Source organism: Ambystoma mexicanum, chromosome 13 (genome assembly GCF_040938575.1).
Source record: "Ambystoma mexicanum isolate Mex_15411 chromosome 13, UKY_AmexF1_1, whole genome shotgun sequence".
Lineage (NCBI taxonomy): Eukaryota > Metazoa > Chordata > Amphibia > Caudata > Ambystomatidae > Ambystoma > Ambystoma mexicanum.
In genome coordinates, this window is record NC_090938.1 from 335,602,649 (window position 1) to 335,674,737 (window position 72,089).

Consider the following 72,089-nt stretch of genomic DNA (forward strand, 5'->3'; position numbering starts at 1 on the left):
CATGACTACGTTAACACTGGTAGATACAGTGTTAGGTTCATTAGCAGGTCTACTTTTCTTCACACATAATTTTTAACTTGTTGTTTTTTCTCGACCGGCCTTACCGTTTTTAGTTGTGGCTGGTTTAGTTTTGTTGAGTGAGGTTACTAGCTCTTTTGTTTCTACAGAGTTGTTTTAAGTAGGCATTTTGTTGTGTCTGTTGGGAGAAGAGAAAGTTTGGGTTTCAAAGTTGTGGAATGTATATCTATGTATTGTGAATGGGTGTGTGGTGGTGATTGGAGGGGTTAATAGAGTGCTGTTTGATTCTGAGGTGGCATACTAGGTGTGGTTAGGAAGGTTGTGAGAGTAAGAGTCTGTAGAGGTGTGATGGCATTGGGTTACTGAGTAAGGGAGTGATTGTATGATTGAATCAGTAGGGACATTCTGATGTTTTCATGAAAGCAGTTGGTGTTGCAATGGTGGTATTTAGATGGGAATAGAAAGAGTGGGAATGGTGCAATATAATGAGTTAGAGTGAAAGAAATGTTGATTCGAAAAGAGTAGTGTGCGGTAATATATAGTGGAACTGTACTGTTGCAATTATATACATAACAGTGACAAAAACTTTGTTAAAGGGACGTTATGGTTACGTTGCCCTAGTAAAAACATGTACAATTCACTACAAAAAAAACGTTGTTAAGGGGACGTTATGGTTAAGTTGACCTACCAAAAACCTGTGCACTTCACTAAAAAAAACATTTCCGGCCTGCCGTTGCAGTTCACATTACAACCTAAAAACCCCTGAAATTCGTCAGTTATGGTAGGCTAAGCACCCACTCCTGCCATTAGCACGGTGCACTGCTACCACTATCCCCCAGAACATGAAGGATGCCATTACAAATGTCATTGATGACACCACTGGTGACGCTAAACAACCATAACTCGCACCACCTACCTGCATTGCTAAAACTAACACCCAGAACATCAAAGATGACATCAGAAATGTCAGAAAAGCTGCAAGCAACACCATTACCACTCACCCTTCAACACATAATTGTGAAGATATGTGTATTGGGAGGGTGCAACCATGTATTCATTTACAAACATTTCTGTACAGCGCACACTTTCTGGGCACCTTACCTAATTTTTCCTCTTTTAGAAGATACTAATCATTCTGAACTATTGTTTGTTAATGGAGCGTCTGGGTGATAGAAATTGGCCTGACGGTGACAGAAATTGGCCTGACGGCACTAAAGCATATGAGATGGGCCTGACGCTCCCGTATCCAAAGCAAGTGGTATGCAATACCTTTCTCCATAACGTTCCTCGACAGCGTAAAAAACAAATGCATCCATAAGGACTTACGTACCGTGATGCAGCACCTACAAAAGAAAACATTAAGACCTGCAACGTAGCATGCTACATTTTGAAATTGGAAAGTAAATTTGTAAAAAAAACACTAACATTTAAGAATTAGTAAAGTAGTTTTATTTCACAATAAAATGAGCGAAATCAGCGCCCTATGCAATTAGTAATGTAGGTGTGTTTCACAATAAACTGTGCGAAATGATCGCCCTATTCACATTTCCATACAAGTAGTAAGTTTGTCTCTGTGGTGGACAATGAAAAAGTTAATGGTAATGGGCACGTTGGTTTTTTTCTACACACAGAAAGTAAGCTTTGCTGGCACAGTAGGCGTTTTCCTTGCACAATGATTTGCAAGACGACATCAATTGCTGTGATCTACACCACCACAAATGATGGAATGTTACTTCTTATGGCAACAGCAGCGCAAGGACATAGAGGTCCAACACGGTCATCCCATTGAATTATGATGCACAGACAACCGGTGACGAACAGTTGCATTTGACGTTTAAAAAAGCTGTCACTCGGCAGCTGCATCTGTGACAATCACAATAGGGGAGGAAGTAGCTGAGGGGGAAAGGGAAACAAAATAGGTATCAATACGCAACCTTTGAACAAACCAAAGTAGTAATACATTACATTTTCAGTAAAAAATAATGTAATTGGTGGAAATCTAGTGGGTACCTATGGACGGCGACAATGTGCAACCTCCATAATGGGGAAAAAAATTTCAACGGCACAGAAAGCTGGAACGTCTTTATTAGTAATAATATTTTTGTTTGGAAGTAGCTGAGCGGTAAAAGGGGAAATAAAACTTGTATCAATACGCAACCTCTACACAAAACAAAGTTATAACACATACCATTTTTACTAAATAATAATTTAATTTGGGGAACTGTAGTAGCAGCCTACAAATGGTGAAAATGTGTAATGGTCATAAAGGGGAAAAAAAATTCGATGGCACAAAAAACTTCGTTAGTAAAAAGCAAATGTTTTCTTTTCGGCAGATCGGTATATAGGCGTCAAAAATAAACTTACAAGATGTGGACCGCCTCCATTGCGTTCAGTTCAGTCAGACAGTAGTGTATTTGGAAGAGTGCCTCTTCGGGAACTGATATTTCATGTTCGTTACAAATGTTTTTCAAGCATAACCTTATCAAACGATATGTTTTTCAAGCTGTTACTCCCTGCATTCTTTCTGTTTTTTCCGTGTAGCTCAAGGTTAAAAAACAAGTGACCCTTATGGCTGCCGACAAATATGTGGCCGTACTGAGGTCGTATTGAAAAGGGAAAATCAAGTGACCTTCGCTCTGAATGCAAATACTTTCTCACTTTGCAACAACATATCAGCAGCTATTCATGAGAACCGCTACTCCCGTACACGTGCAGAAGTGCAGTGTATACGAAATAGTGCAGGTGGCTGGCCTAGATTTTAAACTGTAGGACGCCAGTCTGACCGCAGTAATGTTGTTTAAGTATTGTAACATGGACGCAGTATGTTAAGTTCGTACAATGAGTAGCAAGTCCCACTGTAGCGTATGACAGTAGTAAATAGAATACACCAATGTTTGACTTTCTATTGCCTCATCTCATTAACACTCACCTTTCGAAACAGTGTGCCATAAGTGTAACAAGTGCATTGATGTCTTCTTCGTTTATGTATGTTAGCGGCGATGTCCATGTACACCAGAAAATGAAGTAAACATGGTGGACGTATCGAAAGATTATGATGCACTTCACCCTGTGGCACAACCAATCGGTGAAAGCGCAACATGGTCGCGGGCAGCACGCCACGGAATAGCCAATTGAAATCTTCTCCACTGAGCGAACAGGGAAGTGTGTCCGCAGAGCGAACATAGACATCACTCATTTTTAGAGACATACTTTTTGATCGTTTTTAAGGAAACTACTGGACAGATTGTCACAATATTTACAAAAGCACGCTTTTGCGACCAAGCCCCTGCCCCTGCCGCAAATTTGGTGCAAATCTGTCCAGCGGTTTGGCCTGTAGCCGTGCGCAATGTTTTCCCCCATTCTGTCTATGGCAAAAAAAAAAGTTTTGGGAACCCCCTATAACTTTGCCCCCCCTTGACCAAACATCACCAAACTTTGCTACATGATTCAGAGTGGGCCATATACTTTTTTTTGCAAAGTTTGGTTAGGATTCGTCCAAGGGGAGCGAAGTTATAAACCGCCCAAAAAGTGCTCTTCCTTTGGAAACAGCAACTTAACCATAACTACACGGCCACTACTGTGGTCTTGTAATACATCCTAAATTGATGTACTTAATTTGTAAGATGTGAAGGGTATTGTTTATTCGTTACTTGTTTTTTGGCAATGTGCTTCTTTCCTGTAATTGTAAAAGAAAGTTAGTGGGGATATTTGGTAATGGTAAAGTACTTTTAGTAAGCAAGGTTGTTATTTATGAAGGTTTGAGCAGTTGTTGGGAAAAAGAGTTAATGAAATTGCTGGATGTTTACAAAGGTTTGTTTTAGGAGCATTTTTATGAAAGATATGCATATGTGCATTTATAGAAGCTCAGTGTGTAATCGTTTGTAAAATAGGAGAAAAGTTGATGGAAAAGATTATTGCATACTTGCCAACATGGTGCATTCTAAACTGTAGTTGTTTATGTATTCCTAGATATTTTGTTTGCGTTCTGGGACTTGTAGCTCAACTTTTCCTATCATAGAAGTCCCAGGTTGTAAAGAATAAATGAGGATTGGATAAGCACCTACAGATTGGAATGGATGATGTTGAGGTGTATTCATGTGCTTCCAACATATTAAACTGGCACACACTAACTGCCATTTTAAAAATGGTCTACAAATCTATTGTTTTCATTTGCTTTCTTTTATGAAAAAGTGACAAAGTGCTGCTATAAATGCACATATATGTTTTTTTACTTTTATGAAAATGCTTTTAAAAAGAAGCATTTTGAAAGGCACAGCATTTTAGGTTTCATTTGATACAAATATCAGTTTTACATTTTCAAGTCCAGTTTTTTTCTTGCATTCTGGGACTTGTAGTTTGAGTTTTATAATCAGAGAAGTGGAATTGGAAGTCATAGAATGCAAAGGAATATATCAATACTTGATAATCACAAACAGATTGGAATGGGTGATGTTGGGATGTATGCATGTGCTGCCAACATGTTAAACTGTCATACACTAAGTGCCACTTAAAAAAGGAAAAATGGTCCACAAATCTATTGTATCTGCTTTTCCTTTCTTTTATGAAAAAGTGGCACACAGTGGTGCTGTAAATTCACATATGCATGTTTTTACTTGCTGCTTCATGTGAGCAGGCGCTGAATGCTGCAATGCACGGCATTTGCTAGAGTGGTTAAAAAAAGAATATGCTTATCGAGAAGCTTATTACAGGATAAGTAGCAGGAATCATATATATATATATATCACGTGATCAAGCGCTCAGTCGGGCGTGAAACGCGTTGTAAGCAAGTCATGCCTTTAGGCGTCCTGCCTCTGTTTGTTTTTGCTGTTTCCCCAGCCGTTTGTCTTGCATATTTTGTGCTGTTTTCATTAAATAAGCTTTTTAACTACCTCTTGTGAGCTGCGCTTCCTTCTTTCCTTTTTGGATTGATTGATTCTACTGGGTCCACGGAGAGCGCGGTCCTTCCGCTCTCTTCCTTTTTATTCAATATATATATATATATATATATATATATATATATATATAGTTTGTGAAGGAGTTGAAGAGAATATTTTTTTAAATATAAGTATGCCTGTACTATGTCTTGTTAGATGCAGATCTTGTTGCACAATGTTGGACAGTTTCAGAGTGGTTTTGGATGCAGATGTCATTGATTAACAGGAAATATAGAGTTCAAGTGTACATCTGAAGTGTTGAACCGAGATGATAGGATTAGGTGTAGCGTTTCTGGATGTGATTGGTGGAGGACTGTGTGACTCCTTGAAAGCAGTCAATGAGGGAGGGTTGAGAACATGAAAGTGGAAAGGGTAGGAGGGCTGCCCATGTGTTAAGGGGTTCGTGGACACTGCAGTAGTCTGTGGACAGCACGTGCCACATCCGGGTCTTTTGAGGATGCCTGGCGTTGAAAGGGGACTGTGCGGATCAGCCAAGTAGGTGTTCTGGTTGTGGTTTACAGGAAGACAGGGTAGTAGGGGTTTTGCTTGTTCTGTGCAGTTGAAGATGGATGTGTCTATGGCTATTAAGAAGTAGAGTGAGTGGATTTTGGAGATTCTTCAATTCAGTCTTTGAAGGTGTATGCTGAAAATCATGGCATCTTTGGAAGTATTGGATTGGCAGAAGTGGAAGTTTTATGGCATGCAGTGTGTGGCTTAATGTCAACCCCTTGAGGCTGAACTTCCCAAAGTCCCTGACTTCCCTCCTCCTCCTCTTCACCTGACAGACTGGAATCTGGAGTTGAAGATGCCAAGGTTCTTCAGGCTCTGTAGTCCTTCTTCTTCCTTCTTTCTTTTTTTTGGAGCAAAAGTCTCTCTCCCTGAAGAAAGCCACAGTGAAATGCTATTAAGCAGCACAACCTGTGACCCCTCTCCCGAGAGGGACAATATGGGGAAAAAGCATAACAGGCACAAAAAAAACCAACAGCCGAAGAGCAGATTCAGGAATCCGGCCGTTTAGATTTAGAGTGGAAAATGGGCTCCGCAGGTTTCACGGAGACAAAGGTAAGTGATAACCCTAAGTATGTAACCAAGTACAGCAACAAGTGATTGTACTAAAGCACAGCGTAGGTCCGCATCGAGAGTGAACACAGACAAAGGTAAGCCTGAAGCGAGAGAAAGGGAGAAAGAATGAATGGCAAGAAAGAGTAGCACAGATCTGAAGGGAGGAACCAGAACCCTGTGATGGAAGGCCCCGGAGCGGAGCGAGAAACAGGTCAGCGGCGCACACAGAGGCGCACCACTTGGAAAGAACAAGAGGAAAAGAGGGTTCCCCGCGCATTGGGGCAAAAGAAAGGAAAGGAAAGAGAAAACACAGCGTTGTGGTAACAGGGGAAAGCAAGCAGCAACAGCTGCAAGGATGACCGAACCAGGTTGCAACGCACAGTGTCCAGGGAAGGCGTGGGTAATAAGCCTCCCTGGTCAATGCAGCCGCAACACTAGACCTCACTAAGTCTGGTAGGAAGAAGTTTAAAAAGGACATCCTGGTCTCCAACCCAGGTCTCCCTATCGCAGACACCTACACTAGTGCCTCCTCCAAGGCAACTCTCACTGACATCCTCTTTTTTGTGCCTTCACCTGACCTATGGACCCTTCATATGGTCTCTGTGCTCTCTCCTTTCTCCTCTTCTCCCATTAATGGTGGCACCCGTTGGGATGTCCTCTTGGCCTCCTTCCATTCCTCTAAGGCCATCATTAATGTCTACTCTAATGGGACTGTCTTGGTCCAAGGCCCTCAGGCCAACCTCCACCTCTTCGATAGACGCTTTTCGCACCTCATCAACTTCCTTTCCTCTCCTGCTGTCCCCCCTCCTCTGTCCTCGGCTACCTTGCCTTCTCCCTCCCTACCTCCCCCCGCATGTGCTCCTTCTTCACCTCCACAGGGCGTACCTCTGATCTGTACCCCTCCCCGGAAGTCCTTCAAGGATGGCAACCTTCTCCACATTGCTACTCTTAACTCTCGCTCTGCTGTCAAACATTCCACTGATATCTGTCGCCTTCTTGAGGAACTGGACCTTGATGTCTTCGGTCTCACTGAGACATGGTTCACGGCCAGCTCTGTCATCAGCTTTGACACACTCCTACCTGACGGCTACAAGATCCTCTCCGTGCCTAGGCCCAACCGTGCTGGGGGGGGGTTTGCCCTTATCTTCCCAGAGTGGATTCCTGCCACTCTCACTCCTACGCAGACCTACTCCTCTTTTGAATGCCTTGTCTGCCGACTCTCTCTCTCTCCTAGCCATTCCCTTACTGTGGCTACTATCTATCGGCCACCCAGTCAAATTTCCTCCTTCCACTCCGAGTGGGCGGATCTCTCCTCCTCACTCCTGTCCTCTACCACTCAACTCCTCTTTCTTGGAGACTTCAACATCCACTTGGATGCCTCCCGTCCCCCCTCTGGACACTTTCGCAACCTCTGCGACTCTCTCTCACTCTCTATTCTCCTGTCTGGGCCGACTCATTCTGCAGGGCACACTCTTGATGCTATGATCTCTTCTGACCTTCCCCTCTCTGTCCCTCTCTCCACTCCTCTCTCCTGGAGTGATCACTTTCTCCTATCCTTACACCTCACCTTCCCTACCCCTCAGGCAAAGCCACCTTCATCACTGCCACCCTCCTTCTCGGTCATCCGACCCATGAAGCGCGTGTCAGTTGAGGCTTTCGCCGCCACCTTCTCACCCTCCTCCCCCTTCGGCTGACTCCCACCCTGATACAGCCCTCTCTACTCTCCACTCTGCTATATCTGATACTCTTGATATCCTTGCCCCTGTCATGAGAATCCGCCTGAAGCCCAAAGCCAAATGTAATTCCTGGTATGACTCGGATCTCGTCACCCTAAAACGCAAGTGCAGGGTGGCAGAGAGGAAATGGCGTGCTTCATGTTCATCCTCTGACAAATTGGCCTGCTCCAAAGGCAATACCGGCTCTCCGTTCTCACCAAGAAGAGAGCCATTATCCAAGCCCACATCTCCGCGGCATCGAACAATTCGGCTGAACTCTTTAAAATCTGCAAGGAACTGGCCAACCCTGCTGCAGTCTCTACCTCTCCTGTCCCCTCCCAGGCCCTCTGCGCGGCACTGGCCTCACATTTCATTTCTAAAACTCAGGACATCCTGTCCTCACTCTCCTCCTTTCACCGCCTTCCCTCTATTCCTTGCTCTCCCTCTGGCCCTTCTGCAGCCACCCCTCCTCTCTCCTTCTCTGCTTTTCCCCTTTTCTCTGCTGACGAGTTTTCCAGACAAGTCCGATCTATGAAAGTCTTGTCTAAACAGGTTCACCCTTGTTCCTCCAAAACTATCAAGGACCACATTGACTCCCTGGCTCCTGCCCTGGCTGACTTCTGCAATCTCTCCTTTGCCTCTGGAGTCTTCCCATCCCCCCTTAAGCACTCCCTTGTGCACCCTCTTCTTAAGAAACCCTCTTCCGACCCCTCCTGCCCGGCTAACTATCGCCCAATCTCCATTACTCCCTTCCTGGGCAAGCTCCTGGAGAAACTGGCCATCTCCCAGCTTAATCTCCATGCTTATTCTGTTGGTAGTCTTCATGACCATCAGTCTGGCTTCAGAGCTGCCAGAAGCACGTAAACTGCTCTCCTGAACATCCGTGAAGACCTGCTCTTCAACCTTGACTCTAACACTCTGTGTGTTCTCATTTTGCTCAATATCTCTTCTGCCTTTGATGCTGTCAACCATGCCATCCTGCTCGACCGTCTCCGTAATAACCAAGGTATCACTGGTCAGGCTCTGGCATGGCTGACCTCTTTCCTCTCCAATCGACCCTCCCAGGTCCAACTGGGGTCCTTCCTCTCTGGCATCTTTTTCTCTACCTGTGGTGTCCCCCAGGGATCTATGATATGATATGATATGATATGGCATTTGTAACGCGCCTATACACAGGTGTTTCAAGGCGCGAAACCTCTCTCCCTGGCTGTTCAACCAGTATCTGGCACTCCTTGCCCACCGCATCGCCGCTCTCTGCCCCAACTTTCAGTGCTATGCGGATGATACCCAGCTCATTTTCAGGCTCCCCTCGGCCTCCTCCTCTCCTTCCCTCATCTCTGACTGCCTGTCTGCTATCCAGGAATGGTGTGCCGCCAATGACCTCTGCCTTAATGCCAGTAAAACTGAGATTCTACTCATCGGCAATCCCACTCCCTCCTTCCCTGCATCTCTCTGGCCGGCCTCTCTTGGCCCTCTTCCTGCTCCTACCTGCAAGGCGAAAAACCTTGGGGTCATCTTCGACTCCACACTCTCCTTCTCTCCGCACATATCTGACGTCTCTAAGAAGTCACACTACCAGCTGCACCTCCTCAGAGGTATTCTTCCTTTTCTCTCCTTCCCCCAGAAGCTCACTGTCTCCAGAGCCCTGGTTCTCTCTAAACTGGACTACTGTAACAGCCTCTATCTAAATCTGCCTGCCTCTACTCTCCGCCCTCTGCAACTCATCCAGAACAGGACTGCGAGATTTGTCCTTGGCCTCAAGCCCAGGGACCGTATCTCTCCAGGACTGAAATCTCTACACTGGCTCCCAGTGGCTGCGAAGATTAAGTTCAAATTCCTCTGCATTGTCCAGAAGGCCTTCTCCAAGCAACGAATTGGGGGTAGATCTCTCCACGGCAGGGGCCTCCCCCTGGAACAGCCTTCCTGCCTCCCTGAAACTTGAGGAGATCGATCTCTGGTTCCGGAAGCACCTCAAAACCTTCCTCTTTGCTCCTGCTTTCTCTCCCCCTCTCCCCTGCTAAATTCCTGACTGAACTTGCACTGATTCTGCAACTGGGCCACTCTCACCGACCTCGGTCCTTGGCCCTGCCACTCTCCCCTTGCACTGCCTCCCTGGCAACCCCTGCACTGCGAGACTGTCTCTGTATCCCTACAGCCCCCTTCCCAGCACTTGTCTGCACTTACCTTGCACTTGCCACCAGCTGGCCCTTATTATTTATCTTGTTATTCTACTATCCCTGTACTGCACTTTCCCCTCACCCTTTCCCCTTGCACTTTTCCCTTCCCCTCTACCCATGCACTTGCACAATCTGAATGACACCTGGCCTATTAGGATAGTTGTCTGTCTTCCCTTTGTCCCCCCAACCCTGCCTCGTCGCGCCTTGAAACACTTGTGTATAGGCACTTTACAAATGCCATATCATATCATATCACAGTCCGCCACTCACGCAATGCAAAAAAACATGGTGGAGTCCCTAATGGCGGGGCGATTGCCGTATTCGGGACCACAGGGTCCATGGTAGGCGGTGCATGACAGTATGACCCCCCAGTCCGAGAACCCCACGGTTTGCCGGGGTGAGGCCTATGGAACTTCCTAAGCAGAATAAGGGCCTTAATGTGTGAGGATGGTTCCCATGAATCTTCGGCTCTGGAATACCCCTTCCAATGTACCAGGTATTCAAGACGGCCCCTCTTATAGCGGGAGTCACATATTTGGGACACCTCATATTCCTCTTCCAACTCCAGTGGGGGCCATAGTGGAATAGGTCTGGGAGTTGAGCCCTGTACGGCCTCCCGAAGTAAAGAGGAATGAAAAACCGGGTGTACCCGTTGCAGGCTAGGAGGCAATTTAAGACGAAATGCCACTGGGTTAATCTTTGCCACAATGGGATAAGGACCAATATAGTGAGGGGATAGTTTGGATGGATGCGTCCAACGAGGTAGAAACTTCGTGGAGAGCCATACCCTGGTGCCCACCTTCCACTCTGGTATGTCCAAACGGTGGCGATCAGCATGAGCCTTGTAAGCCCTTTGACTCTCCAAAAGGCATCGTTTGGCTGCCCTGTGGGCCTCCTGAATCTTGGCCAATGTATTTTCCACTGCTGGCAGATGTGAGGTAGCTTCAACAGTGGTTAGAATGGAACGGGGATGAAACCCGTATGTACAAAAGAATAGCGTGAGACTGGATGCCGAATGTCGGGAATTGTTATAAGTGAATTCTGCTGTCGGAAGAAGAGCTACCCAATTGTCCTGTTCTTGATTGATGTAGCTGCATAGATACTGTTCGAGTGTGCCATTTAGTCGTTAAGTCTGCCCTTTAGTCTGGGGGTGAAATCCAGAAGATAAAGCTTGTTCAATGCGCAAGCTATGACACATGGCTGACCACAATTTTGAGATGTATTGGCTGCCTCTATCCGAGGTGATCTTATCAGGGAGGCCATGTAAACCGAATATATCTTTTATGAAAACCTCTGCCATTTCTGCAGCTGTCGGAAGCCCGTGAAAAGGGGGAAAATGTGTCAACTTGGACAGGGTATCTATAGTCACCATAATACATGTACAGGCTTGAGATTCCGGAAGGTCCACAACGAAGTCTGTGGAGATATGGCTCCAAGTACGTAGTGGTAGTGAACCTTGTTCAAGCAAGCCCAAGGGCTTGGTGGTGCGGTATTTACTGCTGTTGCATACGTTACAGGACTGCACATACTTCCTAACATCAGATCGAAGTCCGGGCCAGTAGAAAGATCTTCGGATCAGGTCCAAAGTACCTGATTGACCCCGATATCCAGCAAACTTCTGATCATGACACCAAGTCAATACTTGACGACGGAGAGAATAAGTGGGAATGTACAACCGTTCTTCATAGAATAATAGTCTGCCCTTCTCTGTGAGTCTCTCCCTTTCTTCTCCTTGCCCTGTTGAAACTGTGGCCTCTTTACCTTGTTGAAGGAAGCTGGTAACTTGGACAAAAACCCGGTTTCTGGGGAAAAGTATTTCTTGAGGTTGGGGACAGGAACCCGTTGACACTTCTTTGCGAGATAGGGCATCCGCCAGCGTGTTCTGACTGCCAGGAATAAAAGTGATCCGGAAATCGCAATGAGCAAAAAAGTGAGCCCACCAAGCTTGGCGTGAATTTACACAATCCATGGTTTGAAGTACTTGCAGATTCTTATGATCTGTTCTTATGGTAAATAGGTAACTGCTTCCTTGTAATAGATGTCTCCATTCTTCACACGTGTTCTAACTTGATGGGTCAGACTTGATGGTCGTGCAGTTATGTAATGCCTCCGTCCCCAAGTACCGCTCGAGCAGAATGTAAAATACTGCCCTAGCAATCTTTGAGGCCACAGGTGGGAGTGTCGTCGTCAGCCTGGTACCGGGAACGCCGGAAGGACCCCTGAGTGCTGTAAGGCAAAGGGTTATAATCAAGGAAACACCCAAAAAGCAATTGGCAGAGGGAGCAAACAAGATGCAGTGACACCAGCTTACCTAAAAGAGGTGGAGTATAGGTAGGAAACCTATGCATACAGCAGGGGAACCCACAGCAGGCTGAGATGATGTACTTGGCACTCCTGAAAACACCTGGTGGAGCAAGAACTTGATCCGTGGCAAAACTTGAAGCAATCCGAGGTTTGCAGAAACAGAAGGGTAATCCAAAAGCAAGTCCAGAGTACAAACAGGTGTCAGGTGTCCGGGAGATCAGAGAGCACGCCAGAGTCCAAGGGTAATCCGAGAGCAGGTCCAAATGAAGCGTTCCAAGGTCGAGGCAAGGAGAGTAACAAGAAGCAAAAGGTAACGCCTGGCAGTCCTCCGTAGAAGTAGCTGTGAAGCAAAGTGTCTTGTTTGCCGGCTTCTTTTGAAGCGGCGAGCGGTGTCACGTGACGCATCACGTGGCCACTCGCACGCGTTACGTGGAGCGCAACGCAGCCAGCGATTGGGGCTGCTGGTACTTCCTGGTATCCTGGCGTCACCGGCTGTGCAGGAGGCGCCATGGCAACCGCCAACGCGGAAATGGGTGAAAAGAGGCGGGTCGGCCCAGCATGGTATCTCGCCTGCCGTGCTTCCCCTGCTGATGTGAATGGAGAACACGACGGCAAGAAGCGCCTGATGGGAGAGACAGGTGTGAGGGGGGAAGTGGGAGATGGGGTGTGTGAGAGGGCGTGACAGAGCCCTCCCTCAAAGGCCCACGACCGCGTGGGCTGGATGGATGTTCCCGGTGAAATCGGGCCACCAGGCGAGGAGCGTGAACATCCCTGGAAGCAACCCAGGAGCGGTCCTCAGGGCCGTAACCCAGCCAGTCTACTAGATATTGCAACCCGCCCCTGAATATACGGGAGCCCAGAATAGCCCGCACCTCAAACACATCGGGGGACGAGACAGAGACCGGGGCAGGAGGGGCAGCCAACCGGGTAGGGCCAGGGCATGGTTTAAGCAGGGAGACGTGAAACACCAGGTGGATCCGCCAGGCAGGAGGCACCGCCAGGCGCATAGCCACCGGGTTCAGGACCTTGACCAACTCATATGGACCCACAAAGCGAGGCAGAAGTTTGCGACAGCCAGGGATGTGCAAATGGCAGGTAGAGAGCCAAACCCGGTCCCCCACTTTGTAAGCAGGCGCATCCGCCCTCCTCCTGTCAGCAGCGGTTTTCATGGAGGTTTGGGCCTCGCGCAGGTGGACCAATGTTTGGACATGGACTGAGACCAAATCCCGAGCGCAGGCCAAAGCGGCGGGGGTATCAGAAGAGGAGTAGTCCGGAATGGGGAGAGTACGGGGGTGTTGGCCATAGTGGGCGAAGAAAGGTGAGAACCCAGTAGCAGAGTGCAGTGTATTGTTATAAGCGAACTCGGCGAGGTGCAAGAGGTTAAGCCAAGTGTCCTGATACTGTAACGTTAGGCAGCGTAGGTACTGCTCCAATGTCTGATTGACCCTCTCGGTTTGCCCGTCGCTCTCTGGATGGTAAGCAGAAGAATAATGAGCATCAATACCCAACAGAGAGGTGAGGGCCCGCCAGAAACGGGAGGTGAACTGTGTGCCTCGATCGGACACCAAAACATGGGGCAGGCCAAAGAGACAGAACACAGACCTAAAGAAATGTTTGGCCAAGACAGGGGCTGAGGGTACCCCCTTGCATTGTATGAAACGGGCCAGTTTGGTATAGGAGTCGACAACGACCCAAATAGTATCGAAACCCTGTGTACGTGGCAGGTCGGTAATCAGGTCCATTGAGACCGTGTGCCAGGGTCGTGGAGGAACGGGGAGAGGAAGAAGAAGACCCAAAGGTCGGCCCCTGCGTGACTTGCCCTGGGCACAGACTGAGCAGGTATTGACGTAGTTCTGTACGTCGCGTTTCATAGTCGGCCACCAACACCAGCGTTTGAGTAGGTCCAGAGTACGATGCTGCCCGGGGTGACCATTAATGGCAGCATCATGAGACCACGCTAACGCCAGGTTCCTGGTTTCACTTGTGGGAAGAAAGAGCTTCCCGTGTACAAAGGGCAGCCCATCCTGCATAACCGGATCCCATTCTGTTAGTGATTGTGGATAGCGGGAGACCCACTGTCGTATGGTGGACTGTAAAGAAGGTGACGGTGTGCAGACACAAACTACATGAGTCTCACTCAGCAAGGTTTCAGGGAAGGATGGGAGAACCTCCCCCCCAGGGGAACGAGACAGAGCATCTGCTTTCCCATGCCCGACACCAGGTCTATGTTTGACCACGAAGTTGAACGCGGCAAAGAATAGATGCCAACGTACTTGTCGGCTGTTTGTACATTTCAGAGAGGCAAGGTCCTGGAGATTCTTATGATCGGAGAACACCACCGTCTGGTGTTTTGCGCCCAGGAGGTGGTGTCTCCAGGTCTGTAGAGCGTCCTTAATGGCCAGTAGTTCTTTTTCTGTAACTGTGTAGTGCAATTCGCTTGCCGTGAACTTACGAGAGTGAAATGCAACCGGATGCAAACGACCAGTGGCGGGACATGGTTGGGACAGTACAGCGCCTAGTGCATAGGAGGATGCGTCTGCTTCGAGGACAAACGGGAGTTCAGGGTCACGGTGTTGTAACACCGGAGCAGTGGTGAACATGGTTTTCAGAGAGTCAAAGGCGTTTTGTTGTGTCACGGACCAGACATAGGGGACGGAAGGGCTAGTAAGCACAGTGAGTGGTGCTACAATAGAGGAGAACCCAGCAATGAATCGTCGGTAAAAGTTAGCGAAACCCAAAAATGACTGCAGTTGCTTGAGTGTGGTCGGAATTGGCCATTCGTTGATTGCCCGGACTTTGGACTGATTCATAGAGAGACCCCCGGGAGAGATATGGAACCCCAAGAACTCAACCTGACTGGTGTAGAAAATGCACTTCTCGGGTTTAGCAAATAGTGCGTTGGCTTGGAGACGCAACAACACTTCCTTGACATGCGTGATGTGTTCATTGAGGGAGGAAGAGAACACCAATATGTCATCTAAGTACACTACCACGTAGGTGTTCAGGATATCACCAAATATGTCATCCATGAAGCACTGAAACATAGCAGGAGCATTACAGAGGCCAAACGGCATAACTGTATACTCAAACAACCCTTGTCGTGAGCAGAAGGCCGTCTTCCATTCATCTCCATCACGCATGCGTACAAGATTGTACGCTCCCCGAAGATCCAGTTTGGTGTAAATCGTGGCATGAGTGAGTTTGTCTAACAATGGGGTAATGAGAGGTATGGGATAGCGGTTTTTTACCGTGATGGCGTTCAAACGCCTGGAATCTATGCAAGGACAGAGATCCCCTTCCTTCTTTGGCACAAAGAAGATAGGACTTGCAGCTGGGGATGTTGATGGGCGAATGTGACCCAGACGCAAGGCCTGCTGTATGTATTCTTGCAGGGCTCGCTCTTCTGTCTGGGTTAGGGAGTAGACCCGGCCCTTTGGGATGGGGGCGTCCGGGACTAAATCAATGGGGCAGTCGTAGGATCGATTCGGAGGAAGACCTTCCGCAGAGCCTTTGTCAAACACAGCCCAAAATTCATAATACTCAGGAGGTATGTTGTTCGTGACCGCACCTACCATGTGAGTGTCCTGGGTGTTGGGTCTGTCTTCTATGGCTAAGGAAGCGACTACCCCTAGGATGTCTGCAGGGCTGGAAACCCGAGGTGTCTCGAGCAGGCAGTAGTATTGGCACGTTTCTGATTCAAAGGAGACCTGACCCGTGCCCCAGTTAATCGGAGGATTGTGCCTCTTTAGCCAAGGAATGCCCAAGATAACTCCAAACTGAGGCGTGGCTATGAGATCAAATGACATGGTTTCTCTATGGACTTCCTGTATGACCAATTCCAACGGGGCTGTCTGTTGCAAGATTGGTCCAGAGGTTAGGGACGTCCTGTCTACTGCATGAACCGGTTCGGGGTGTTTCTTTTTGATCAGAGGTAAGTTTAGTGAACTGGCTAGCGCTATATCTATAAAGCAGCCTGTAGCTCCAGAGTCGATCACTATTCGTACTGCATGGTAGATACCTGCAGCAGGGTTTAAGGAAACTTGTACCACCACAGGTCGGACGGGACCAAAAGCCGGATCAGAGGAATTTTGTATAGGACTCGCCCCAACCCCTGATCTCAAGGGCGAGTCTTCGGAATACCCGGAATTTTGTTCCTTGGCCGACGGGGACACTCCTTTACAAAATGCCCGTTGAGACCGCAGTAGAAGCAAGCGTTTTCCGCCCTTCTGTGCTCTCGCTCGGCATGAGTAATGGGGCTGCGTACCCCGCCGATCTGCATGGGTTCGGGTGAGGTGCCGGATGTGGTTGAAAGTGAGGTATGGGATAGCCCTGCTTCCTCCTTACGTTCTGCCCGCCTGGCATCGATTTTCAAGGTCAAATCAACTAGGTCGATATAGAGTGAGGGAAGGGAAGGCACCACAGATAAAGCATCCTTCATGGAACCACACAAGCCCCGATAGTAGATCACTGCTTTCTTGTTCTCTGGCCAGGAGGTCTCAGTAGCGAGTTGGTTGAACTTGGTGATATACTCAATGAGGGTGGACCGGCCTTGAGTAAGATCTAGGAGTTCCATGTCCCTGGATTGGACTTTATATCTAGTGTCAAAAACCTTGGCCATTTCTTGGGTCAATAACTCGAAATCGTACAGAGCAGGATGGTTGCCCTCCAACAATGGGTTAGCCCACGTGGCTGCCACATCCGACAAATGGGAGAGAAGAAAAGCCGCCTTAGAGAAGGGTCAGAAAAAGCCTGGGGTCGGCACAAGAAATGCAGTTTGCACTGATTTATGAAGGTGCGATATTTCAAAGGATCCCCGTGATACCTCTCAGGGGCTGCTAGAGGAAATGGGGTCTGAACCACCACAGACGGGGCTGGCAGAGTGGGTGGTGTGACGGGAATCAGGTTTTGGGATGGGGCAGCATCGCCGAACTCGGCGTCAACAGGTAAGGGATGTCGTGTGCTTTGCATGGCGTCAAGACGGTGGTTCAGTGATGTGGTGGCAGTGGCCAGGTCAGTGCGGAGGGCAGTGGTAGCAGCTGCCATATCTGTCCTAAGCGATGTCACTGCTTGCATTAAGGCATTCACAGGGTCCCCGGCTGTAACATCCATAACTGGACGACCATAAGGCTTCACAGTCTGTTCTAACTTGACGGGTCCGACTTGATGGTCGTGCAGTTATGTAATGCCTCCGTCCCCAAGTACCGCTCGAGCAGAATGTAAAATACTGCCCTAGCAATCTTTGAGGCCACAGGTGGGAGTGTCGTCGTCAGCCTGGTACCGGGAACACCGGAAGGACCCCTGAGTGCTGTAAGGCAAAGGGTTATAATCAAGGAAACACCCAAAAAGCAATTGGCAGAGGGAGCAAACAAGATGCAGTGACACCAGCTTACCTAAAAGGGGTGGAGTATAGGTAGGAAACCTATGCAGACAGCAGGGGAACCCACAGCAGGCTGAGATGATGTGCTTAGCACTCCTGAAAACACCTGGTGGAGCAAGAACTTGATCCGTGGCAAAACTTGAAGCAATCCGAGGTTTGCAGAAACAGAAGGGTAATCCAAAAGCAAGTCCAGAGTACAAACAGGTGTCAGGTGTCCGGGATATCAGAGAGCACACCAGAGTCCAAGGGTAATCCGAGAGCAGGTCCAAATGAAGCGTTCCAAGGTCGAGGCAAGGAGAGTAACAAGAAGCAAAAGGTAACGCCTGGCAGTCCTCCGTAGAAGTAGCTGTGAAGCAAAGTGTCTTGTTTGCCGGCTTCTTTTGAAGCGGCGAGCGGTGTCACGTGACGCATCACGTGACCGCTCGCACACGTTATGTGAAGTGCAACGCAGCCAGCGATTGGGGCTGCCGGTACTTCCTGGTATCCTGGCATCGCCGGCTGTGCAGGAGGTGCCATGGCAACCGCCAACGCGCAAATGGGCGAAAAGAGGCGGGTCCGCCCAGCATGGTATCTCGCCTGCCGTGCTTCCCCTGCTGATGTGAATGGAGAACACGACGGCGAGAAGCGCCTGATGGGAGAGACAGGTGTGAGGGGGGAAGTGGGAGATGGGGTGTGTGAGAGGGCGTGACAACACGCCAGCTTCATAGCAAGGAGTTCCCGCTCAATTACCGAATAATTCTGTTGACTTAGGGTGAGTGTCCGTGACAGATATGCTATGGGGTGTTCCTCATGATCTTGTTCTTGCAATAACACTGCTCCCACAGCTGCCGCTGAGGCGTCAGTCTCGAGTATGAAAGGTTTACTTTGGTCTGGATGGCACAAAATGGGAGCACTGCAAAACAGTTCCTTGAGATGGATAAATCTCTCTTCAGCCCTGGTATCCCAGACAAAAGGAGCAGAGGTCTTCTTCAAAAGGTGGGTGATGGGCAATGCTACCTCTGAAAATGAGGGGATGAAGCGTCTATAGAAATTAGCCACACCCATGAACTTCTGTACCTCCTTGATGGATGTGGGGGAGGGCCAGCTCAGAATCGCCTCTACCTTGCTTTTATCCATTTGGATGCCCTGTGGTGATAGAACATCCCCTAAATAGGGTACTGAGCTGACCCCAAACATACATTTCTCTCTTTTGGCAAGGAGCCAGTGTTTCATTAGGTGATTTAGGACTTCTGTAAGATGTGATTTATGTTGCTGTTGGTCTTTGGAGAATATCAGGATATCATCCAGATAAACAATCACTGACACAAACATGAGATCTGAGAACACATGGTCCATAAACCGCTGAAACACAGCTGGGGCGTTGACTTGCCCAAATGGCATCACGTGATATTCGTACAAGCCAAAAGGAGTTCTAACTGCGGTCTTCCATTCATCACCTGAACGTATCCTTAACAAATGGTAAGCGCTGCGAAGATCCAGTTTAGTGAAGATTGTAGTTCCCTGCACCGCCTCCAAGATGTCTGTGATAAGGGGCATGGGATAGCGATCCCGAATGGTAACTTTGTTTAACCCTCGATAATGAATACATGGTCGGAGATCAAGAGAATCCCTTTTTGGGATAAAAAACAGTGGTGCCCTGGGCCGGGGATTTAGATGGACGGATAAGCTCATTTTGTAGGTTTTCATCCAAATAAGAGCAGAGAGCCTTCTTTTCTACCTGGGACAAAGAGAACATCCGACCAAAAGGAACCAGGGCATTAGGTAGGAGATCTATAGAGCAGTCCTCTGGCCTGTGTGGGGGTAGCTACAGGGGGTTCTTTTCTGCAAATACAGACTCAAAGGCAGAGATATCATATGGAAGAGAATGTACCCCAATGGTACTGATCGGTGGAATGACGTGTGCGTTTGCCTCCATGTAGAGCAAATCTTGCAAACAAGATTTTTGAAAGAACCCTGAGTCAAAACTTAGACTGTTGGAAGACCCCAGTCGATCCGAGGATTGTGCTTGCATAACCAGGTTATGCCCAGTATAAGTGGAAAGTGTGCTGCACGGATGATAACAAACTGGATCTCTTCGGAATGTTGTTGTATAGATAGCTTCAGGTATTCCGTAATCTGCGTGATGGGTCTGGAACTGAGAGGACTACCATCCACGCCTTCCACTTTCTGATCTTCCTTACGATCAATTCTGCCTAGGCCTACCTTGTTAGCCCATATCGTGTCAATAAAGTTAACTGCTGCGCCACAATCCAAGAGGGACAAAGCCTCAATCTTGCATTGATCAAAGGTAAGTAGAACCTTGAGTACCATGAGTCGAGAATCATCCGACTGGTTAGTTGGACCAACAGACAATGAAACATAGGGACTGGATGTAATCCCTCGGCTTCCCGTCCCTCCTAGGACCGAGGGTTCTCGTTTCCCGACCTCCGAGAGGGGATTTCTGTGTAATTCCGTATCTGATGCTAGTCGGAGCTACAATAGGCACATAACCCCAAGTCTCTCCGTCTCTTTTGTTCTTCGGGGGTTAAGGATGGACGTGTAGTACCAATTTGCATGGGTTCTTCTGATCTTGTCGAAGCAGGTGACGAAGAAGGAGGGAAAGCCGCGGAAAGAGCAGGATTGCGGTCTCGTCGTCTCGTCTTCTTTCTTGAATCCTATGTTCAATCTGTAAGGCTGCTGCCACTAGCTCAGAGAAAGATGCTGGTCGAGGGGATCTAGCCAACTCATCCTTTATGTCTTCCCTGAGGCCTTGCCTGAATATAACAAATTGATTGTTCCGGCCACCCTGTCTCTGTGGCTAATCGTTTGAAAGCAGGGATATAAGTGAGAACATCCACCTGGCCTTAGCGTACATCCAAATGGTCTTCTCAGGCTGAAAAAGTGATCTCTGGCCTTTTGAAATTCTGTTTCAGCCTTGTGACAAAAGCCTCCTAGTCCTGGAGTACCGGATCCACTCCGGTCACTAGTGGAGTTGCCCATGCTAAGGCATTTCCTGACATGTTTGAGATCATAAATCCCACCCGAGAGTGGTCTGTAGTAAAGGTATTTGGCCAAAATGTGAAATGAATACTGCAAGCCTCCAAAAACTCCTTTAATCTCTTTGGAGTACCATCATATTTTCCAGAGGGGAGTGCCATGGGTAACAAATCGACTTGGCTGGGTTCTCGTGCTGTAACCATCTATTTTAGCACATTATTTTCTGTCCTTAAAGTTTGTACCTCCACTGAGAGGTTCCATACCTCTACTGAGAGGTTCTGAACAGCTGCTACCACCTCCTGTAATTGTTCATCGGTTGCCATCCTTTGATCTGGGCGTTGCAAACTGTCAACCCCTTGAGGCTGAACTTCCCAAAGTCCCTGACTTCCCTCCTCCTCCTCCTCACCTGACAGACTGGAATCTGGGGTTGAAGATGCCAAGGGTCTTCAGGCTCTGTAGTCCTCCTTCTTTCTTTTTTTTTTTTCAGAGCAAAAGTCTCTCTCCCGAAAGGAAGCCACAGTGAAATGCTATTAAGCAGCACAACCTGTGACCCCTCTCCTGAGAGGGACAATATGGGGAAAAAGCCTAACAGGCACAAAAAACCCCAACAGCCAAAGAGCAGATTCAGGAATCCGGCCGTTTAGATGTAGAGTGGAAAATGGGCTCTGCAGGCTTCACGGAGACGAAGGTAAGTGATAATCCTAAGTGTGTAACCAAGTACAGCAACAAGTGATTGGACTAAAGCACAGCGTAGGTCCGCATCGAGAGTGAACACAGACAAAGGTAAGCCTGAAGTGAGAGAAAGGGAGAAAAAATGAATGGCAAGAAATGAAGTATCACGGGTCTGAAGGGAGGAACCAGAACTCTGCGATGGAAGGCGGAGCGGAGACAGGAGAAACAGGGTCCGTGGTAGGCGGCGCATGACACTTAAACGGGGTAAGCTTGTTCTCATACTGTCAGTATGGCTTTTTTTTAAATTCCCAGACATTGGGCCTCATCATGAGTTGGGCGGTAACGCCAGCGCTATTACCGCCGGCTTTATTAGCCCTATCGCCAAACCCCACGGTGCTATTAGTGCCAGATCACGGGTTTGGCAGAGCGGTTAGTGCCCATTCCCCATTGGGCCCATTCGGGAATTCCTCATTCCCCATTGGGCCCAATGGGGAAAATTTGCGCTATTACAGCCGGCGGATTTCCCGCCAGCGGTAATAGCGCCGAAAATCGGCAATTTTGCCACGGATTTCCCCCCAGCTTAGAGCTGGGGGGAAATCCTCCAAGGCCATGATCTGGTGGACCCTTAAATGTGGCGGTAATAGCGCTACCGCCAAATTTAAGGGTTACCGCCAGACTCGTGATGAGGCCCATTGTAATTTTGCATTGTGGAGGTATGGGGATGTGACTCCAATGTATTTGCATGTTGCCCTGAAGGATTTCTTGAAAAGCCTAACAGAACTGTTTCCTGCTGCAAAGATTATTTTTTCTGAAATGAATCAGAGGCAAACATGTAGATGTCAAAACCTTTTCAGTCCAGAAATGGAATAATCAAGGCAGCTTGTCAATAAAGCTGTTTCTGCTTTTGTATATGCTGCATGAATGTCATCTTTTGAGAATGACTATATAAGGTGTCATGGTGTGAATTTGTTTTGTGAAGATGGAGTTCATTTTACAGATGGTAGAAATGCAATTTTTCTTAACAATGTTAGGAACGCATTGACAATGTTTCTGTAAGAAATGTGTAAGTAAAGATGTACAGTGTATAGTTCTACTGTACATACAAGTAAATAAAAAGGAAAAAAGGTGTTTGTTAACAAACCCCCCCAAAAAAACAAAGATTCTTTTCAGAGCCACCACTAAACAATAAGTAACTGAAATTGAGTTTAAATTCTGCCCGCCTCCTCTTTGAGTGGTTGCGATGTCTGTGGACACTGCTGTAGTCCATGTATGGCATGTGCACATCCAGGTGTTTTAAGGATGCATCGCATGGAAAGGGGACAGTGGGGATTAACCAATCAGGTTTACTGGGTATCGGCTACAGGAACAGAGGGTTTCAGGAGTTTTGAGAGCACTGAAAATGGCTATGGCTATGTCTTTGAGGAGGCAGAGTGTATGGATTTTCGGAGGGCTCTTGGATCCATTGGCTGAAGGTCTTTGTTGAGCACAGTGAAATGGGTGAAAATCTTGGATTCCATGAATTTGAAGTATCATGGTATGGAGTGCGAGAGATGAAGCGGGCGGATGTGCTCCAATTTTGTGAGAATATGGTTCACTTAAAACATCCAGACATCATTGTTCTTCTTTGTTGAGTGAACAGTTCGGGGTACATTACTGGAATGTCATTGCAGTTTGCAATGAAGGAGACATTTGGAAAGTTGATGGAAATGTTTCCAAATATCAACATTATTTTTTCTCGGATTTCTCAGAGACAAATGTGGATGCGTTCAAATGTATTTCATCTGCAAATGGAAAAAGCAAGGTGCAACATGAATAAAGCTGTTTGTGCTTTTTTAGGAGATGTTGGTATGACATCTTTTCATACTGAGAACTTTAAATATGATCTTGTTAACATTTTTCGAAGAGATGGAGTGCATCTAACTGATGTGGGCCACCAGATTTTTCTGGAAAATTTTCAAAATGCATTGAAGCAATTTTTAACCCAACAAAAATGTAAAATCAAAAAGACACAAAAATGGTACTTTAAAGAACCACCATTTTTGCATGAAAAACAATTTAAATGTTTTCCATTTTGCCATCCAACACCTGGTATTTTTTTAGGTGTCCATGGACTATGCGCTGTCCAAGCAGGCTGCAAAGGGGCTTATGACTTTTTTTCTCACTTCTATTTTTTAACTGGGAAAGGTGGCTCGTAAAGTAACGTTTTTTTTGTGGTTTTTTTAGTTTTGTATTTGTTTTTGGCTATTTTGTGTTTTTTCCAGGAGAGGTAAGAAGGTAAGGGAAGGGGGGGAAGGGGCACCAACCACAGAGACTAAGGGGCAGGTGGACAGAGGAAGATGTTGGGCGGGCCTTAATTAAGGTAGGTGGCAGTGTTTCTCATGTTCCTTGGCCGCTGCCTCAAAAGCACTCTGGAACAGCTCCCCTCTGTGGATTGGTGCTTCACAGTACAAACATAGCACTGTGGCCCTCGAAAGGTAAGGGTCAACAGAGTTCTGTTTGGCCTGTGAGGCCGCTGCTGGGATCCTCTGCCCCAAAGGAGTCTCCTTTGTGGTAACAGAAGCAGTAGAAGAAAATGGGGTAAAGGGCATCAACCTACTTTTCCCTGAGAAAGTTACTGCCTTCCCGGGTCGTTGGACTTGGTGTGGAGCCACATGGAGGTGATGCCCTAGGAATACAGCCCCGGTTTTCTGCGACTGAATACAGTGCATTGAAGCTTGGCTGCACGAGCCATCTGAACATTTCCAATGGTGGTGAAAAATTGCCACACCCAGGACTCACTCCGGCTACTGGAGATGAGGACTTTTTCCACCTCACTTGTCATGTCATCTTTGATGTCCTGTGTGTTATTCTTAGCAGTGCACGGTGGTGGTGCGAATTATTGCTGCTTAGCTTACCATAACTGATGAATTTAAATGGTTTTGGGATTTTATTTGAAACCATAAAGTCACTTTAACAATGTTTTTTCACTGAATTGGATGGGTTTTTATTAGTGCAACTTAACCATAACGTCCCTTTAACAACTTTTTTCACTGAATATATATATATATATATATATATATATATATATATATATATATATATATATATATATATATATATATATATATATATACAAAAACACACACGTCTGGAGGAAGGTTGTAGCACTTCAAAAAACCCTCAACACCAACATGTACCACAATAATCCCTGCACACAAGATCAAGCCGTTTGCTCAAAAAAGTATTTTTATTTCATTACAAAAAATCTCGTGCAACCAACACTGCCTGATGGCGTAAAGAGGGTAGGCATCTCTCCTGCCTCCCTTGCTGACAAACAGGTTAAAAGACACTCACCCCACCAGGGTGGAAACCGCCACGCGTTCCGCTTGTGTACCAAATTTCCTCAGGCTTTTATTCCTTAATACGTGAGAACACCTTCCATTTATAAAAAACAGGCACAGGACCGGCATTGGTATTAGGCTCCTTCCCCTTGCTTTCGTTTTGACGATCATGTGATCGCAAGAGGCTGGGATTGCTAATGTGCACAGCCGCGGCCATCTATGAAAGGATTCAAAATCCATGTATCTAAGTTAGTACTATCCCCATATCAGCTAAATACCGTCTTGGAGAAATATAAAAGCAAAGGGGAGAGGCTGCCTACCATACGCCAGAACCTGCCTCCTGACATATTAAAATTTTGTAAGACTGTGTTCATATGTGCCAGTGCGCAAAAATTGGATAAGAAATGGTTCGGTTTCATCCTACATGATGAAACGATCGACCACTTCACCCCATGGCTTAGAATGCCTTAAACAAAAGCCAGAGATGAGTACAGCGCATTTCCTTTCTTAAGTATCTTGTTCCATGAGATGCCTCTAGATATATATACACACACACACAATGAATACTGAGAAGTATACACTGTATATTGAGATGCATTCATTGTATATTGAAAGACATATAGTGCAATGCAATTTGAAATGCATACATTGTACCTGTGCATATTATTTATTATATAGCAATGTGCTTGGTACATTATAATGACTTATATACACAGCTTGCTGAAATACATACATGATATAAAGAAACATTGCTTATCCTGTATGCTGAGAGAAAAGTCAGAAATCATTCAGAAAACAGCAGGGGCTTTCTGCCAGAGGTACATCTAAGAATCTTTAATCTTGTGATACCTGAGCTCTACTTAGTGTGACTTTACTTTAATATCCCATCCGGGTTTCAAGACTACTCTCAAAATGTTGATTCTATCCAGGAAAGTGTCACCAAAGACCTTCAGGGAAATCGTCTAGTGCCCACTAGTACCCACTTCTCCCCAGAATTGTACCCAAAAGCAAAGAACTGTATGAAATGTAAATAATTATGTATCTGTATAATATCTGTATATAATATGCAAAACATGTATTAGCCTGTGCTATCTCCAGTTAATGTCCACACTACACCATCCCTCACCACCATCCGCCTTACAACCTGCTGATTGTTGTCCTCAGTAACAGATGGTCACTCTTATTTCAAGTATATTTATTAAAGGGGTAGTTCGGTCAGAAATGTTATTGGCCCAATCGATCGGGCATGTATTTTAGAACATACATTGATCATTCTTAAAAATATTTCAAACGCAACTTGCCAGAGTGTTTCTCACTTTAACACATGCGAAAACAACGGGTCGGGTACCGCCATCGTGTGCCAATTTTATCCATTCATCCATCGCCTTAACTTCAAGTGCCCTCAGGGCACTAATTCAGATCACTTGCTCCTCAAGCTGATCTCACTAGATGCTCACGCCACTTTTCACAACTCCAGTGTATGTCTCTTTTCAATGTCCTTTGTGCTCAATCGATTGACGTATCTTCATGGATATGGCAAGACTCCTCATTCCTCAACAAGTGTAAACAAACCCTTTCTGATCACACAGAGTTGGAGTTTCTTTTTCCTTCGTGTCAGTGCATTTCATTTTGAGTTTCCCTTCTTGTTTCTGCTCTGTTCAACTATCTGCCAAGTATGACACACTGAGGACCGTTACTTATACTGCCTCAAATGAAATAACTTAGTAGTAATTTTTCATTTCTTATATTATGGACAAATGTCTTTACCAAACCATATTTAAAACATGTGTCCTTGCAAGCTTTTACAGTTTGAGCCTATTAACTTTGTCTTTTCACAATGTGTTTTTGTAACATGGCTGTTTCTTCGCTTGTCTTTCTTTAACATATGTTAATGGGAAACCTCTTCTCTTTACTGTGTACAAACAAAAATGTTTTTTTATGTACCTCACTGTTGATTCTGTGCTTCTTCACTATTCAGGAACTATGACAACAATTCAGCCCAACCTGTACAAGCCTGAATATTCAGAAGAGGAAATCATTTATTTATTTATAACTGGTGCACAAAGCCCTCAGTCATCTAGGCGTTAGAACCTGTGTCATGGGTGATGGTGTGGGGAGGGGGAAATGTCAGTTGAATAGGTGGGTCTTGAGCTTTTTTCTGAATGCTTTGTAGGACAGTTCATTTTGAAGATGGGTGGTAGCTTGTTTCAGAGTGCAGGTGCGCGGTCCAGGAAGCTAGGTCCACCTGCTCTAGGCCGTTTGAACCTGGGTGTGGTAAAGCAGTGAGTATAGTCAGTTCTGGTAGGTCTTGAAGATGAGGGTTTGGTTATTTTCTCCATTAGGTAGTGAGGGGCGTCGTTCGACAGTCAACAATGAGTGAGGGATAGCATTTTGAAGTTGATTCTATCCTTGACTGGTGACCAATGGTTAGTTTTCCTGGCCCGTTTGCTCATGTCAAGTGCGGCCCTGAGCGCATTGTCTTGGATTGTTCTGAGTTTGTGTAGGTTCTTTTCAAAAGTGCCACACACTAGGGTGTTACAATTGTCTAGTTTTGACCCAGCAAGGGCCCTAGCGACTTTGAGATTGTTTTTTTTCAACATCTCTTTATTAGGTTTTACACATGAACAGTAACACAGAACAAAGAAACAAAGAAAAAATTCAACAGAACCCTCCCCCATCCCATGCCCCTCACCCCCGGGCGAGTATCTCCTCCTTTCCAGTGGAGCCCCTGGTTGGGCACAAACATTAAGCTTGATACAGGTCCAAGATCTTAAAGCGTTGGGGGCACCAATTCGCTCTGTAATCATCTCTGAGGAAGGCCAGCGTCTCTCCCCAGTCATCTGCAAATCTTGACAGATCCCCGTTCATTGCATAAGTCGCCCACTCGAGAGCGACAGTGTCCCATAACCTTCGTAGCCAGTCCTGGAAGGTCAGAATATTAATTCTCCTCCATCTTTGGGCAATAAGAGTCTTAGCTGTAAGTGTCAATATCACCCTTGCTCTCACTCTGCTGCGTGGTTCCCCGGCTGCGCCCCCGTCTCGGATGCCCAACAGTATTTGTTCTGGAGGTCTAATCCCCCCTCTCCCAGTGCTTGTTCCTGTCCCCTCCGTATTTCCACCCAGAATGGAGCGATTTTAGGACACCTCCACCAAATATGTTCGCCGTTGCCTCCTGCCCACAGCCTCTCCAACACTCCCCTGCGATCTCAGTGTTCATCCTATGCAGGATTTCCGGTGTATAGTGCCACCCGTATATTATCTTATACGAGGCCTCTTGTGTCTGCGAAGCCTTTGCCACCTTAGGGATTTCCCTCCACAAGCGGGACCATTCCTCCGGCTCCAACCCTCTCCCTAAACCCGCTCCCACCTTGTCATGAAGGGCCATCGTTCGTGAGGGGTAGCTTCTTCCAAGATCTTATACAGGTTGCTAATTAGACCTTTAGACCCATCATTTGTAAGTAGGAATTTGTCAAGGGAAGTGACCTCCCTTGTTGCCGCCTGTTTGTTTGGGGGATGAAGCAGCCAATGGTGCAATTGGCAGTACCTAAGCCTCTCTCGCTCGCTGATCCCAAAGGCCTCTTTACAGTCTCTAAATGACAGGATTTTCCCCATTCTGAAACATGTCACACATTCACCTACAGCCCCCCTCCTCCCATTGCGTGAATGCCCCCTTTTTGGTTCCGGGGGTGAAGTCAGTGTTGTTAAATATTGGTATAAAAGGGGACGGGAAGGACGTTATCCCCCTCTTCTTAGCCAGCCGGTCCCAGTTGAATGCCATTAAGCCCGTAATGGAGCTTTGATACATATGTTTAGGTCGAAGGTCCTTCCTCAACCACAGAACCCTCCCCCTCCCCCAGGTCATATTTGGTCACCGCCTTATCCATGTCTACCCATATGGGTCCCTCCCCTTCCCGCAACCATTCTCTGATAACTCGTAGCTGCGTTTCTTCGTTATATTGCCTAAAATTAGGAAGAGCCAATCCCCCCTCCCCTCTGGAGGACTCTAGCAGGCGTCTGCTGAGTCTAGCCTGTCTTCCTTCCCAGATGAACTCTTTTGTTAAGCATCGGATCTCCCTAGAAAAATTCTCTTGGACCATGTGTGGGATCGCTTGAAACAAATAAAGCAAATGTGGTAATATGACAATCTTTTTTTTTTTAAAACATCTTTTTATTGACATTTTAAACTAGAATAACAGTATTTTCAAAGAAGATACAGGTGTGTACAAAAATTGTAAAATAATAAAAACTTTCCGTTCACACCCTTGATATGTTCAACTGTAAACCGTTACATTTCCCATTATAGAGTGTTAATACCCCAAGAACTTGTCCCCCCTGCCCCCTAACTGAGTTGCATAACAAGCACAATAACTTTGACAGGCATTATTCGTGCAGGTAAGTCCTCATCAAGTTACACAGAGTCTTTGCGCATGGCACTTAAACATTACATTCAGAGATGTACAAGCAGGCTCAACAGGCAAGCTATCGGAAGGCTCAGGAGTCGGGCTCATCTCCACTGTCTCAATTGTTTGTTAGGTATGCACGTAGTGGGGCCCAAATGTCCTTAGTTCTGCACACCGTCGACACGGATCGAACATATATGTTCTTCAATCTCTTGGACGTACACTAAATCCTTCAGCCAGGCCTTGTGATTTGGGGTTGTTTTAGCTTTTCAGCCCCGCAGAATGTTCCTCTTGGCAACCGCACTTGCAATAGCTACAAAGCGACGGATCTTGACTGATGCCTTGCCAATGTCACCCAGCAAGTACTTTAGCGGTGTTGCCGGTATGGAAAGCCCAACAATGTCACTAACAGTTTCAGCAACTTCTTCCCAGAATGCTCTGACCGGGGGGCAGTTCCAGTACATATGAATAGAGTTCGCCATGTTGGAGCTACATTTGGGACAGTTCGACTGCCGATCTGGATTAAATTTGGAAGCTTTGTGTGGTGTAATATGCAGGTGATTCAGGATCTTGAATTGTATCAATCGAAAGTTGGCATTGAGCGATATGGATTTAGTGTGCTGCGATTCCCAGGTCCCGCTCCCATTTTTGTTTCATACAGTTTTTGGAAGGGGAATGTGCTGCCCTGTAAAGGCTAGATATTGTACTCGTAAACCCGTCTTGTGTCATGGTAGCAGTAATGAATTGATGAGGTTCTGGGGCATCTGGAAATGTGGGCCACTTTTCCTTGCATGCAGCTTTAAGCCGGTAATATTGTATAGTAATGATAAGACCGGCCCCCAGCTTGTCATGCACTAGTTGTAGAGTGGCAACTTTCCCCCGGGGTACAGATCACCTAGTCTCATCTCCTTATCGGGGTCCCATCTTTTTTGAAGTGCTCTGTCGAATGAGGGTTCTAACCCAGGGTAGTGCCACAAGGAGAGAAACGGCCAAAAAGGGGTATTGCATCCCACTCTAGTGAATAGGGACGACCAGGCTCTGACTGTGGAGGCCACAGGATCTATATTGGTGATGTTCCCCTTGACCATAGAGAACGGCATCGCCTGAATATTGGAGGGGGCTGCTGCAAACTTTTCGGCCCGTACATGGGCATGTGGTTCAGCTGTGGTAGCCCAGTATCGAGCATAGTGTGCCTGTGCCGCGTGATGGTATAATAAATAGTCAGGGGCCGTCAAACCGCCAGATTCATATCTTTCACACATCTTCAGCCAATTGAGCCTGACCACCGTCTCTCCCCACACAAACGCGGTGGAAAGTTTTTGCAGTTTTTGGAAGAATTCCCTTTCCGGCCACACGGGGACACCACAAAATAAGTAGAGGAGTTTAGGGACCACAACCATTTTAAGTATGGCAACTCGGCCATAAATGGATATTAGTAAAGCCCCCCAAATTTTGAGTTTATGTTCTAGTGTATACAAATATGCTTTGTGATTATTTGTAAGGAGTGTTTGTCTGTAGACATTATTATCCCCAAATAGCGCGTAGTAGTGGGGGACCATTTAAACCCGATTAATGCTGGAGACTGTGTGGTGGCTGGAGTCAGCAGGATAACCTCGGACTTTGCTTGGTTTATTGTTTAGCCTGAATAAATGGAAAAAGTGGAAATCGCATTCATGATAGGTGGTAGGTGTGTCTCAGGGTTTCTCACATAATTCATTGTATCGTCAGCGTATAATGAAAGGAGTTGCGGGGAACTTCTGATAAGGATGCCCCTCCATGTGTGTTTGTGTCTGATCTTGGCCGCCATACCTTCGATAGTGAGGGCAAAAATAAAAAGGGAGAGGGGGCAACCTTGATGAGTGCCTCTTTCCAGTGTGAAGGGGGATGACATAGTACTGTTTGTTCTTTACCTTTGCCGTAGGCTGCATGTATAGCACTCGAATATACCCTAAAAATGCTGGACCAAACCCCAATTTGGGTAGAATCAAAAACATATAGCTCCTTGAAACAGAGACAAACACTTTTTCGGCATTAAGGGTGATGGCAGCAGCTTTGGCTTTGGGATCTAATTGTGATGTGATGTCGAAGAACCTACGCAGATTCAGTGCAGTGGAGCGTGATGAGATAAAACCCGATTGTTCTGTGTGAATCAATTTGTTCATATAAGGGGTCAGGCAATTTGCTATAGCTTTGGCATACATTTTCGTGTCCGTATTAATGGAAGATAAAGGGCGATAGGATGAGGGATCCTGGGGAGGCTTGTGAGGCTTAAGCAGTACTGAAATCACTGCTTCCCTCATTGTGGCTGGTAGCATACCTCTCTCAAGAATATCTTCCCAGACCTCCAGCAGCCTAGGGGCCAATTCATCTTTGTATGTCTTGTAAAAGTCGACTGGAATCCCCTGCGATCCCGGAGCCCTCCCAGCTCGCAAGTCAGCAATAGCCTGTTCAATTTCTTCGATTGTCAGTGGAAGGTCTAGCTTTCACCTATCATCTTCATCCAGCCCAGGCAGCGGAATAGAGTCAATATAGCTCTTAAGGTTTTCCAGATCGACTGAGTCAGCATTAGTGAAAGCGAGGTGTAGAACTGTTTGAACACTTCATTGATTGCTTCCGGGGATGTTTGAACCGATCCAGTGGAGTCGAAGATGCTGGTGATTTGTCTGGCCCCCATCTCAGTTTTAATGAAAGTCGCCATAGATTTGCTGGTTTGTTTCCTTCTCCATTTCTTCGCGCCCGCATGGGTTGTGAGATGAAATGCAGTTCTCTATCGGCTAGAGCTTTAAATGTGTCCATTTGAGCTAGATTTTTCAGTAGGTATTCTCTTCCCTCATTGACAGGCTGCTGGACCTCGAGATCGCAGAGCTTTCTCTCGGTTTGGGTGAGTTCCCTTCTTATTTCCCTCAGGATGCCATAGGATGTTCATCATCTGACCTCTCAGCCATACCTTAAACGCTTCCCAGACCGATTGCAGGGAGTCAACTGACCCTTTGTTGCGGAGAAAGAACTCCTCGATTTCAATTCGGAGGGGTTCTACCACTGATTCATCTCTCAGCATATTAGGGGACATGCGCCAGGTTCTGACGGAATAAGTCACATTCCTTGGTGTCAGCCGTAAGAGGACCGGGGAATGGTCCGACAATGTTCTGGGAAGAATTTCCCAGTGATCCATTTCAGCGATCAAACCCGGTGAGCATAGCCAATAGTCAATTCTCAAACTGGACCCGTGAGCTCTGGAATAAAACATAAACTCTCTCTGTAGTGGGTGCAATTCACAGCAGGTATCTACCAGCGGTGGAGTGGCCATCGCCTGCTTCAGAGTCAATGCCGCTTTAGTATACTGCTTGCAGTGTCCCATGGAGCGATCGAGAACCAGATCAAGAATTAGGTTCAGATCTCCTCCCCACAACACTGTTGCAGTGCCAACGGGTGACAGAGGCTCCACCATCCGCAGATAAAATGTTGATTTGTCCAGATTCGGGCCATAGGTATTAACAATAATAACCTCCTGATTATTTAGTTGTACCCATAGGATCACGTAACGTCCTTCTTCATCAATGACGGATTTTGTCATCTGAAAGTTTAGGCGTTTGTGAACAATAGTGAGCACTCCCCTAGCCATCGTAGAGTAGTTTGTGGCCACCCGCTGGGGTCCCCAGTTTCGCGCAAACGTGTTGATAATCTTTTTTGTGGTGTGCATTTCTTGTAGGAGGAGAATGTCCACCTTGTGTTGATTTGCGTATGCCAGTACCTTTCTGGCCCTGATGTTCCAGGTAAGCAAATTTACTCCTTGTCCCTTAGCTGCCATCTGGGTCGGTGTCATTGATCCCCCAAGGATTAAGCTCTATCGAACGTACCACTGACTTGTCGATATTTCTTATGACCGTGTTTATACTACTGAGTGTTTGTTCTTGATGTGAGTCAATCTGCGCGATACAGTATTCTGAGACGCTCACTCTGTGATGCTGTGCCATGTGGATAGCAACTCGTGAGAAACAGGCCCTCTTGTATTCCCTCCCCCCTCCCTCGCTATCCCCCCAACTGGACAGTGTAAACCCCGAACTGAAGCTCAACATTTGAGAGATATATTTGGCGGCACTGGTTGGTGGGCTTGTCTATGTCTCCCTACCGACCCAACCAACCTGACGACCACTGCACCATTATCTTCTGAATTTAGGTGACCATTTTTCAAGTGTTCAAGCTGGACTGCACGTTCTTGTCTCCCTGTGTTTGAGGGAAATTTTTTCAATGTACTTCATAGCATCCTCTGGGGATTCAAAGGAAAAAGCATTGCGTATGGGATGGAATGCGCCCTAAGAGCTTTCTTGACATGATGAAAGGTGCGACGTGCCGCTTGTACACTATTTGAAAAATCGGGATATATGTGAATCTTGTTTGAATCGTACAGCAATTTGCCCCTCTCCCTAGAGAGGCGAAGGACCATGTCCCTGTTGCTGTAATTGAGGAACCGGCAATAACCGTGCGTGGTGGGGCCCCAGGTTAGGAGGAGCAGTCGGGGATCGATGAGCCCGTTCAATTAAGAATTGTTGCGAGAATTGGGCTTCTGGGAAGATGCTGCGAATCACCTCCTCAAGCTACACCTCCATTGGGGTTTTGATTTGCTTCTCAGCCAGCCCAACTACTCTTACATTATTGCGGCACAACCTCGATTCAAGGTCATCACATTTCATTTGCACCTGAGTAAGGGCCTTGCCATGGGTAGCCGTCACATCTTCCAGTGTACCAACTTGGGTTTCCGCTTCAGTCATTTGCATGCTCACTTTGTGTAAGTCTGCCTTAATTAATGCCATCATGGACCACATTTCATCTAATTTGGAGTTTACTGTTGCAAAAGCAGCTTGTGGGGCTGCCATATATGGGTCAGGTGTACCATCTGCCAGGCCCAGGGGCGTCAGCTGACTGCTATGTGGGATTTCCTCACTCCTGCCCTCCTGTACTGTGCTAGTAAAAGCATCCATCGGGCCTTTTCTGTTGGCTTTGCTGCCTCTGGTCATGCCTTCTATAATGGAGCTGCGATGGTCTAATTGCAGGAATCAAAAAGTGCCCCAATGAAGGGAAAATAAGGTTGTCAGCGACCCAAAGTCAAGCCTGTGTCAATTTAGAACTAAGGCTAGCTTTGTTAGGCTGTAGTTACAGGATATGTACGCTGACTGCGTTAAGCAATCTCTTCAACTCACTGCGTTCAGCGCAGCCCTCCTTAGTGGAGCATGCTGATGGGCGAACACCCCACCCGACTGGTGACCATTGCAGAATAATTTATGCGCAGGTAGGCTACACCTCCAGTCCTTCTCATTTGAAATTCCACCTACAAGGCCATCCGCTTGTGACAGATGTAGGGGGGAGGGCGCAGCCTGGACACAGCAGGCCTGCCGCTCGCACACAGCGCACACGGCTGCCGCTGGGGAGGGAATGTCCAACCCAACCGCAATAAGATGGCAGGCGGAGGGTATGTCCCTCGGGCTCAAGCCACTGAACCCCCTATTCAGATGGCAGCCTCCAAAGGACAGGCTCCGACTTCACCCGTAGTGTATTCTCATATGCCCGGCCTCATCGATGTAACATGGTGCGTCTGGGGGGCCCAGGTTGTTTCCTGCAAACGGCGCAGTACACTGCAGCGAAGCCAACAGCCAGGAGGGGGACCCCCCCTTCACCGCAGGTCAGCACCGCAGGACTACAACAAGGACCCCGGGACTCCCACGTCCGCAATGGGACCAGCAGAAGGGGGCAGCCCACTGCGACGCCGGCCCGCCAAGCGTAAGCTGCAGGGATTCAGCAGTGACTCCGATGGCTCCGGGGGGATTTCACAGTCCGGTGCCCCTGCTCCAACTCACCCCATGGTGCTCAGGTGTAGCCTCGGAGGATGATTGGCCTTCACTCCCGCCCAACAGCCCCTCACCCGGGGGCAGGAGGCTCAGAATGTCTCCTGTCACCCTCGGGGGGAATCAAGCTCACCACTGGTCCTGACCACACCGAATGTCCTCACCCACTCGGTAATCAGCTACCAATGGCAGAGACCGCAGCGAGGTTCCCGAAGGCCGGTCCTTCGCAGATGCGCCACCAGGTCCCGCAGGGGAGGGGACAGGAAGCACAGTATGGCCGCCGTTCCAACGCAGAGTGCCCGCGGTTTCTTTCCAACGATAAAACTCTGCAGGAATCTAGGTCAGGGCAGCGCAAGATGAATCAAATGGCGCCCTAAGAGGTGAGACACACAGCCCAAGTCGAATTCAGTGATCTGTCATCTAAAATTCACAGGATATCAGCTCAGATCTTCTGTTAGTGGCGCAGCTTCTCAATCAGGCGGCCATATCTGTCGGCGTCCAACAGCGCCCCTGTGGTAATATGACCATCTTGATCGCAGCCAGACGCCCCAGCCAGGAGATATGTAGTGACCCCCTGCTCCTGAGGTCCTTTTTAATCTGGTCCAGAAGAGGGAGATAGTTTGCCGCATACCAGCCCCTGAGAGTAGGGGTAACCCGCACTCCCAGATATTTAATTCCCCCGGGGGACCAGATAAATGGGGTATCCGCTTTCAGTCTAGCGCTCAAGGTCCCACCCAGGGACAAACCGATAAGCTCTGATTTTCCCAAATTGATGCGAAGTCCTCAGGCCTCCCCAAAGTTATCCAGTACCTTCTTGCTAGCCTCGATAGAATCTACTGGGTTGGTTACGGAGTGAAGCATATAATCGGCAAATGCTTATGCGATTTCCCCCGAATGGAATTCCATGTATCCCATCTTCATCCTGTATCAATTGCAGGAGTGGCTCCAAATATATGGCATTAAGCAGCGGGGACAAGGGACAGTCTTGTTTTGTACCCCTATTTAAGCGAAAGGTGCGTGAGAGGGTCCCTTTCGCCATTATTCGGGTTTTTGGTTCTTGATAATTGGCCTTCACCATTTGTAAGAAATCCCCTCCCAGACCCATCCTCTCCATAGTGCGAAACAGATACGACCACTCCACGTGGTGGAAAGCCTTCTCAGCATCCAAAGAGAGTAGGACCACTGGAGTGTTCGTTTTCTGCGTTTTTTTCCACTAAATGTGCTATACACCGTAGATTATCTGCCATCTGCCTGCCGCTGATAAACCCTGATTGGTCCCGGTGGATTAACTCCGGGAGCAATCTCTCTAATCTGTTGCCCAAAATCTTAGCGTAGATATTAGCATCAATATTAATAAATGCTATTGGCGTATACGAAGACCGTTCCAAGGGGTACTTATGGGGTTTCAAGATCAGGGACATTTTAGCTTCCTCCATAGATGGAGTGATACGTCCGGTGTCTTTAAACGTATTCAATAAGTCGGTCAAGTTTCGGAACAAGAAAAGCCAAGAAGGTTTTATAAAACGCAGCTGTATAGCCGTCAGGGCCCAGAGCTTTACCAGGGGGGAGATTTAGTATCACCCTTCTCACCTCGTCCTCTGTAATCTCTTGGCTTATGCTCACCTGAGACTCCTCACTGATTTTGTGCAAATTGACGTTCCCTAGAAGTTCTTCCTGAACTCGGGCGTGGGGTGCTGTGATGTGTAGTGTGTCTCATAGTTGGCTGCGAGGAGTGCCTGGATGTCCTCATTGCCCGTTATCCTTTCTCCCGCCTCTGACCTAAGGGCCCCTATCCCCTTCTTCGCTGCCTCCCCTCTCAGGAGTCTGGCCAAAAAGGTGTCAGATTTGTTCACCTTGGCATAGTATCTTTGACGAACGAACAGTAAGGCCGCCTCAGCTTTTTTCGTTCGGAGGATTCGGAGTGCCCCTCAGCTCGCCTATAGTCTCTCAGAGAGGCTCTAGACGATGCTGCCTCTGCTCTTAGATGGGCAGCCTTGACTTCACCCTCCAGTTGTCTCTCAAGCTCCCCCATTTGTCTATCCCGATTGGCCTTGGCCGCTATAAGTTTGCCTCTGATAGTGGCCTTAAACGCGTCCCATCTTATCCCCTCAGATGTATCCCCTCTTCTATTTTCTTCCATACATTTTTTCATTTTACCCTCTATTTCCTCCCTGAGTACAGGATCTCTCATGAGGGCCGCCGGGTATGTCCAGCTCCAAATCCCCCTCCTCCTCTCTCCTAGTGCTAAATGCATAGTAAGAATTTTATGATCTGCTATACCCAGGGGACTCACCTCTACTTTCTTGACCCGCCCCAGGAGGGTCGGTTATACCCAGATGTAATCTATCCTAGAATGGGTCCCATGCACTCCTGAGAAAAAAGGTATAACCTGCCTCATCCCCACGTGTCTCGCGCCACACGTCTCTCAGGCCCAACCCCGCCATTCTCCCTCGCACATCCGCCGACACCGCTCTCACCATTCCCGTTCCCCTCTCCCCTGACCTGTCACGAGCCCCGTCCCAGGCTAAATTAGAGTCCCCCATGATCACCACAGGGCCCCTTGCCGCTTCACTTAAAATTTCAAGGAACTGCTTCAAAAACTTTTCCTGTCCTGTATTAGGAGCGTATATAACCGTGATCGTGCAAACCATCCCCAAGCATGACCCACGCACAATGAGGTATCTGCCCCCCTTGTCCTGGACTATGCACTCCTCCCTAAACTGCACCACATTTTTAAGCGCCAAAGCCACTCCTGCCGTTTTCGTGGCAGCTCAGGCCTGGAAAATTTGGTCGAAGCCCCTAATTCTCAACCTCTTTTGGTCTTTATGTAGCAGATGCGTTTCCTCTAGACCCAATATGTCCGGCCCCTCCTTTTTCGTAAACCTCTCCAGCTTTTTTCTACTCAGGGGAGAGTTAAGCCCCCGCACATTAGGGGTCATCCATTTGAACTGTCCAGATCACTGCTAGACCTCTTATTGCCACCCATTTCTAGGGCCGCTCCAGTGTGAGCCCCTCCCCCTTTGACTCCCTGTCCCCTGTGCCCCCCTCCTTTCAGAAAACTTCCTGCCCTGCCTCTTCTAAACCATAGTGCCACTCTTCCTGTGCTCTGGAGTTCCTCGCCCATGTCCCCCCTCTTTACCCAACTTGGGAGAACTGTCCCTAGACCCCCTAAATTAATCACTTCCATTACCGCCTCCAAGATGTTTGCTCCTTGTTGCTCCTTGCCCTAACAACAGCTTCGAACCCCACCACCCCTTTTAAACTGAGCTTTACCCTCAGGGAGACGACCCGCTGGCAGTGTCTCCCCCTCCATTCTGTTGTTCCCGTCTCTCTGACCTTTCAGGGGTTCCCATGAAGGTAGGTTTCCTCCTTTTTTTTTCTCCTACCGTTGACCAAGCCCAGGCCCTAGATTTCTGAGCGTGATCGGCCCCCAGTGACCTCTCTGACCTCCTCCCTGTCTCTTCCTAATCTAGCTGCAGATGCAGCAGGTCTACTCCTTCCTGCGGCAATGTTATCCTTTTTTGACCGCCCTGCCATTCAGAGAGAAGGCCAAAGGGAAACGTTCATTTATACTTGATCGCCTTGGCTTTTAGCAAAGTCAGGATGGGGTTAATTTGCCGTCTCTTCACCAAAGTGCTACTGGCCAAATCGTGATACAGCTCAATTGTATGGGCGTCATGGCTTAGGGGTCCCCTCTGCCTGGCAGCTCTCAAAACTGCCTCCTTTTATGCATACCTGGTGAATGCCACTAATACATCCCTTGGCCTGGCCTTTGCTCCACTGTTGAAATGGCCCACCCTGTGGACTCTATCCAACTCCATTGATTCTGGGGAAGATTCATTCAGTAGCTTCGCAAATATGTCCTGTAGTGTCTCCTTTAAATCCTTGTCTTGGACTGCCTCTGGTAGCCATTTCAACCAAATGTCGACCCTCCTCGACCTATTTTCCAAGTCCTCCATCCTCAGCTCCAGATTTCTTGTTGCCATGTCGAGTCTTTCAATCGCCTCGCTATTCTCGCTATTCTCCATGACCTCTTTGTCCACCTCTTGCAGGCCCTTTTCTAAGATGTCCATTCTTTCCCCTAGCTGGCCCACTTCCTGCCTCATTTCTGCCACCTCCTGATTAATGTCTGATCTAAGTAGGTGAATTTGGTCTTGAAAGGTGTTGACCAGATTGTTCTGGAGTGTTAAGATCTTACCGTGGAGGTCCTGTCATGACATCGGGGCCTGCATGGCACCCCCCCCCCCTGAGGGGGCCCGAGTTCCTGCTCTTCTCCTGGGGTTCTGGCCGCTTGTCGCATTCCTCTCTTTGCTGCCACAAGGTTGGAAGGGTGCCTAGGGTTTCTGCTTGTGAAAGACCACCCTTGGGCTGTTTGTTTTTATTCTTTGAGGACATGGTCAACTGTAGGGCGGGGGCACCATTTCAGTTAGGATTGCTTGTATCACTGTGCCTCCCACGCCGCCGCCTTCTCCCCGAGGTCTCTCCACCCCGGCGTCCTCCACTCCGCCAGCCTTCCAATGAGCTCTTTTTGAGAGGAGGATGCGAGCAGTCACACAGCCATGACTCCTGACCTGCTTCTGCCCCCAGGCGCACCCTGAGCCCACCGCCCCAACTCTTCTCCATGTCTATGACACTCTCTGCTGGGGTTACTCTCCTCCCATAATTTGCCACTCACCGCGAGAGTCGAAAAGCAAGGCCCCGGGGTGGGGGGTGGGAGCAGGACGCCGGTATCTCCCACTCCTGTAATCAGCCTCACTTCACGCGGAGTCCCCCGTTGTCACATTTCCCAGTTGCAGCCCAAATGAATGTCCAGGACCAGTTCGTGACTTATGGCCAAAGGGGTACCAGTTTGTATTGGTTATAATAACACGCACTACAGCTCCAAACATACATCCAGTAACTGTAAGCACTAATGACACTTACTGCTCCTCCACAGCTTTTCGTGACTTCCAGATTAGCCAGATGTAGACTGTGGGGCGGTGAGTTTATACTCACTGTCTGGCTCTGATATGAGGTGGACCGGGCCGGCGCCGTGAGGGCCCACCACCAGTCCCTCACTCTCCTGCATCCTTACTTCACACAAAGTATCTTTTCCGCCGCAGATCCGCTCCGCGTAGCGGGGTCGCTGGTTCCCGGGTGTGCTGCCAAATCTCGCTTTCGGCGATTGGGGGACACCGCCTGTGCCGGGGGCCCGTTCCGATGAGTTCTCTCCAGAGGGCCGCTGATGAAAAAGGTCAAGTCTTGAGGTCGTTTTGCAATAGACGCCGGGGGGCCATATGAGGAGAAGTTCTGTTTTGTCATTGATAAGGCAGAGACTGTGTGTGGCCATCCAGGATTGGATAGATTTATAGATAGAGTTGATTTTGAGGGTGTCTTTGGGGTAGTCACCATTGAGGGGGATGAGAATTTGAGTGTCGTCTGCGTAGTTTGGGTAGAAGATACCCAGGCTGTCGAGGTGGTTGAACAGAGGCTTTGTGTATACATTGTATAGGATGGGCGAGACACAGGAGCCTTGGGGTACTACATAGGCTGTGGGTGTTGGTGTGGCTGTGGCTTCTCCGGCAAACACTCATGATGATCGATTGGCTAGGAATGAGGCGATTCAACTGTTGGCTTCTATGGAGAAGTGAGCGGGGGATGTGAGGGCATGACAAAGGATCTCGTGGTCGACAAGGTTGAACGCTGCAGAGAAGTCCAGAAACAGGAGCAAGGAGTGTGTACCCTGGTTGTATGCTTGATCGAGCTGTTTTTTTAGGTCTAGGAGAGCTGCATCAGTCCTCTGCTTGGAGCGAAAGCCAGATTGCCGGACCCCCAGGATATGATGGAGTTCTTAAAAGGACTGGATTAGTAAGTAGGCCACTCTGTCCATGATTTTCAGGAGGAATGGTACCAGGGTGATGGGCCGATAGTTGGTGGGGATGGCTCGGTCGAGGGAGGGTTTTTCAATAAGGGGTGATCCATGATTCTTTCAGGGCAGGGGGAATGGTGCAGGTGGCAAAGTAGGCAATAACGATGGTGGCAATCAGGGGGAGGAGAGGGTCAATGCATTCTTTGAGCAGGGCGGGTGGGCATATATCCCCCTTGCAGCAGTAATGTTTGAGGCCAGCGATGATAGTTGTAAGGTAGGAGGTGCTGATGGGCTGGAACTTTAAAGGAGGGAAATCCCTATGAGCAGGTGGCATTGATGGGCACGCAGCTGGGATCGAGACACGTGTGTCTTTTATTTTAGTTTGCAATTGTGTAATTTTGCCTGCAAAGGTGTCTTGGATTTTGTTACACCAGGCAGTGTCTTTTAGCACTGTGCATGGAGGGGACGTAGAAGTTTCCAATTCTCTGAGAATGGTGAAGAAGCCTGTGAGCTGAAGTAGGCGTTGGAGATTATATCATTGTAGCTGGCAGTTTAGGAGCTCAGTATAAGTTGTTTGTAATAGAGAAACAGTTTGGAGAGGTTGGTATTGATGGCAGGGTTTGGGCTTTTAGGCCAGGTGGATTCTGCTGCTCTTTTTGCCGATCGCGAGGCACAAAGGTCTGGTGTGAACCAGGAGTTGAGATATGTGGGATTCTTGGATTTCTTGGCTTTGAGGGGTGGCAGGAGGCAGGAGATTGATGGCATTGTGAAGTAAGGCATTGTAATGACCAAGGCTGTGGGATCCTGACTCGGGGGGGGCAGTAGGTTGATGAGGAGGATGAAGTTTTTACTGGTTAGGTTGTGTGAGCTGCGACAGGGTGAGCTCTGATCTCTGTTGGTTGCGACAGGTGGGTATGATGAAGGTGATGGTATGGTGGTCTGACCAAGGGCAAGAGACAGTTGTCGAGAATATATAGTTTGCTTTTATGCTCTACAATCCAATCAAGAGTGCTGCCATGTGCGTGCTTTGGCTTTGTGATTAGTTGGATGCAGCCTAGGGCAGACAGGAAGGTGGCTAAGGCAGCGACGTTAGTGTCAGAAAGCTTGTTGAATCCCAAGTTGAGGTCACCCAAATAAGGATGTTGTGTGGAGGGTTTAAGGTTGGAGGAGATGAGTTGCGTGAGATCGTCCTCGAAGGAGGCGATGGGGCCCAGAGGGCAGTTAATTAGATGGATAATAAAGGAAGGCATTGGGCGAGCATTTTAGTTTGGCAGACAGGGTTTCAAAGTTGGGACGTGGGGTGGGGTTGATGGTATAAAGTGTGAGGGGGCCTCTAAATGAGGGGGACTCTGCCGCTTTTTGTATCAGGTCTATCGCATCTAAGCATGGCATAATCTGCAGGGATGGCAATGGATAGGGCGGGGCCGGCTGTAGGCATAATCCAGGTTTCTGCAAGGGCTGGGATGTCTATGTTGTCTGCAGAGATAAGGTGGAATATATCCTACGGGTGGTCTGTGAGGGATCTAGCATTGTGGCAGGCACGTTGGAGAGCCAGAGCAGCAGGCTTTTTGGGTGTGAGAGGGTTCTTAGGTTGATTTGTGTTGCAGGGCATCACTGTGAGGGGCGCAGTAACATTCCTGTTGTCATTGAGTACCGGAGATGCATCCTCTGTCGAGGGGGAAGAATTAATAGAGCACAGGGAGGTATGACGGTGGAGGTTTGCATTACAAAAACTGGTTGTTGGTGGGCAAGAAGCAAGGGGCAGAGTGGTGGAGGAGGTGCGGTGTTGCATCTTGTGGTCTTGTGGGGGGAGATGCTGGTGTTTCTGAGAGTGCTATGTGGGCGGTATGGTGTGGATAGTGATGTACCTGGCAGGGCTGGATGGGCTGTGCTTGGTAGGTATAGTAATCTTGTGGAGGGAAGCAATAGTTCTCGGGTTAGGTGAAGGTTTGCAAGGTTTTCTCGAATTTGGGGTTCACCGGCATGAGGTTTGAGTGGCCGTGTGTTGTGGCTGATGTGCTGGTGACATCGGCAGGTAGGGCAGCTGGTTGTGTGCCTGAACGTTGAGCTTTTGGATGCACGATGAGGGGTGGAGGGCGGAGGGTGGCAACAGCGAGTGCGGGTTTGGAGACCAATGTAGACGGGCTGCCGGCTGACTCAGCATGGTTTCAGGCGGGGCGCCACTCTGATAAGGTAGGTAGTAAGCGAGTGATTAGCAGGCTCCTAATCTTTGTGGCAATGGGTCCCTGAGCAGAGATGGTCCGTATGAGTGATCCTCTGAGGAGTGCGGTAGGTGAGATAGGCCAGGGGGTAAGGCAACAAAGGTGTGGGAGCACATGCAGCGGGGCAATGGGCAGGTGGGGTGCAGCTGTGCGATGGTTGTAAGTGCAGGAGGAAGGGAGTAGATAGGGGGATGGTGGTTTGAATCATGGTGGCGTGTGGCGTGATAAACAAGCATACCCAAGCCTGAGCGCAAGGCGCGGTAGGCTTACCTTAGGTGGCGGGTTGTGTTGGCTGGTGCTGGGGGTAGTCAGCATGTTGTAGGGGGTGGAGGCATTGACGCATCGCCGGCGGAGACACCATCTTGAAAGAGAAAACATTTGAGACAACGTGGAATCAGATGAAAGTAATTTGGATCAATCTCTGGAGCATAAACCCAGTTGCATGGAACACTGGTGTACCTGCCATTGTTGTGAGCTTATGCCTATTCTGGAGAAGAACTGCTGTTAAAGAGAAAACTCTGGTTACTTGGCCTACATTGCCGAAGAAGTCACAACACTGCTGTCCATTACCGAGTTGCATGACTTCAGGGCCGCCAGCCTTACTAGATCCATGTTGCGAATGATGAGGGTCCTTATGCATGAACTTTGAGCTACAGTTTGCCCTCGTAATCCAAGTAACAAGTAAATTCACTCCAGATATGATGTGTATTTGAAGACTGAGGTGGCTAACATAATATGTTGTTCCTCTACATCAATATAACGTCGAAGGATCACAGACAAAAGAATTTTTCTTAAAATTAAATAAATTACTCATTCTAATCTGAAACCAAAGTGTTCATCTTTAGATTTATCGTCCAAACAATTACGTTTCTTTCACTTGGAAGTATCTCCCAAGCTATTTTGTTGGAATGTGCGTTCAAATTTCTAATTGATCCCTACTTGAAATCAAAAGTACTGTTGGTACTTTGCACGAAAAGGTACTTTTTAAAGTATACCAATGCCTTACATTTTACAAGGTTGTGGAAACAAATAAAATCCAATTAATGAGTTCATTCAAGTAAACTATTTCTGTATTGATTACAGAGGCGGAACAGACTTGTAGCATATTGTACCATTACATGGTGGATTTATGGAAGACTGGGATTTCCCGTTCAACGAGTAATACCTGCCTGTGTAGTTCGAGCCATTTCTGATGAATTCCCCAGTGACCACAGACAATACTGTGGATTTATACAGACAGTACCTCGGCAGTATAATCTGTAGTGTCATTGCCATTCACTTTACGGAACTAAATAAAAAAATAAAAAGATTAGTTATTCTAAATAGTTGTTAGACATTTTTTGTAAGTCCACATAACGTCCAAACATTTAAGAGTATCATAAAATAGTAGTGTGCTTTAACCATTTTACTGGCCTAGCGCGCTCCTCTCATCTACATCCATCCCCCCTTCACTATCAATTAACGTTCGCACCTGTGGACGTGCGCTCGCAAGGGGTTATGGGAGGATTGGAACGCTCAAGGTGGCAAATACCATGTACACCACAAAGGGTTCTTTCGCATGGGCACCCATATCCACACGGCCACTTCAGACCCGGTGTCACCAGAATCCCCTTTGAAGACCCATCCCTGCTATAAACATATGTCTGTGTCCTTTGAATGTGTTCCGCCTTTATTGTGTTTGCCTCATCCACATCCATCCCCCTCTGCGATCAGTGACAGTTCACACCTCTGGGCGTGCTCTCGCAAGGGGACTGGGAGGATGGGAACGTTCATGGTGCCAAATACCATGTACACCACAAAGGGTTCTTTCACATGGGCACCCATATCCACATGGCCGTCACAGACCGGGTGTCTCCAGACTCCCCTTTATGATATGATATGATAGTTTATTTATATAGCGCTTAAACACAATGGGCCTCATTAGGACCCAGGCGGAGTGGGTTTCCGCCAGCGCTAATCGCGGCGGACCCGTCCGCCGTACTACGAGTTCCCTTAGCGCCATGGAGGTTTTCTCCGCCTGGTTTTACCAGGCGGAGAAAACCATGGCGCTACGGGACCTCGTTGTTAATTACGCCACCGTATTTTACGGTGGCGTAATTAACTCCTTCCCCACTCCCATTATACCCTATGGGGCAAGAATGGGAATGGGGAAGGGCAGAATGGGGATTGGGGATTTACCGCCCCGCCAAGGTCGGAATGGGGCGGTAAATCCGCCAACCCCCATGGCGCTATCGACGGCTTTCCGCCGTGCTTCGCGGTGCATTTAGCACCGCGAAATCCGCCTGGGTCCTAATGAGGCCCAATGTGTTTCAACGTGCTTCAAGGCAAGGGAGGGAACAGGCCAAAATACAATGACATTCTTACAGGCCATGAACAACAAGAATGTGAAATAACTATCATACTCAGCCTATCGACATTTCAGATACTGCAAGCGCTAAGAAACAGATAGGAAGGAAATAGGACACAGACAGGCGACTACTGTACTAGGCCTGACGACATTTGTGGTAGAGCCGGAATAATATAAGAGGAGAGGGAGAGGGGAGGATAAAGGAGGGAGAGGAACAAAGCAAGCAACTATCATGCTAGGCCTGCCGACATTTCAGAAAGTGCTGGAAGGGTGGGGAGAACAAGTATGGGTGAGGGGAAAAGTACAAAGAAAAAAGTAGTGGAGGGAGGGAGGAGAAGGGAGAAGAGGAGAGAACAGAGAGTAAAATCAGTGAAAGAACAGAGAAACAGAGTGTAGAGCGAACTACAGTCGCAGAGGTCAATAAAACGCAGTGTTACAGGGAACAAAAAATGTAGGCAGGGATTTCAGGAAAACGATGGGCACAGCATGATTCAGGGCCAACCTGAGTACGAAATCCAGGGAGGTCCAGCATGAGAATTGAGAAGATGCAAGCCAAAGTGAATGTGTCAATAGAGTCAATCCAAGCATTGGCAACAGGTCAGAGATGGTAAACCATAGTGAGTCAAGACAACTCTTGCAGTGAGTAGGTGGAGGGGGGAAGGGGAAGCAGGAAAGAAGAGAGATGGAAGGTGAGAGGGAGCGGGAAGTGGTCATGGGGGCCAGAGAGTGCGGGGGGCACACACCAGCATCACAGGCGACCAGATAGGGGGTGGGGGTCACACACATGCATTACGGGGGACCAGAGGTGGGTGGGGGGTCCACACATGCATCACGGGGGAACAGAGTGGCTGGGGGGGGGTACAATCATGCAGCACGGGGAACCAGAGGGGGGTGAGGGCACAATCATGCAACACGGGGGACCAGAGGGGGGGCACAGTCACGCAACACAGGGGACTAGAGGGGGGTGGAGGTCACACACACATTAAAGGGGACTAGAGGGGAGTGGGGGACAAACACGCATAACAGGGTACCAAAGGGGGTGGGGCATACACATGCAGCAAGGGGGACCAGAAGTGGGTGGGGGTCACACACATGCATAACGGGAGGAGACCAGAGGTGTGTGGGGGTGACACACACGCAACACAGGGGACCAGAGGTGGGTGGGGGCACAATCACGCAGCATGGGTGACCAGAGGGGGGCCCAATTGCACAACACAGGGGGCCAGAGGGGGTGGGTGGCACAATCACACAGCACAGGGGACCAGAGGGGGGCACAATCACTCAACACAGGGGACCAGAGGGGGATGTGGGCACAATCACCTAACTTGGAGGACCAGAGTGGGGTGGGGGGCACAATCACGCAAGACCGGGCACCAGAGGGGGTTGGGGCACAATCACGCAACACGGGGGACCAGAGGGCGGCACAGTCACGCAACACTGAGGACCAGAGGGGTCTGGGGGTCACACACACGCATCATGGGTGCCCAGAGGGGTGGGGGGTCCCCACATGCATCACAGGGGACCTGGAGGTGTATGGTGCACAATCATGCAACACGGGAAATGAAAGGGGGGTGGGGGCACAATCACATGGCACAGGGGACCAGAGGGTGTGTGGGGGGCACAATCACATCGCACGGGGGACCAAAGGGGTGTGGGGGCACAATCATTCAGCATGGGGACCAAAGGGGGCACAGTCACTCAGCATGGGGAACCGGAGGGGTCTGGGGGGCACAATCACGCAGCATAGGGGACCAGAGGGGGTGGGGGAACAATGACGCAGCATGGGGGACCAGAGGGGGGTGGGGGACACAATTACACAGCACAGGGGACCAGAGGACGGTGGGGGCACAATCACGCAGCACGGGGGACCAGACGAGGGTGGGGGACACAGTTACACAGCACAGGGGACCAGAGGGGTGTGGGGAACAATCACGCAGCACAGAGGACCAGAGGGGGGTGGGGGCACAATTAAGCAGCACAGAGGACCAGAGGGGGTCGAAGCACAATCATGCAGCACGGGGGACCTGAGGAAGGTGGGGGACACAATTATGCAGTACAGGGACCAGAGGGGGTGGGGGCACAGCCACGCAGCACGGGGGACCAGAGGAGCATGGGGGACACAATTATGCAGCACGGGGGACCAGAGCTGGGTGGGGGCACAATCACACAGCACGGGGGACCAGATTGGGGTGGGGGACACGATTACGCAGCACAGGGGACAAGAGGAGGGTGGGTGAACAATCACAAAGCACTGGGGACAAGAGGGTGGTGGGGAGCACAATCATGCAGCATGGGGGACCAGAGGGGGCTGGTGGCACAATCGCGCAGCACGGGGGACCAGAGGGGGTGAGGGACACAGTTACACAGCACAGGGGACCAGAGGGGGAAGGGGAACACAATTACACAGCACGGTGGACCAGAGTTGGTTGGGGGGTACAATCACGCAGCACGGGGTACCAGAGTGGGTTGGGGGCACAATCACGCAGCGTGGGGGAACAGTTTGGGGATGGGGACGCGATTATGCAGCACAGGGGACCAGAGGGGGTTGGGTGCACAATCACACAGCACAGGGGACCAGAGGGCGGTGGGGGACACAATTATGCAGCACAGGGGACCGAAAGGGGGTGGGCAGCAAACCTGAAGCGGACTGGGAGCTGACAGGGGCCTCGTTGTGGGCCTTGTTCGAATGGGCCAGCTCCCACCTCCCTGTTGCAATGATTGGCTTAGCAAGCCAGGAGCAACCAATGGGAGGGGGAGCAGGCCAGGCCAGGCAGAGCAGGAAGATGGCAAAGACAGTGGCCATGTTGAAAGGCAGGAGCAGTTAGGAAAGGCAGCAGAGGATAATGGGATGTGGAATCGCCAGTAAAGGACAAGCACTGTCTAACAAAGTAATCCTCGCTGTTGCACTTTAAATGTTGCAAATAATAAAGTGGTTTCACACATTTCGTTTTCTTCTTTTCTCGTTTCCCCAAAAAGTCACAGCGTCAACATAAGCACGCAGGCAAACCACCAGCCTTACCCTAGTGTCAACGATGATCCGAAAATGCAGGGTGAGGCATCTGGAAAGTCTCAGCAGCATTGTCACTGGTCCAAGGAGAAGCATGAGGAAAGGAAGAATGATGCAGGGGCCTCGTTGTGGGCCTTGTTTGAATGGGCCGGCTCCCGGTTCCAATGATGGCTTAACAACCTGAAGACCCTGTCCCTGCAGTCAACATGTGTCTGTGTCCTTTGACTGTGTTCCGCATCTATTGCACTCGCCTCATCCACGTCCATCTCCCTCCGCTATCAATGACAGTTCGCACCTGTGGGCGTGTGCTCGCAAGGGGGCTGGAAGGATGGAAATGCTCAAGGTGCCAAATACAATGTACACCAAAAAGGGCTCTTTCGCATGGGTACCCATATCCACATGGCCACCCCATACCTTGTGTCTCCAGACTCCCATTTGAAGATTGTGTCCCTGCAATCAAGTATGTGTCCTTTGACTGCGTTCCGCTCCTATTTGCGCTCGCCTCATCCACATTTATCCCCCAGTGCTATCAATGACAGTTCGCACCTGTGGGCATTTGCTCACAAGGGGGCTGGGAGAATGGGAACGCTCAAGGTGATGAATACCATGTACACCACAAAGGATTATTTGGTAAGGGCACCCTTATCCATATGGCCAGCCCAAACCCGGTTTCTCCAGACTCCCTTTTGAAGACCCTGTCCCTGCAATCAGGATATGTTTGTGTCCTTTGATTGTCTTCCCGGCCTATGGCGCTCACCTCATGCACATCTATCCCCCCTCCGCTATCAATGGCTGTTCACACCTGTGGGCGTGCACTCGCAAGGGGTCTGCACTGGCGGGATTGAGGATGTCAAACATTGTCAAAGATATGATATATGATGATATGATATGGCTTTTATAATGCGCCTATACACAAGTGTTTCAGAGGCCTGCTGGGTGTGAACGAACACGTCAGATATTCACATGCACACCCACTTCTTGAATCCTTTATAAACAATGTGGGGGTTAACAAGAACACATCTGTGAGATAGCAGATGTCGCCAGCTCTCCACTTTTTAACTTGCTTGCTCAGTCGGCTCCTTTGTTTTTCCAAGTAACGATCAGTCAATTTTTACTATTGTTTTCTGTTGTGTCAACGTTCTCTGCTAGACCACTTTCTATTGCTTTATACTCAATGTACACCATATTCTCCTTTTACTTGTTCAAAAAGTCTACAACATTATGACCATCCTACACATTTTTATCTCTGTAATTAGCAAATAACATTACAGAGTATTATTTCCAAATGTAGTCTTTCGTAGTGCATGTTTTCAATTTATGTTTGCTTTAGGTGCCATTTCTATAAACCTACATTTTTTTTTTATTTTCAATGTAATATGATGTTTGATTTACTCATTGATACTTTAATGTAATATTTTTTTATATTTCTTTAACAGACCATAGGGACAATTCAACAATGCCTTCTTGCATTGTTTTGGGTTGCACTAATAAGAGCCATGCTAAAGGTCAGAGTACAGTCCTGCATGTATTTCGAAAGCATTTAAATTTAATAAGAAATGGCTCTTGAGCTGCAGAATTCCGGTGTCGAAATTGAAAGCAGAGCCAAGGATGTCTTGAATGACGTGAGGGGAAATCGATTCCACGTCTACAGCATGCATTTCTCAGATGATATGTAGGAACAATCAGAGTACACTAAAAAGAGTTGCCCCAGATCCCTTTGCAAATTACTTCCCAATGCAATTCCAACTGAATGTCAGCACACGCTGACCTAGGTGAGTAGTGGACAGTGACATTTTAAATGCATTTTACCATTTTCAAAATTAGAATTTTTTTTTTGTAAAATGTTTTTATAGCCATTTCTACAACATTTGCACCCATTAGCTTCTACCCACTACCCCCTGCTCGGCCCCCCTCCCTTGCTTCCTGCAGTGCCTTAGCCAACCTGATCTCGTAAACATTCTTATTCCACTCAGTTTTCTGAACCAGGTTTTATTTGCACATTGGATCACCTCAAGTTCAGTATTCTCAGGTTTTGTGGGCACCATTGTTGCACGTATTTGCTTTTAAGTATTCTAAAAGTCTATCCGAAACCTATCTGCATCCCCTTGTATACAGTATGTGATCCACTCCATTGCCACTATGTCCCACACTTTATGTATCCATTCCGTCCTTGTGGGAGGATCTTTTTGTTTCCAGTTCTTTGCTATCACAAGCTAGGCAGTTATCAGAAGTGTCATCAGGGCTCTCTTTTTTGGGGGTTTCGAGATTGAGTACAATTCCAGGTCTAACAGTCAGCATATATTCTCCCCCAGGGATAGTTCCTGCAGTTTTTGCATAATATTCGTTATCTGAGCCATCACTTCCTCCTAGAATTTCTTTATTTTAGGGCAGTCCCACCATATGTGCCTCCAGTCCCCTATCCCTTTACAGCTCCTCCAACATACCTGGGAAACTGTTTTATACATTTTGTGTAGTTTACTGGGTGTGTGATGCCCTTTTAGCATCATCTTGTACCATGCCTCCGGTAATGGTATAGACCTGGCCCGCATCAGGATGTTCCTCCATAACCCTTCCCACTGTTTCTCTGGAATATCCATATCCAATCTTGTTGTTCCCAAGCTACCTAGCATGGCCGTTTTTCTCGAACTGAGCATCTTTGAAGGATTGAGTAGATGCTGGAGGTTAAATGTTTGTCCTTGGAATGCGTAGTTATGTATCTTTCGAATTGTGTCAATTGTTGTGGTGTTAAACTACATATCTCCGGCTGCCTTTACCAGAGTCTTACTTTTATATATTCGTATCTATCAGATTCCTTCACCCCAGATGAATTTTGCACTCTTCAAATGTCACTAGCTCTCCTCCCCACAGCATGTCTCCTACCCTACTGCACCCATGTTTCCGCCATTGACTAAATGTGCCCTTTTCCATAGCCGGGGTAAAGCTTGGGTTCTCGGACAATGGGGTGAATCGGGAAGGGCAAGTTGAAAGGTGTCCCTTTTTTAGCCATCTGTCCCAAATGTTGCAGGTTGTTCGAAGGACCACACTGCATTTTGCGCTTGGGGGGCCTATCCATCCCTGGTAGCCATAGTAACCTGGCCATTGAGCAACCTGCCACTGCTCTGTCCATCTGTGCCCAGACTTTTCCCCTGCTTTCGGTGAGCCACTCTTGCACCACTTTCAATTAGGCCGCTTAGTAACATCTATTTATGTTAGGCAATCACAGCCCCCTTTATGCTTTTGGGTCATGAGCAGGTCTAGGGCAACTCTAGGGCGTTTATTCTGCCAGACTAATTCGGATACCCTTGTGTTTAACATCTTAAAAACGACTGTGGGGCTGCAATCGGAAGGGTATGATAAGTATACAGCAGTCTGGGGAGAGTCTCCATTTTGATTGTCGTTATTCCCCCAGCCAGGAGATTCAGAGAGGGGTCCATCTCGAGAAAGCTTCCTGTGTTTTCTTTAGTATCCATGGGTAGTTGGCCTTGTACAGGGTGGATATCTAACTGGTCAGTTCTACTCCTAAATATGAAATACTACCTACAGCTATCGTGAAGGGAGAACACCTACGCATGGCCACAGATTGTTCTATTTGTAGGCCCAGCTCCAATTATGCTGACTTGTTCATATTTATTTTAAGCCCCAATATCTTTTCTTGTTCTGCCAGTACTGCTACCAAGGCTGGGATTGACTTTTCCGGTTCCAAAAATGTCATCAGCATGTCGTCTGCATATGCCGCTGTCTTGTGAGTTTCACCATGAAATGGGATACCTTTTATCTTATTGTCTAATCTAATTGAGGCTTACAGTTGTTCTAGATAAATGGCATATAAATGGGGTGAAAAGGGGCACCCTTTCCTCGTGCCCCGCTCTATTCGTATTGTGTCAGATACGTGTGTGTTAAGTCTCATGGAAAGTCTCATCGATGGATCTTTGTAATTTGTTTCCACCATTTGAATATAATTTGGCCCAAACCCCATATACTTCCTTACTTGGAACATGTATGGCCATTTTACCCTATCCAAAGCCGTTTCGGCATCTAGGGATATCAGTACCCCCGGGATATGTTTGACTTCTACCTTCTCTATCAGATGAATGACCTTTCTTGTAATGTCCCACGTGTGTCTTCCGGAGATGAAGCCTGACTGGTCCTGACCAATCACTGATGGCAATACGTTCTTTATTCTATCCGCAAGGATCCCCATGTATATGTTGGCATCTATGTTAGGCAACGCTATGGGCCGATATGAGCCGCAACTCTTTAGTTCTTTATTCGGTTTCCCGAAGAAGACAACCCCCGCCTTGAGCGTGTTATACTCCCCTTTTGCCAGAATGAATTATATAATTTGTAAGAAATGTATGCGGTCCTTAGTTAGTATTTTGTATAGGAGTGCAGGGAATCCGTCTGGGCCCGGTGCTTTGTTACTGGGAAGAGATTTGATCATTTTCCCTACTTCTTCCTCTGTTATATCCTTTTCAAGAAAGTCCCTATCTTCTTGGGTTACCTTAGTCATCTGTACCCTACCTAGAGGTTCCTGTATGGTTAGCTGATCCAGTCTCTCTGAGGAGTAAAGCTGCGTATAAAAGGTCAAGGAGAAGTCTGGCTAGCATTCTGTCTGTCTTATTTGGCCTAATATAATATCTCTGCTTTAGATTAAGTAGTGATTTCTCTGCCCTACCCGTTTGTAGTAGATCTAATTGTCTCATGCTTTCCTTAACCCTGCTATAGTTTACCTTATTCTTCTTTTCCGCCCATTCTCTTTGTGCATCTCTCAGTTCTGCATCTAGGTCCTTTTCTAACCTGTCGTTCTCTATTGACATTTCCACATTGAGAGAGATTATTTCCCCCCTGAGCACTGCCTTAAAAGTGTCCCACACTATCACTAGCGTAGCCCCTTGTGTGTCGTGCATATCAAAATAGGTTCTAGCCTTGTCCGTCAGTGTTTCCTGTGCTACTGTGTCGTGTAATACTTCTCTGGCCATTTTCCATGACCACACCGGGCTCCGCAATGTCATCCCTCTTAACTGTGGTCTGACAGGGAGATCGGGTCTATCCTTACCTCTATCAGTGCCCCAAGTACACCTGGAGTTCCTCATATATAGTTGATCCTAGAGAACGTCTGGTGGACATGGGAGAAACATGTGTACCCTGCCTCATCCCCTTGTTTTGCTCTCCAAAAGTCTATTAATGCTAAACCTGTAAACTTGTCCCTTAAGGTGCTGGATGGGCCATAACCCCTAATGGACCCTTGGTTACTCCTGTCTTTGTCTGGGTCCCAGGCTAAATTGAAATCCCCTGTGAAGAGGACCCCTCCTTCCGCAAACCCTTCCAATTTCCCCAGGGCCTAATATAGAAATGTATGTTGTCCCGTGTAGGGGGCATATAGGGTGCCAATCGTGAATACCTTATCCTCCAGGCAAATTTGGAAAAATAAATATCTGCCATTGGGATCGGCCAGGGTATGAATTACTTTAGCTCCCAGCATGTTTCCGAGGCCTTTTTATGGCATTTGCCTGGTATACTTGTGCGGACTGATGTATGCGCAATTTAAACCTGTCACTCCTTTTAATGTGTGTCTCTTGTAGAAGAATGATATCCTCTGCCTTCCTTTTGAGTTGTGCTTCTAATTTCTTCCGCTTCCTAGGGGTGTTCAGGCCACGTATGTTATGCAAGCGTATTCTTAACAACCTAGTCCCTGCCATGATGCAAACTCTGTAGGACCCCTTCCCTCTATATCACCTTACGATTTCTCAGATGGCGCTACAGCTTTCTCCACCCAGTTTCCCACCCAATTTTCTATGCCCTTGTTTCTATCAGTCTTTGTTATCTTTTGATCCCTTTGTGTCCCCTTCCCCGCCGTCTCCATGACATCAGATACTGTGCTCCCCTATTCCCTTTCCCCCACTCCCTTCCCTCCCCCCAACATCCCCCAGCCCACCTCCCATGTTTCCTCCCATCCCGCCCCCTGTCTAGGCACAGTATCCAATGATACATCCCAAAATTACTTGGGAACCGGCCCACATTTCCCCCAGGAATTAAGGTTAAATAACCTTCTATGGATTCCAAGTGGTGCCCTCATAGATACCCTGCACGGCCTATATAACCTGCTGGATACCTCTGCATCACACCCCTCTCTCACCATTCGCACTTCTTCCCCCCTTTGTTCGCCCATAAGTCTCTTCCAGTGTGATCAGAGTCTTTCCGATGGATCCCTGCGTTTTTTCTCCTTATTAGTCTTCGTCCCCTCTCCGTTTCATTAGAAGGCCCTTTAGTTTGTCTCCTCTTCTCCCTCCTGCGGTGGACCAGTCCCAAGGTCTATTCCTTTGCTGGGTGGCCCCTCGCCTATTCTCGCTGGGGTCCGCCTCGCCCTCCTCCATTCCCAATATTGAGAGGCCTTCGGAGCATGTAGTGGCCCCCTGTTGCTTTCCGTCCCAAGGAAAGAGTAGGCCGAAGGGAAATGTCTGTTTGTATGGGATTTTTCATCACTGGGCCCATTGCTCTCCTTTTCTGTAGTGTGGTCAAAGCTAGAACCTGGAACAAAAGGACTTGTGATCCATTTATTGTAATAGATGTCTGTTCTCTGGCTGCTCTGAGGATTTTTTCTTTTTCTTCAGGCCCTTGATCCTTATGTTTGTCCTTCTAGATCGATTTTCGAGATCTTCTGATTGGATTTCCAGCTTGTGTGTTGCCATGGCAATTTGTTCCATTTCTGAGTTCTGTCGGACATCGGTTCATACTTCAGACAGGCCATGTTCAGTAATGTGTAGCCTGTTACTTAGGGTGTTAATCTGTTCCCTAACCTCCTTCAGGGAGCTTTTTAGCTCTTCCTTTAAGTTCACCATTTGCTCCTGGAAAGATGCCGACTTCCTGTCCTCCATGCCCTTGAGGCATTCCTGCAGGTCCTCCTTGCTAAGCGCCATGTCTCTGTTTACCCAGGAGTCTTCTGCTTCCTTCTGTTGTTTTCCTGTCTCGTTCGGTGGGACTTCTACAGGATTCTGCTGCCAGCACCTTTCCAGCAGGCCCCTTTTCGTGCCCTTAGTAGCTCCCTGTAGTGTTGGGGTCTGCTTCCCTTTAGGTCTTGGCATCTGGGTATGTTAATGGGCTATATGTAGGCTTCCTGTGTGTTCTGCGGCCCCGACAATGCTGCTACTCCATAGACGGGAGTTGTAGCACTGTCCAGAGGAGCTGCACTTGGCCACTTCAGATTGCTGTTGCAGTTGGAATGGAGAGCTTGTGTCAGTTTTCTGAGTGATTAGATAAATGCTCCTCATAGCGTGCTCTTACTGACTCACTTCTTGCTGGGGGTCGCGTAACTGATTCTTCACTGCACCCTATGTATCTTGGAGAATGCATATTGTCTTAACAGACCCCTAATGTCGCTTCTGCTGAGTGTCTTTTCTTTTGCTGTGCCCCTATTGTAAGGCTCAATTTCACCACTCAACCACCTGTACGTAGTTGTCTCAGTGCTTTAGCCGCAAGTTACATCTGTAGGGCTCAGCTTCTCTTAACATCCCTTTAACATGAATAACCCCCTGGTGGACTGCTGGTCAGGGTCCACTCCTCTGTCTGATAGCCGGGGGGGGCGGGGGAGAAGTGCCTGAAATACTGCCGGGTGTCTGCTGGCTTTGCTAGCTTTGACCCTCATGGTGGCCAGTTACGCGTGTTCCTCTCTGTGTGCTTTCACTTCAGAGTGCTTTGACTCCTTTATCATTAGCCTGGTCCTGCACCCTCTGTTTTTCCTGCTGCACCACTCTTTGCTCCCAGTTCCTGCTGTCTTTGGGCTGGCCGCCTCTCTCCCCCTCTCTGCCCAGATGCTCCTCCTCAATGCTCACCTTGTGTGGATCCTCTCTCTCCGTGCCCGCTTCCGCCTCTGCTGCACCAGATCTTCTCCCCCGGGAGGAGGGGGGTGATAGTCTGAGCCCGGACACTAGGCTCTGCTTCTCTGCAACCTCAGGTGGCTCCTCCTCCAGCTGGCGGTCCTTGCTCCACAGTGTTGCCTAGCTTAGCGTGCCCAGTTCCTCTTTGCTCCAAGTCGGGCACAGCTATGGGGGGGGCGCGGACAATTTTATTTTCCTGTGTGGTCATTCCACCTCTGCTTGTACTTGAAGGAGTATTAGCCCTTCAATAACACCTTAATTTATCCTGCAATGTTTCCTCCTTTAGTGAGGCCGGCACGGAGTACAAAGAAGTACAACGTCACTCTCCGGCGGCCATCTTGCAATCAGCACCATTTTCAAAATGTGCCTGAATAATATGTCTTATAAATGACCACTCAATCTATTGAAGTAGTCTGTGAACAGAAAACATGAACGGTTTTCAGTTTGTGGGCAATATTCCCTTTGATATGTTATTACACAAGTTTCCTTCGTGACACGATGTGCTGTGGTTTGTACATTTTGATTTTTAGATTACTTTGTGTATCCCTACTTTAGAGATACTCCAATAGTTTAGTTCAATGGGAGCCTTTCCAAATAAACACTCACATCGCGTCTTTTAAAAATAGGTAATTTTTTTTAAATTACCGTGGGCCTCATTAGGACCCTGGCGGAGAGGGTATTACGCCAGCGTAGTGCATGGCGTACCTCTCCGCCATACTACGAGTTCCCGTAGCGCCATGGAGGTTTTCTCCGCCTGGTTTTACCAGCCGGAGAAAACCATGGCGCTACGGGACCTCGTTGTTAATTACGCCACCGTATTTTACGGTGGCGTAATTAACTCCTTCCCCACTCCCATTATACCCTATGGGGCGAAAATGGGAATGGGGAAGGGCAGAATGGGGATTGGGGATTTACCGCTCCGCCGAGGTCGGAATGGGGCGGTAAATCCGCCAACCCCCATGGCGCTATCGGCGGCTTTCCGCCATGCTTCGCGGTGCATTTAGCACCGCGAAGTCCGCCTGGGTCGTAATGAGGCCCCATGTATGTCTTTACGTAGACCGCACTGATGGAATTACAGACCGCTACCATGGAGAAAACCACAGACACGTCCCAACATCCTAACTTTCAAACAAACTTTTTTAAATAATTTTTGTTGTGGTCTAAATTATAATACTAATGTCAATTTTCTATTGAACAATGGTATGAACATATACATTGATTAAAAGACTGTGATGATACATCAACCACTATTCCAGAGTCAAGAGCAACCTCACTCACCGTTCAAGTAATTTGTTTAGAATATTCCTTCAGATGCTACTATACAAAATATGTACTTGTTCAAGTTCAACTTAAAACCTATCACTTATTGTTATGTATAATATTACCTTTTGATACAAACTGGCTTGTATGCTTCCTTGCCAGTTCCGACCATCTTTTACTTGTAATTTATTTTTGTTGATGTTATATCTTTATTATTACAATTACTGTTACATAGGCGGAGCCTGGAACTTCAACAATGTACTATTCTTCTACTGCAACTGATCTGGAGGATGAGGTATGAGAAGTGATAATTTATTGATTTATACTAATAGTTATGAACAATATCTTTTTTGCATGTAAAATAACTTATCTTTTGGATAATTTGCAATACTGTCAGCAAATAACATAGACCCTTTCACTATATGAATGGTGTATGTTTTTGTTTATAACCTTTTAGCTGCTTAGCGAAAAATGGAATCAGTGAAACAAAATAACATTTCTCCACATTAAAGGGGACACAATTTAATCATTATGTTTTGCAGGATGATCTCTCACCAACTCCCTGCGACATCTCTGAATGTTATCGGGTACAGTTTTCAATGATGTCCTTTTAAAATGTTACATATGCACAGTTTTCGATTTTAAGTCAATACTAATTTAAAAAATGTAATGAGACGATTAACCATATCTTTTTACATAATTTAATTGATATTGTAAGGTTGACAATAATTTAATCAACTTTCTCAAGATGTACTTTGTGAGATCAACGATTTTAACATTACATTGTTTAACAATTTGATCAATGTTCTTTGAATTTCTTATGTACAAGAAAAGTACCACTGAAGTGGTCAAAATTGAAGAGCCACAATGACAAGAGGTATACATAGATATTGTAAAATATCAGTTATCACCCATTTTAACTATGATGTAATATTTAATATGTTTTAATGGTTTCCATAGTGACATTTTGCTATATATGTATATATGATTCTTTAAGTGGAAGAGCACATTTCAAGGTTTATACAATTTCAAAATGCTGTTTTTCAGCTTGGTCTGGTGGTCGGCAAATCCAATTTGACTGTTTCAAGTAAAATTCTGAAAACAAGGGTACATAACAACGTTCTTTTTATAAATAAGTGGTTTATACGTTGTTTCATTGATATTACATGTTCATGTTGTAATTCATGTATTCTGTATGCATGCTATAAATTAAGCATGTTTTTATTCTCTTTGATTAGAGGCCTAGGAAGAAGAGGAGCATAAAGACTCGATCAACTACACAAACTAATGATGTCGCTTGCCAAACCGTTGTTATTTGGGAGCAGCTCGATTTTGATGCTCAGCATCATACTCCCAAGATTCAGTGTCATGAGGCAGATGTCCAGTAGCTGGAATTTGAATTGAATGTCAGCAGTGACCCATAGAAAGTAACCCTGGATCATTGTTACAGCACACATCATCACCCAGAAGAAACAGACAACACAGAAGATGTTTCAGAATTGCTTGCAGAACTGCTCACACAATCCACACCTTCTAAGAAACAGAAAATGTTACCTGTTTCCCACATATATGTGGACAAATCGGAAATATAACACGCAGAAATAAACGAAGCATCTTCACTACTGATTGGCGATGAGCTTGTGATGTGGACTTCACTCTTCCTAGTGTTGAGGACTTATCCACCACCATGGAATCGCAAACCACTGTACTTCTGGATGATTGGCTATTAAAGGGTCCAAAGTACATTTTGTTTGACTGCTGCCTAATCGAGATTATGAAAATGATTAACAGTCCTCATAAATTCCTACAGATGATTTGTGGAGAGCCATTTGTGATGTTTTCTCGTGTAGTCAAAGGCACCAACCTGAAGATCAAGGATTGCTGTGTACACCACCATAACTCATTTCCATGGTCTGCTAAACCTATACTTGGGAAAGTGCCTGCTGGAAATGTACTTTGTTCATCTGCTTTGTTGTTTAGCGGATCAACGTACAGTGCAATTTCAAGTTGTTCTAACTTTGTGGGACTCAAGTTCCTTTAAAAAACACAGTACTACAAATGTCAGAAAGATGTTTTGTTCCCTGCTATTAGCCAGGCATGGACACTCGAACAGTTGTCAATGGACAATGGTCTCGCTGGCAAAAATTTCTGTCTTGCTGGTGATGGACAGTATGACAGTCCATGTTTTTCTGCTAAATAGTGCACTTACCACTTCTAAGACATGGGAACTGTGAGATACCTGAGGGTGTCTCACATAGCGAACCTTGAGAAACCCTGATTCAGGGGCCAACGAGGGGCTGATCCGCTCAGATCCCAGCTATAGGGATGAAAGAGCGAGAGAAAGACTCACCAGGATGGGGAAGCCCAGGTTTATACTCGGGTGGCGGGGGAGGGAATAACCCAAGGGAGACCTAGTATGGAGAGGAGGGCGAAATCCCTGAAACCTTCATAGGCTGTATTACATCTGCCTCCCTTCCTCCCATTAGATCTCTCCTGTCTCAACCCAAAGTCTCCTCCATATCTGGTAAATACCCTAGGAGCATGAAACCCAGTAGACCCGAAAACTACATCTCTGAGAAACCCTGCTTTCCCACTTTCTACCCGAATACTCCCATCCATTCTTCTTCCAGTCCCTCTGATTATTTTCCGCACTACCAACCTTCTCAAATAAATCACATATAGCATTGATTCCCCATCCTACCCCATAGAACAATCTAACACTATACCCCCCCTTTCCGACCTGAACACCTTTTTGCCCAACGAACGACAACAGAATCATAGAGCTGTTTGCCCGACATGTCCCGACACAGGGGTCAGACAGAGTCAGGCAATTGACCAGAATGACACACACCTGACAGCCCTTTACTTTCCCCACAGGGATAAAGGGTGGAGCAAGAGAGCACAGTACGAGCGAGGCAGACAGCACGACGAGACAGCTATCCAGACCCGGCAGTTCAAAACGAGGAGAAAGGTGGCAAATATCGAGAGGCTGACAAGGAGCGACGCTACCTTGCCCTGTTCTATTCAGATCCGTGAAACCTCCGCAGAGGGAATCGTAAGGCCGTGCACACTAGCACAAGTGTCTTGCAGCAGATGTCAATGGTACACAGACCGTGACTACGCTGATAAGCCGGAGCGAGGTAAACTCCTGCTACTGTGGTACCAGCCTTGACTCCAGATCCAAGGAAAGCCAAGCGGTTCCTCACAGCCAGTGAGTCGAAGGGAGCACCGATATGAAGCGAGCTGTGTTGAATGAAAGTCACAAATTGACATATGAAGAAGAGTTCAAAGAACTGTAAAAATGTTAAGGGAAGATCAGCTGCAGAGGGAACTGGTACCACGTGGGTTCTGACTTGAGAAACCCTGGTCGATCCCATGTTGATTACGACTACAGTTAAAAGCAGGCCATAGGCGAGCCACCAAGAGAGGTCAAAGTGGTCATACAGGAGGTCTAGCAAAATCCCTGTACACTCGAAAGTCTTTGACCGGCAAACTATTAAGAAAGCAAGCAAAGTGAATCCTGCACCAAAAGAAAGTAAGGGAAGGGAATCCTCCAATCATAAAGAATAAGAGGAAATCGAGAAGTGGCAAGAGTGAACCCGGTAGAGGGATGCTAATGAGAGGGGACAAAGTCTAAAGTCCCATGATGAACTGTCTTTAACCATCAGCAAGAGTGAACCCGGCAGAGGGAAGTCGACAACCAAAGGTCGATGAGAGTGAACCCGGTACAGGGAAACCGACAACCAAAAGGTGGCGAGAGTGAACCCAGAAGAGGAGAACCAGTATCGAGGTGCAATGCCCAAAAACTTTTATAAAAAGACATTAAGATTTGTGAAAATAAGAGGTATTGCAAGACAAGGGGAAAGGAAGTGCCCCTTTGTCATTTGGGATCCTAGCCCGGCCGGTGGTGATCTAGGGGTGGAAAACTATCACACAGAGTTCAACAAGTTGGAATTGTCTTATGAATTTGTTGAGTTCAATTATTGAGGGGTCTACGCCCAGAAGAGGGAGATCCAGGGGTGATGCCATCACCCAACGTGAACTGGGGAAAATAACTTTTTATTTGTTTGTTGTGGAATACATCAGGCATCGAAGGCAAGAGTCTTTTTTTATGAAAAGAGACTTTACCACCGAAGAACCTGATAGCTGGAACGGAACTGTCGGCTTGTGCTAAGCAAGCCTGAGCATGTGCTGTGCTCCAATGTCCCACCTTGTCCTATAAACATGGAGAAGGGAGAACTCAAGGCAATCACATCCTGACTTTTATTTGAACACTGTTTCCTTTACTTTGATACCCTATTCCACACTCTTTCTGTAACTAGTTGTAAGGAATTGGCAATAGGTTTTTCTTTGTATAGGCTTTTTTATTTTGTGACTCCCTTATTTTTCATTTGATGGTCGACGCTTGCTCCCATCTTAGATTTAGGTTTAGCTTAGGCGTTTTTCCACCCTGCATTTATTGTTCAATAAACAGCCTTGAACTGTGATCACTTGTGTCTGTCTTTACTGTTGCCACCATGAGTTCCTACAGAACCTGAACAAATTGTGCGTTCAGTTGGCGTGCAAGTATTTGAATGTATATCATCTGTTGCCATTGAAAAATACGGTTTCATTAAATCCATTCAACTTCTGCAATCCAGTTGAATGCAATTAGACCTAATAGCCACAGACAGGCACATTTTAATAACCAAGGCCAATGTGAGAACAGTTCCCAGACATAAAGCATCAATATGATGTATGGCACTTTGCAAAATCAATTTTGAAAAAATTACAGCTGCTGGAAAAAAAGGTACAGAAAGCATTTTAAATTGGTCACAGTCTATCAGCAACCATCTTTGGTGGAACTCCAAAACTTGTGATGGATCTGTTGATATTATACATGAAAAATGGCGTTCATTGATGCACCATTGTCCTAACATACACTTCTGGACAGAAAACTAGCATTTCCACGAATGAGCAAGGTGCAGAAGCATAAGATAAGGTGGTTGGTTCGAGACTCCCCTCCGCAGACAGCACTTGAGAAGATTGTGTACGACAAAACGCTTTCAAGAGACATGAGGGGACTCTCCAAATTCTGCCACACTGGAGATTTGGTGGTGTTTCATAATATGTGCTTCAAGTACAGGCCTAAAAGGTTGCATTTTGGCGTAGACGGTATGGAGGCCAGAACAAGACTGGATGTACTTGCACACACAAAAAACGTTGGAAGGGAACAAGCAAAAACTGCAGGAATTTTCGGGACGCCTCGTTACAACAAGGAGTTTACCAAAAGAAGAAAACAGTGGGTGGCAAAGCCAATCTTCCAACAGATGGATTTTGAATTTGTGAAAGATCTGCCTAAGAGGATTCTTGCCTCACACACTAAAATAACCATTACGTGAAAGACCCTGGCAGGACTCAGGAACCTCTGGAACCTCCAGGAAGGCTGGACTAGGCTCCAGCTCCCAAGGAAGATGTAGTTGGAATCCCACTTTCAGTTAAATGTGCCAATATTTATTTCCAGCTTTCCCATATATAGAACCTGGCTGTTCAAGGGCTACGGAGAATAAGTAGAGGGGCTTCACACACTGGGTTTTCTTAGACAGGGTTTTCTACATGCCTTGGCCCACCATGACACTGTGGAAGGCTCAAAGCATAGCCACAAACACTTTGCGTACAAGGCTAAGGTTTTGGTAATCATGACACAAATGAAGAAATCAAAAAATGAGATTTTTTTGGGCTGTGCTTGTTTTTGAGGGAGCTTTTGCAAACTTGGCAAATTCACATTTCTGGCATATAACCCCACCCAAATGTTGTTGGGGGTCCAGGAAAGTAAGTGTAAGGGCTTTGCTGCATGTGTTTTATTGGGAATGGCTTCAACATGCCCAGGCTCATCATGCAGTGATTAATTTCAAGACATACCCCCGTGCACAGAGAACAACTCCTCCCCACCTATCCTCTTGGCACTGCACCACATAGAACACAGTTGAATCCCACAATAAATGTGATCCAGTTGTACCCATAGCTCCTCTACCTTTTTCTTCTCATGCCTTTCTGTCCATCTTATCTATCCCTCACCCTCATGTCAACTATCTATTTGTCTTTGCTTATCCACATGCCTACTGAATGTTCTATCATACTCCTCCTTTTCCTCTCGGACAGGCAAAGTGCTTCGATGTCATAAACTATGGCAGGAGGCACTATACAAATACAAGATAATATAAGATAACATACTATATGCAAGCTTCTCACTGCAGCATATAATGATTCTAAAAATACCATGTATATATTTGAACAAGTAGCATATATATTTCTATGAATAGCATACACATTTCAATGTACACTATGTATGTTTTCACATGGAGCGTACACACATTTTCATTTTACTGTATGTCTTTTTTTATTGCGTAGTAGATGCATTATAATATAGCATGTGTGTCTACCAGCATACAGCATAAACAATGTCTATATATCATGTATGTATTTCGGCATTCTGTTTAGTTTTGACATTGAGTGTAGACGAATTTTCAGTTTACAGTATGCATTTTTTATTATGTAGTAGATCCATTATAATATAGCATGTATGTCTCTCAATATACATCATAAGCAATTTTTCTTTATATCATATATGCATTTCAGCATGCTGTGTATTTGTTATTAGAATGTACCATGCACATCTCACTATGTAACATACATAGCTTGTTATTTAACATATGCGTTTCAATATGTAATGGATGCATCTCAATATATACTGTATGTACATCTTTTTTTTCTTCTTTTTTTATTGATTTAGCTGACAAGTCAACCTTTCCATTTTTATACAAGAAATTCATATCACAAAATATAAGTCATCATACATCGTTAAGAGACATTCATCAATGAACAGTCTACAATATTCCTGTGCAATTGTGTGCAGTCCTTTTGTCTTTCTCTCAAACAATTAGTAAACAGTGTTCTGAATATATTTTCCTCTCCCCCTCATAACCGGCCCATTGATGTTACAAAATCTTATTTTCTAATAGGTTTAGAAATGTCAAGTATTTCACAATAGCCAGTTTAATGGCTGTTCTCTGACAATGAGAAAGCACATCCCACATTATATCTGGGGTTAAAAAACAATAATCAGAAAGAAATGTCGAAGGTTTTCCACTCTCAAATCTCTCAGTACATGACATTCCATCATTTTTTTTAGCAAAATCTACAATAGTTGCCATTTTTAGCACATCATTTTTGCACGGCCTGCACCTCCTTAGTACTCCATAAATTCAATCTGAACCTCAGATACTGATTTCTCAGATTACTATCCAGTGGCTGCACCAAATAAGATTCCACCGGATTTACTTTTTTACTCGAGAAGGTATGCTGATTGAACAAATTTAATTTTATGCATTTTTCTCGATTCATAATCCAATCTCTCTCATACAGTTAATCTTTAGCCTTATTAGGATTGGTTCTGCAACCATTCATGCCTTTTTCTGTTCGGGGTTCCCATAATCTAATTGGCGATAACACTCATGATTGCATTGTCATTTACTGCTAAAAGGCATTTGCGATAGAAAGATAGCACTTTCCACACACATATCGCACTCAGCGAAACCAAACCCAATTCATGCCTGATTGCACATACTGCTTGACACTGAGGCAAGTTTAAAACATTCCTCCAAAAAAAAACCTTCAAGCGAGACCGGTATATTTCTCCTTTCCATGTACTTGTTTTGGCCCTGTATATTAGTGTGGGGACCACCTTCTGCCTGAAAAAAGTTATCCCCGGCGCAATAGAGAATTTGCCATACTTTTTTTGTATCACTCGTGTCTTGGCTATAGCCATCCTAAGTTTTTTCTGAACTTCAGCATGATAAGGACCATCAGTGTTGTGATTATTTGTATTCATCCCCAGGTATTTATATGCGTCTGTTACTATAAGCTGCTTCTTTTGTAATACCCAGTGTGAAGTAATTCTCCTAATTTGTTTTTACCTGGGTTGTTAATCAAGATTTTTCCATTTATCCTCATTGATTATCAAGTGGTTCCACTCTGCATATTTGCTAAACTGTATCAAAAGGGCTTGCAAACCCCTGGGTGTTTTTTTGCCAACAGCACCAAATCGTCGGCGTAAAACAACCAGGGGATGCTCCGCCCCCAACCTTGGAGAATCAGATCTCACCTCGGCAAAGGAAAACCTCATATCAGACGTGAAAAAATTTGAAAGAGCTGATGCAAAAATACACATCTGCTTCAATCACCTAAAGGTTGAAACAGGGGCAGATACAATACCATTAAATGTTAGTCGAATTTGTGTAGATGTATTGCTATGTAGCTGGTCTATACAATACTGTATTGCTGACGGACATTTGGCCTTCTGTAGTTTCTCCCTTTGAAATCTATGAAAGCCATGTACACTATCTGTTTCTTTTCACTTTCATGTTGTTTAATTGCATTTGGGACCATTAAATTTACTGCTGTGCATAGGCCTACCACACATCCTGTCTGGTATGGATCTAAAGTTGCAGAGGTGTTTACCCAAACCAACATTTTCTTTAGTATTATCCTACCAAATAACTTTCCTGGTACATCTAAAAGTGTCACGGGTCTATAAATTTCAGGTACTTGCTGATCACCCTTTTTATACAGAGGTACTACAATCGACTTTTGCCATGATGGGGGCACTTTACTGCACTTCAGGACTTGCCTAAATATGTGCATACGTATCCATGCCCATGCATTGGGATGTTTCTTCATCATGCAATTAGACAACCCATCCGGGCCTCTGGTGCGTGATGAACTCAATTTACTTATGTGGAAAATGATATCTTCTATATCGAATTCAATGCTAGTCTCAGTCAACCCCTTGAGATCTAATACCTTCCCTCCTTGGGGTAAATTCATGTTCGCATATAAAGATTTGTAATAAACCACCCAGACTTCCTCAGGTACCGCATTAATTTGCACATTTATCTGATGGTGACCCACTACTTGATTTAACAGTCCCCATATAAGTCCTGAGTTTTTTTCGTTCTTAACACTCTAAGCATTATCTCTGAGTCTTGTTGATATAGTTTTGTCCTTCTATTGCGCAACCAGTTTTTATATTTATTCTTTAAAGATATTAAACTTTGCTGCATGTCCATTTGTTGCGCCTTTAATATCGCCCGTCTACTTGCTCGATATTTTGCTCTGGAGTTAACCAATTCTACATCATATGCATGAAGATGTCCTGATGCCTTCTTATTCACTCAAGAGTTATTTCTTTTCTATTTTTCCATTACTTCAATATATAGACCACTTGCCACTTTAAGATCAGTATAAAGAACATTTGTAGGATATGCTAACCTTTCTTCCAGCTCTATCAATGATTTGGATGTCCACCGAAATCGTTTCTTAGAATTGGCTGTGATTAACCCCCTAAGACAAGACTGCTCAACACTCACTTTAGCATGATTGCAGTCCCATGTTAGGGTTAACAGCTCATGATCGCTATTGGTTTGACTCAACACATCCATTGATCTTACATGTGTGAATAGATTGCGGCATAGATATATATAGTCTATCAGGGCCTTTTGGTTACCCCTATACCAGGTATACCTAGGAGAGATATCTCCCTGTACTGCACCAGTCACCATTACCAAATGCCTTTCCTTCATAAGTGCCATCCAACGTTTTGCTGGGGTGGATAATTGACTCTCATTCTCTACCAGGCATCAGATGTTTAAATCACCTGATAATACTATTTGGTCAATTGTAGAGTCTAATAGTATTGTATCCAATACTATTTCAACATCCCTGAGGAATTCCTCATCAGCGATAATCACATGGTTCCAATACATATTTAATAGAGCTCTGGTACAGCTGGAAGATGTAATTTTTACAAATTGTAAAAACATATTTGCTGACAACCATGGAGTATTCTGTAAGTTGGCTGAGTTTTTAACTGCTATCATCAAACCTGCCATTGGACGTCCTCTGACGGGATGTTTTGCCGGTATTAAAGCAATGGTATGATCTTCCCAGATTGGGGATGTTGTTAGCCATACCTCCTGCAATGATATTATGTCATAATTACCAAGAGGATTTACGCTAGCGAATATCAGATGCTTATGACCTCTCGTGTTCCACGAGGCAAAGGAGCAGGTTGATGTTTTTAAGGTACTGAGTTGTTAATTAGATTTGGATAATGAGACTCGCCCTCTATTAATATATTTAGAGCAAGTCAATTTGATATTTTGATATGATAGATTGCCCATGTCCGTTCTTTGTATGCTGGGCCCATCTATCATAATTTATCATATCTCTCACTGGTTGTTTACTGATCGTAAAGCCCATTGCAAATAAATCAGCTCTTGCTTTCCAGATTAGATTCATCACTATCCCCAACGCCATCCACAGTTTCACTATGGATGCGTTGTTTTCATCAATGAATTAAATTTGGTCAATGTCGCTAGAGCTTAGGTCTTCCAACATTGGTATTTCCCCCAAAATATTTAGAACACTTGTTCTATTCAAATCATACTCTAGGAAGGGATTACCTCTGCGCTGCATTGTTAGGTAATGAGCTGCCTTTTTAACTGATTCTCTTTTATCATTTATTTGTTTATCCTTGGACATTTAAATTGTCCCAGACTTTGCTGTGGGCTGTGTGCATGAACCCCAGCCAAGCGTATTTGAAGATGGTATTTCTACTAGGCTGTTTCTCATATAATGGCTGATTGAGCGTGATATTCCCTCTCCCCTCTGTTCCAAAGTCAAACAGGTTTTTTCTGCGAGCAGTTCGACTGTTTCAGATATTTTCTATTAACACAGGTATCGATGTTATGTCTGTGGGTGCTCTTTCATTCACCTCCATTTGCTGTATGTTGTTGTTACTCATGAGAGAAAGACAGCCTGAGGGAACAACATGAATTTGGGCTATCGCGAGTGTTCCTGTATCTAATGTTATTTCCGGGATCGTTACTTCATTCGGAACTCAATGCATGACAAATCCTGTTCCATTAAAGAATCAGGCAGCACCTCTTTTTCACTTTCAGTCTGCATATTTAAAACTATCTCATCATTTACATTTGTCTTTTCTACATGAACATTGCATGTTACTACTTTTGTTAACTTAATTGCCTCACTCGGATAACATTTTCGAATGTCCAAGACTGCTAATTTTTTTCGCATTCGATGTATGGCATTCATTCTTTGTGTGAGATTAATCATTTGTGACGTTTGCATAGGTGTAATGAGATTTACAAGTTCGATATTTCCTGCTTTGTGGGCATTCCTGATGATAGCGTATATGCCCCCGGCATGGAGGACAAGGCTGCAAACAAATCACTCGCTAAGATGTTTACAAATATTACACTCCCCCCCCTTCCCAGTGTATGTAATCACACAGTGCACATTCAGTTATATAAATAAAGACAACTGTAGACAGCCCTAGCCCGCTCCCCTGCTTTAATGGCTGTAACTGCACTTGCCAACTGCACTTTCGAAAATGCTTGTGCGCAAGTGCGCACGAGCCCGTGATTATATGGAATTCTGGGTAAAATGGGCAGGGCTTGTCCTCTTATGATGTTTAAACACAATTATACACCTAAATTGAAATCAGAACGCAAGTATAAGTAAACTTACAGCACTCTGTATAAATATATGCCAATGAAGTCCAAGTCCTGAGGATTCCTTCCAGCAGAGAGCTTACTGTAGTATTTGAAGACAATTATCAGGGTCCTGGAGACACAATGCTACACTGCTGTAACTGCACTTGCGAAAATGTGCGCTTTTATACAATGCATATATCTCAGAATGCAGTGTATACATTTCAATATATAATAGATGTATCTCAATATACTGTATATGCATCACAGTGTACAATTAATATATCTCAGTGTAAAGTGTACATATTTCGATATGTGATGTTTGCATCTTGGTATACTGTATATACACATCTCAGTATAAAATATATGTATCTCAGTATACATATTGCAAAACATAATGTACACATTTCAATGTTCTGTATGCGCAAATCCAAACGGGTTCTGTAGACAAACATGATAACACTGATCCTGTAGGTCGCTGTTCCGATTTGCTTATCAGTTGATGTGCTTTTCACCCTGAAATAAACTGCACTGAGAATGGGCGCCTGTGGCTGGCTGACATACCCCGGAGCAGACGTTGGGTGTATGCGAGATTTGGAGTGCTGCATACTGGGACCTTCTGTGCTCTCACCCCACCTGTCGCCTCACACTGGCATGGTGCAGTTCATTGCAGTGCATTGCGGTGCAAGTATCCTGAAAACCGTGCATCTTAGGTCCGGGACCTCGAATTTTGTTCCTCGTGTCGGACCGGTCCTTCTACGACCACATTGATGTTTCGCAGATTTCAGGCAATCGTTTTATGTGTGAAGGTGCTGAAATCCGGGGAATAGGGTGGGGTGTCCATATGTCAGGTAGCCATGTCCGGAGGGTCTTAACAGGTAACTATGGAAAATGCAGTGCAGATTGGTTAAACAGTGTGGAATTGTAGAAGGAACAACGCGTTGCCACAAACCCACAAACACATTTTGATTTTTGCTGAAATCCAGGGAAAAGGGTGGGGTGACCAAATGTCATGTAGCCAGTAATGCCCAGAGGGTCCTAACAGGCAACTATGCAAAATGTGATGCAAATTGGTGAAACGGTGTGCAATTGTATAAGGAACAATGCTTCGCCAAGCTACAAACCCACACATGTTGACTTGTGCTGAAATTCGGGGAACAAGGTGGGGTGACCATATGTCATGTAGCCAGTAATGTCGGGAGGGTCCTTACAGATAACTGTGCAAAATGTGGTGCAGATTGGTGAAACGGTGTGGAATTGTATTAGGAACAACACTTTGCTACAAACCCAAAAACACATTTTGACTTTTGCTGAAATCCAGGGAACGGGGTGGGGTGTCCAAATGTCATATAGCCAGTAATGTGCAGAGGGTCCTAACAGGTAACTATGAAAGATGTGGTGCAGATTGGTGAAACAGTGTGGAATTGGATAAGGAACAACGCTTTGCCACAAACCCACAAACACCTTTTGACTTTTGCTGAAATCCAGGTAAAAGGATGGGGTGTCCAAATGTCATGTAGCCACCAATGTCCGGAGGGTCCTAACAGGCAACTATGCAAAATTTGGTATGGATTGGTGAAATGGTGTGGAATTGTATAAGGAACAACTCTTTGTCACAAATCCCACCACTAACACTTTTTGACTTTTATATATATAGATATGCATTTCACGGTACAGTATGGGAATGGATCTTGTCACAAAGTGTATTTATTTAAATATATAATTTATGTATCAAAATATGCAGTATATACATTTCAGTACACAATGTATGTATCTCAGTGCACTATGTATATATTTCAGTACGTAATGTATGCATTTCAATATGATATATTCATCCCCAAAGTTTGTTGTAAACATTCCACTATACATTATATACATTTTTGAATCTTGAATTATGTCCCAAATGGCCCCCATAGTTATGCAAACCAGGTAATAAATAACAAACAAGTCTCAATGGGACCCCTCCCTAGTATCATTGACAAATAGAACCTTGACTCGAAAGGTATCTGGAATCCACTACTAACCTTCAGGCACCTGCACAAAAATAAATGTGGTTGAAGAGAGCATGCCTTCCAGAAGCATAACAACTATGTAGCACGAGAGGTTGATGACATGAAATGTGGGCAAATCAGTTTCCCTTATGATTGCCTTTACTTTTTGCTTTCCATCCGTTCCTTCAGCGTGAATTATGTATGACCCGATGTGTTTTTATTAGTACTTTTATCAAGTTTTACTGTGATAGTTTATGTAATGGCTATTGTTCACACTGTTTATGGTGCTTATACTGGATGAAAGGAATGCTTACCAAAAATGTTAGAATAAAAACGAAAACTAGTTGCAGGTGTGGAAGATATTTCCGAATTAATATATCAGATATGCTCCCATGATTTGAAAATGGAAACTGACATGAAGCCCAGTGTAAAAAGACCTGTCTCATTGACTGGACACACATGGAAGCTGTTTTAATTGCCAGGGTAAGAGAATGGACAGTAGAATAGTGCACAAAATAAATATCTGAATAATATATTCAGTCCTCTAAAACACGATAGAGCAGTTCATGAACACAGATGTACTTTGTGCAAATTGCTAGCTTCAAAAACAACATTTTTAGTTAGGTTAAGTTATGGCCCTAAAGAAGAAAGGTGATCCCCAACCTATTTTGCTCTATTATCCCCCCATTCTATAACTTCATGTGTATGGGGTTTAGGGATTGAGGTACAGTGTACATCAGAAGTGAATCATCTTCCCCCTAATTTCGTGCTACACCTTTATGGTCCGGATACATAACTGAAAGAAATAGAAACTGTTTTTAAAGGTCTTTTCTCCTGTGTTTCATTGTTATTATTCACAGAGGATAAAGTATCATTGGCATAACTGAACATGCTTTGCTCAGTCTGAAGGGGGTCTTTGAAAGATACTGTGGCAAATGAGACATAAAGGTAAACGTTATTTTGGGACAAACCTATTCTTTGAAGAAAAGGTTTCTTTATTTATAATAAAAAAGTGCTAGAAGAAAAAAAAAATATGCATACCTTGGAGTGAGACTAAATCAAATGGAGAATTGGCAGTTAAAAGTAGCAAATGCTTGCAACTGTAAGCACTGTCAACAGGTGCAGTATTAGTATTCCAACACAAGCAATGTTCATTAGGGAGCTTTGTGCTTAAAGGCTCATTTTAATTGCAA